Raw genomic sequence first — 72,089 nt, 5'->3', positions numbered from 1 at the left:
AGGTGTCCATGTAAGGCACATTTGATTTGATGTGTTTTCATAATTCATTGATACTATGTATTGCACTCATTGTCGTCATTCGTGATACTCTCATATGAACACTTAGTGATTTATTTAAGGTTGCGAACCCATATGTTTAAGTTATTGGTTATTGACTTGTGAAGAGGAAGGAATTGATATTGATCTTGGCATTGGGATATGTGTCCATGTGTGGCATGGTTGTCATTGATATACTCTTATTGGCATTGATATCATGCATGCATTCATACTCATATATTTGGATCGGGTTGCGCATCGCAACACATAAATATATACGTACATTGGACCAGGTTGCACGTACCGCAACACTGATGGGATGGGTTGCACGTTCCGCAATACGGACTTAGATCGAGCTGTGCGGCGCAGCTAGTATAAGGACTTCACTGGTCCCCCATAGGTCATGACTGTCGGAGCGTAGACATCATTCGCCCGAAGCGTGCATGTATTATTGCATTGCATTACATTCATATTTCATTCATTCACTCATACATCTAATTTTTAGTAGTGGTTACTTATTGTACCGTATGGTGTTCGTGATTGCTGACTTCCTGGTTGGTTACTGATATGAGATTACCGTGTGCTTGATTAATATATATATTCAAAAATCGATCAGATTCGAGGAGTAAAGGCTTTCTCCTAGGTTGAGACTTGAGGATGCGGAGTCACATTGTTGGATGTGCTAGTATTTATGGTTATTCTGTGGAATTGTTGAAAAACTTGGCTAGACTTGTGTTTAGATGCTTCACCATAGGCTATGATTTGGTTATTGATCCTTAAGTACTTAAGATGTGATTCTTGGACTGTGTGATGTGTATACCTGATTATGAGCATGTCTATTCTTCATTCTCTTTCTTATATATATGTTAACTAACTGTTGTCGGCCTATGAATACTACTTAGTACTTGGTTTTTATACTGATCCTACCTTGCTACACTCCTTTTCAGGGTATAGTGTTTGAGACAGGTCCCGCTTCTACTTTCGAGACTAATTTTCGAGGCCTGGCTTGCCAGTATCGAGGGTGAGCATCTGACGAGTCGCTTCCCGAAGACTCCTCTATCCCTGTCTTTATTTTCTTCAATTCAGATAGATGTGTTTAGTATTTAAGAATTCTATACTCTAGACATTACTTAATTGCTCTTGTACGAGTCAGACCAGTTCCTTGGGGATTTTATTTATGTTCCACACTTATGATTATTTATGATTTCAGGCTTCTATTTAATCTGCTCTATTTATTTTATTGTGGTTTAAATTGACGTGTTAGGAAAAGAGTTAGCCTACCAAGGTGGGGAATGGTAGGTGCCCACGTGAATTATTGAATTTGGTCGTGACAAGTTCGTATCAGAGCCCAAGGTCCAGACCTATAAGTACAAGAGCATGCCTAGTAAAGTCTTGCGCTCGATACGATGAGCTCCATAACCTATCTGTGAGAGGGTATGGGACCTTTAGGAAACTTTGAATTCTTTCATTCCTTCGTGTTACTTCATTAAACTTGGTATCTAGTTGATTTAATTGGTATCTGAATTTCCTTTTCTTTATTGCCCACGAAAGGTGGGAATTCGTCCTTAATTTTTTATGCGATTGGTTTCGCTATGATGTGGTTGATATGGTATGAGATGTTTCGTCCTGATTCGGACTGTAACCGAGTTTAGTTTCAAGCTATAGCTTGAGGTTTCAGTTGTGTGGGATCGTGGTTAAGACTCGTTGTGGAAGTTTCTTGAGAAATGGAAAAGATGGTACAAGGAGTTAAATGATCTCTGTGCCTTCAGAGTTTGGTTGCTCGGAAGAGGGAAAGTTGCATACATGGCCTAACAAGAGTGATTGTTAGATGATATGATTGGTTTGGGGAAAGGTTTTGTCACGACCCACCTGGAGGGCCATGACGGGATCCCGGAGCTGACCTACCGAGCACCTCACAACGTACGTCTCATAATCATATACAAGTAGGCCACATGTCTAAGTCGTAACAATCATAATCTGTAAGAGACACAAGTCCAAGAGATATATGCACATCTATATATTCGCCATCAACTATGCCTAAAAATATAAGCTGACAAGGCTGCCAAGATGATATACAAAATATGAACCGATGAGGTTATATAACATCTAACTATATACATTTTGTCTACAAGCCTCTATATAGAGTGAATAACATCATAAAGACGGGACAGGACCCCGCCATGCCCATATACATACACAAAAGAATAGTACCGGCAAAACTGTAGCTCCAGAACAAGCAGAGCACTCCTGCACAATCACTGATGAAGCAGCCTAAGCGTCTGGTCCATCTCCCTGTCTACCTACGGGCATGAACGCAGCGTCTACAACAAAAGGATGTCAATACTAATGATGTACCTTGTATGTAAGGCATGAGTAACAAATTAATGAAAATATGAAGATAACATAAGATAAAGAGATCAATATGTACCTCTGAATGCCTCTTAAGGTGGAAGTGATGCATCTTAGCTTTTTTAAAAAAAAAGCATTTTCATACATACATATATATAGTATCCTGGCCGGCCATTTTAGGCTTTGTGTTATCATCATATCATCATCATCCCGCGTCTGGGGTGACATCATAACCTGCCCCCTGTAGTGGGATGCATATATACATGCCTTCCCGGCCGACTACAGCGCTGAGCGGTGTGAGAAAATATATACATATATATAAAGCATACATGAGAGCCTAAATAAAAGCTATAAATATATCGGAGTGACGTAAGGTCGGTAAACGTCTGATTGCCGTTATGGAATCATCATCATAGCTATATCTCACCTTGAAGGAACTATTACCATAAGATGTGATCAACAACAATGAGTCAGATAAACAACCATAAGGTAAGATCAATAATCATGGGACAATTATCAACAATATCCTAAGAATCTCAAGAACCACAAGAGTCTAGCATTTCCACAAAAATAAGGGCATTATGGATATCATGTTAGTGGGTTTGTATCAAAGGATCATGCCATTGTTGACTCCTTAACTACTCAACTCCTATGCTCCCGAGCTTGAAAATCTACATTCAAGATGATTCGCACTAAGGATAAGTCATTGAAATGCTTATAAGGTCAAACTAGATTAATAGGTAAGCTAATGAAAATCAGACAACATTTCCCTTATATATTGTACTTCCTTCAATCTTAAAAACAACTCCCAAACCCACACCAAAACGGAAAAGAAGGCATCGTAATTGGATCTAACCCTTATGAGTATTCTGATTGGATACAAGAGAGTAACTAGCAAGGAGATTGTCACGACCCGACCTACGGGCCGCGACGGGTATCCGGGGCTAACCACCGAACACCGCTCACTTTACTGCTTATCTGCTATCATTCATACTATATGCTCATATTATATAAAAACTGTCATTTTCTGAAATACATTTACTTTTATAAACATAGGCCCTTCGGCTATCAAGATAATAATATACATGTACATACATAAAAGCCATGGGACCAGACTACCCACACTGCGTATCTACGAGCCTCTACTAGAACACTGAACATATGGACGGGACAGGACCCCGCCGTGCCCGAAATACATGTACACAAAATGATGTCTCAAAATAACACCTCCGGAATAAAGGAGGGCTTCTACAACTCCGCTGATGGCTACTGTGAATCGGCACCGTCTCCCTGTCTACCTGTGGGCATGAACACAGCGTCCAAAGAGAAGGACGTCAGTACGAATATTGTACTGAGTAAGTAAAGCATGAGCAGTAATGATGGAGAAACATAGCAGTAACATAGGAAATAACATAAGATGGGAGGCATCAACATTCTCTTCATAGTACTTACCTGCTTTCTATAGGAACATTTCATGTGCTATTTCGTGCTCGTATACATACATTCATATCTTTTACTTACTTACCTTTCATATCTATTCTCTTGTCATACTCATGCTTGTATCACGTACTTGGCCTATACCTAGCCCTTACTCGGCACTTACATGGTATTAGCATATTCGTACTCACATGAATGTGATGCATATGGTATAATCATACAGGTAACATAATCATACGTGAAGCATCATCGTGCTCCTATAAGCATCATACATATAACATAATCGCATTCATAACGGTACCATACCTGTAGCATACTCGTATTCATATAGGTTAGTATCATTCATACTCGGCCCCTTCGGCTCGATAGGATCGCTAGCATACGTACTCGGCCCCCTTGGCTCGATAGCATTACTGGTACACGTACTCGGCCTTCTTGGGCTCGATGGGCTTAACAGTATCCGTACTCGGCCCTCTTGGGCTCGATTGGCTTAATGGTACACGTACTCGGCCCCTCTGGGCTCGATACATACATAGATACATATACATCACATAGGGCAACATGACCTTAGCATATCTAGTCATCATCTTGCATTCATCCTCACACATACATATACTTTTCATAATGTCGCATCTATTTATACGCATTTAATCACTATCCGTATTCGGCCTCATAGGCTCGACAGCATATCACATATATCTCATATCGTACATGCCTTATAGGTTCATTACTATTTCTTGTTTCGTAGTCATGTAGTAGCTTTGTTTTACTCTAGCGTCATCGTATGCTTATCATCATATCATATGTATACATAACTGTAATAACTGCCCGACCATATAGGTGCGGTGTAATAGTCAATATCACCATATACTCATTACATCATGCTTATCATAACCTGCTCATCATAATATGCTCATCCTAACTCATCGTGGTATGCTTGACATAATATACGTATTACAATACATGCATAGGGACTCTCAGCTATTCATACTTTATCGGGGTGACATAAGGTCGTGGACCCCCGATGTCACTATGAGCATTCTTACGTATTCTGCCTCACCTTGAAGGAACAAGCATAAGGTGGGTGTACATAGTGATCAATATCATTAGATTACATATATTACCTCATTAACTTCTTAGGAGCATCATATCGTAGACTATGACATTTCTAGACTTTAGCTTACTATCATCATCGTCGTACTCATCTCATATCTCTTATCTCGTATAGCTATTCATGTGTGAGGATCTTTACTTTCTTAGAGACAGGAACATTCATAGTAAAGGAGGAAATTCATGCCATAGAAGTCATGCCTTGAAAAGAAAGGACTAAGCTTTACATACCTTTGTCGTTTAGCTTATTCTATTGCTTGCTCGTTCTCCTTTAATGCTCTCGTTTACCTTCAATGGAATTCGTATCAACATTAGCTATATAATCGTGGAATCATACTTACTAAGGCTATAGAAATTTGGGCAGCATCTCCTTTGTTTATACTACTTTCCGCCATATTCCATATCAACTCCCAACATTCATAATAATCATCATGATATCATTAACAATAATCGTAGTTCATTCACATGATTCGCATTCCATAATTTCACCTCGATTTCCCATAAGTATGACTAAAAAATCCATCGTCGTATTCTTTCGTATCCAATACTTATTTCATGTCCTAAAGGTCATTTATGACGTATTTATATCATCAACATATTCATTTCAAGATTGATCCAACTACTATTTCAAGATGACATTATTCTTCCATATCTAACCCATTTGCTATACACTCTTTCAATTCATATGTTTCAACATAATAATACTTCAATTAGCATGTAATAAACATGAAACTTACCTTGGATGATAGAGGGACAAGCCTTGGATGACAATTCACCTTTTCCACCAAAACCCTACTTTCTCTCTCTCTTGGGATTCCTTGATTTGTATGACTTTTGATGGGTTTCTTTCACTTGATTCTCTTGATTTCTTGTTGTTGATCTTTGATTTCTAGTGATTTCTCATGGATGAAGTGTTTGGAACACTCTAGAGGCTTCTTGAATGGTGGAGGAGAGAAATGAAATGAATGGAATGAAAAAGGAAATGTTCCTTATATAAAATGCAACTCAGTCCCGATGGAAATATACGGACCAACATACGGTCCGTATAAAACATACTGACCGTATGTTGGACCGTATAATTGGTCCAGTGAGTCATGGTGTTGGGCTGGATCTACGGCTGGACATACGTCCGGTATATTTTATACGCCATTTATGTCCGGCCGTATGTCCACCGTACTTTCGAAAGTTGTTTCGTCGACTCGTTTGATCTCCGATCCTTATGGAACCTTCTTAACACTTGTTCAACACTTCAATACCATTCTAAGGGATGTTATAACTTTTCTTGGGGCATCATTAGGACATCATTAACTCAATGCTCAAAATTCTCATCCGTTACACTAACTTGTGACTCGCTTCTCTTAACAACTTTCTTTCCTCAAGTCTAATATCTTTGGAAATCTTAATTAGGACTACCAATTACTATCTCTCGCTCCTCTAAACCTCATGTTCATCGTGTCCCTCATGAGTCTATTCACTTGTACGCTAAAGGAAATTTCCGAGGTGTAACAGAGATAGACAAGTCAAACCATACGATGACAGAACCTCTACCTTGAGAAGGCCGTGAAGGGCGACAGATAATTGCCGAAGACGATGGATACTCGAAAGCTATCAGTGTATAAGGACCTCCTTAATAAGGGGGGAAGAACATATTGGACTTGAAAGGAATTATGACGTTCTCAAGCTCCAGAAGGGGAAATTTATTAGCTCGGAGCCAGAGTTCGAAACATATCGGCATATCAGGAAGGTATCAGAAAGAAGCAAAAACGAATTGACAATAAGTGTACCATGAGGCAGACATAGGAAGAAAGTATTGAAAACACCATAAGAGAATGTTTCATGCCGACATAAGCTACGATTTACCTCCAGAATTAGAATCAGTCCACCCAGTATTTCATGTATCCATGCTACGCAAGTGTGTTGGAGATCCCTCCAGGATTGTGCCTGTGGACGACGTACAAGTTACGAAGAAATTGTCCTATGAAGAGGTACCAGTTGATATTCTGGATAGGCAAATCTGAAGGCTGAGGACCAAGGATGTACCTTCAGTCAAAGTTTTGTGGAGGAATAATAACAGAGAAGAAATGACTTGGGAAGCTGAGGAAGAAATGAAGTCTAGGTACCCGCATCTATTTCAGCCTCCAAAAGATATACAAACAGAGCCCTCAGTACCCTCAGGTAGGTAATGTTTCTCCAAAATGATTCTTTGACCGAATTTCGAATGGTTATGACAAGATGATAGTGGTACAGTTATAGGGAAAGCTCTGGTAAGTTTTAGGTCCCTAAGAGCTTAACATTCGAGGACGAATGTTTCTAAGGGGGGAAGGATGTTACACCTTGAAAAATTTCGCGTTATCAAGACTGTGGACGGCTCAGTAGGAGCTCAGGGGAGAGCGAGTTACACACAAGGATTGTGGATGAAGATTATGTCATCTGAGCATGAGAACGTATATATGACATTTGGAGAGTGTATGGAGTAAATCGGTTAACATGATCACTCGATGATAGCCCTCGAAACCATGAGTTAAGGTGGGGCCCACATAATCGGGATTTTATAAAAGATATATTAAAAGTGATACAAGTAGTACGTGGAAAGTTGAGCAAGTCCTAAGAAGGACCCATAAGCCAAATATGGACATAAGCCCTCCAAAAGGACGATTTAAGAAAACGTTTTCGGATGATCTGACTTGGAGGGGCAAAAACGGCTTTATAAGTTTAGTTTGGAATTTGGAAAAACACCAAGAATAAAAGTTGTAGATAATTGAAAGAGATTTCCAACCATATGTCGTGGGCCCTCACACGATGTTAGAATCAAGAGTTATGGCCATTTTAAGAGCAAGACTGTCACACCCCGATCTCACTAGGGTGTGATGGGCACCCGACCCCGTAACCGGAGCCGAGCGAACCCACTGACTCTTACTACGTACTAAAATTTTTTTTGAATCTCTACGTCAAGTATACATAATAGGATTGCTGAAAATTCCTTTCGTTGTTTTTAAATCAAATAAAATATGTAAGCGTACAAAACTTGTATCATAGTACGATTGACTCCGAACCCACGACTATGTCTGCAAAGTCTCTAACTTCGGACAAGACACCATAACATAGCACGCTGACTCGGCGACACTCCAGAATGATTGTAGTTGCCAACTTCGCTGGGACATCATCTGCCCTGGCTTCTATGCATGCAGGTGTACACGCGCGGCATGAAACGCGACCCGGCCCGAAGAAGGGGTCGATGCGAGCAATGTCGAGTATGTAAGGCATGAACGGTAACATGGTATGAAAAGTAGAGCATGTCATGTAAGAGAGTATCTTGTACATATGGAGCATGTCATGTATGAAGTCGTAACACCGTAAGTATGAGTGCCTCTTAAGGCGGAATCATGCATGCTTAATCTTTGCGGAACGTGCAGCCGATCCATATACTATCTTTGCGGAACGTGCAGCCCGATCCATATACATTGCTGCGGAACGTGCAGCCCGATCCATTTGTATATACATGTACGTATTCTTTCTTTGAAAACTTATCATTTTCATATATAAAGAAAATAAAGCATACCATATTGCCGAGGCGTCGGCTCCGATCCATTTAACCACTTGTCCCGCGTCCGGGCATCCCGCGTCCGGGACGATATCATACCATTCTCCAACTGATCAGGTGGCTGTGCGCCTATAGCGCCTGCCCTTTTTCCCATCTTCCCCATATACATATACATATACGTATACTTATACATATATCATGTCATAGCATGCAGGAGAGCCCAAAGAAAAGCTATAACCCTATCGGAGTGACGTAAGGTCGGTAACCTCCGATTATACTATGGAATAACCACGGGCGCTTTATCTCACCTTGAAAGAACTAATAATAAGGCGAGACCATCAATGAAGGATAACATTTCTGGAAATCATAAAACAGGATCATAATATATCGTTTCATATACTTTGGAACCTTTAAAATAGTCATTATTCAAAAATAGCTTAACATATCCATATCGTCGTATCCATGGTAAGAACATATCCTTGACATATTCATCATAGACGTCTTCTTGTATCTGGCATCATCCTTGTCGTCATAAAATCATAGTCATCGTTTTAGTCATGAAAAATATCAAAACGTAAAACTTAGATTTTGGAGAAAATGAATATTTTTGAAAACATTTATAACTTTTAAGAAGAAATCATGTTTTGAAATCATAAATTCTAACTTTGAAAATAAGGTCGTTATGGGAGCATTTATAATATTTCATCATGTGATTCATGCCGTAGAAAGAAAAGGGCTTAGCCTTAACATACCTGCGCCGCGCCTTACTAGCTACGCTTGTTCGTCCAACTTGTTAGTCTACATTCAAGAAGATCGACACTATCGTTAGATTCATCAACATATACTTGTCTTAACCTTTCAAGTACATTCACTTATGGTCTGCCGAAATTTCGGCAGCATCTCCCCTGTAAATATACCACCCCGAGAATCTACTCGGCCAATTTAAATCAACAACAATCCGAGAATTCAACCCGGCCAAACTATCAACAATACCAACAATTATTCTAGCAATAACATTCCATTTATATTCAATTCAATTCAATTCAATTCACATAATCTTCCAACAACTTAATCAACACACTTCTTCATCCGAAACCTTCTATTTCAACAACAACCATACGTCTCATTGTCATTCATGTACGCTAGCTTTAACCACAACCTTCATTCTACATTACATGATCCATAACGACAACAACTAAAATGTCAAATTACATCAATTTACCTTAACTTACCAAATCGCCTACTATTCGGTTACAACAACTTCCTACACATTTTCATGCATTTCCCTCCATCTCTATACATTCCAACAACATAAGATTTCATGAAATTTATTCATTTCTTTCCATGCAACACAACACAACACCACGACCAATCCATGCAACACAATTCACGGCTACAACTAACATCCACAACTCAACAATCAAATTACTAAATAATATTAATTCATCACTTCACTTCAACATAACACATATATTCGGCCAACATGCAACACACATATTTTCATGCATTTCATTCATTTCTTCAACCAAACATTCATAACACTTAAAAGAAAATTGGTTCTTACCTTTTTCTCTTCAACTTTCCACTTAGCTTAAGATCATGAACTTGTACACATGAATGATTTTCTTGTTCCAACGAATCTTCCATGTTAAAGAGGACGTTTCAATTACTTGGAATACTAAGGAAAAATAATTTTTTTCTCCTTTCTCTCCCTAGGCCATGTTTGGCCGAACCCCTCTCCCTCTCTTTTTTTTTTTTTTTTTTCTTTTGCTTGTTCTTTCTTTCTCTTCCACTCTCTCCTCAACTAAAAAGATGACCACATATATATATATATATGTCTTCCACTACTTATCCATATTTATACTTAGGGGCACAGTTTGGTCACATGCCCTTCATTCTTCCTTTTTTCTCTAGATTTTTTTCTTTTCTTTTCTTGACTTTTCTTTTTATTTTCTTCAAATTTCCAAAAGATGACTAATCTCTTTATTTGTCTCTTTTTTTTTTTTTTCTACAACATGGCCTTTTGAAAGAGATTTTTTGATTACTCGTGAAATGACCATTTTGCCCCTCGACTTTTCTCAATATTACCATTTTGTCCCTTACCTTCCGCATTATTTCCATGATGCCATTTGCAAATTTCTCTTCTTGCCCTTATCCTTTCTTAATATTTCCGTCCAATAATATTCATAAATAATATTCATAACCAACTCGTTCATTAAAATTATTTTAGAACATAGTCTTGTCCTTAACTTTTCACCATTGTCTCGCAATATCCGAATGCACGAAATACGGGCTATAACATCCTCCCCCCCCTTTAGAACATTCGTCCTCGAATGTTCAACTAACCTTATGGGTGCCATAATATTTCGGAGGGTTCCTTTTATAGTTGTTCTTTCCTTTATGCCCGTTTCTTTATCCTTTAGCCTCGTTTTCCTTATAATCAAACTCCTCGACCTTTTCATGAGTCCTTGTTCAATATCATGGGTTTTCTAATTTACTAAACCGAACATTACCCTTGTCTTTCTCGACCATCTCTTTTTCATATCGTTCATCACACTTTAACGGAAACCATGTCGAGTACGCAATCTTTACTTAACGATCCAATGCGGCCGTATGCTATTCCTTTATCCTCGTGTCTATCTCTTAATATACTCATTGTTACTTCGTTTCTACTTTTCTCCCAAGTATTCTTGCGACACACCTTTTTTTTTTTTATTTTTTTTATTTTTTTACATTTTTTATACTCGATTCCAAACTAATAGATTTCTTTTTTCTCGGTACTTCGATAGTGTTGCGATTCCTTTTTAGGTCTAATATAATATGGTCTCCCCCCCCCCCCCTTTTGGGGGCTCCTTATATGCTAACCGCCTTCGAGTACCTTCCTTTCTCTTGCTATTTCTTCATACGGGTCCTACAGCTCGTGAACTATTCCTTTTTAACACATAGATCTCGTCCTTTCTTAGATCACCCTCTCAGATCGATTCTTCCATGCCTATGGTAACCATACTAGTATAGCCACTCATTTATTCCTTCACATATCTTTCAAGGCCCAAATCTTATTATATCGTTGCTAAGCTTAATCTTAATCATTCTTGTTCTCTTTGTTTTCCACTAACAAACTCTCTTTCCTATCCTTTCTATTCCTTATCACCACATTAGACCCCAATCTCGCGCTTAGTCCATAACAAAATAATGACTTACCTTTCACCTTTGTAGCACATTTTGTTCTTTTTGTTTTCCACCGTCACTCTCTTTCCTTCGATTCCCTTACTCCATAACAAAATAATGACAACTTTCCGGTAGCACTTATATCGTCCATTTTCGCTATCACTTGGGCTTTGATTCCCTTACTTGACTAATGCCTCCCTTGTCCGGGACTCTCATATCTATCGATATAATCATATGTAAAATATTCTACAATCATACATATATATATATATATATATATATATTATTCACTAACCCATAAAATATTTCCAAACATTATTCAAGCCTATCCTAATTCTCCGGGTTATGATACACTTTTTGTCTCTTCACCGAGCTAGTCCGCCTCGTCTCACGCGATCTCTTAGGTTTCTAGCCATTCCATATACTCGAACTTTCCTTAAGGTTACTCTAATCTCTCATTCGTCTCTTATGTTAAATATGTAAAATTCCTTCAAACTTTCCTGGGGGGTCACCCATCCTCCCACCCGAGCACGCTTAACCTCGAAACTTTGGTGGGATTCGGTGCCTTATGCCGATGTAATCGTCCACTTTCTCATATGGCCTTTATTACTCGATTTTAAGCCAATCGAAAAACTTTACAACTTCCGAGGCATTTTCGTAATACGTCCTTTCTTTTAATTACCGTTTTACCCTTTTAATTCTCGATGTTCACCTTCCGCCCGCATGCATGTCTATTTCCCCTGTCCGGGCGCCCGCTCCACATAACAGAACAAATATATCAGTCCAGCTTCACCTCTTTTTCCTTCCATATCATCATTCGCCTTTTTCCAACGATACGAGGCGCCTACGAAATCGACGATTAATATAAGGAATCTTATTTCCCTATGTCTTGGCTCTATCGCACGATTTAATGACAAAAGAAGGTCAACCATTCCTAGATGCCCCGCGGCCTCCCTGTTTATAAATGTGGCCGGCTTCACACCCATAAACAGGACTCTACCGGACACGACTTTGCAGACAACCCTTGGACCGACCCGCTCTGATACCACTTTGTCACACCCCGATCTCACTAGGGTGTGATGGGCACCCGACCCCGTAATCGGAGCCGAGCGAACCCATCGACTCTTACTACTACGTAAAATTTTTTTTTGAAATCTCTACGTCAAGTATACATAATAAGATTACCGAAATATTCCTTTGTTGCTTTTTAAATCAAATAAAATATGTGACCGTACAAAACTTGTATCATGGTACAAACTGACTCCCGAAACCGCGACTGTGTCTGCAAAGTCTCTAACTTCAAACAAGACATCATAGCATAGCACGCCGACTCGGCGACACCTCCAGAACAAATTGGAGTTGCCAACTTCGCTGGAACATCATAATAGCGTCCGGATCATCCTGGGTGTACCGCGCGGCATGAAACGCAGCCCCCGAAGAAAAGGGGGTCGCACGAGCAATGTACCGAGTATGTAAGGCATGAACAAGTAACATGGTATGAAAAGTAGAGCATGTCATGTAAGAGAGTATACGTACATATGGAGCATGTCATGTATGAAGTCGTAACTCCGTAGGTATGAGTGCCTCTTAAGGCGGAATCATGCATGCTTAATCGCGGAACGTGCAGCCCGATCCATATACTATGCTGCGGAACGTGCAGCCCGATCCATATACATTGCTGCGGAACGTGCAGCCCGATCCATTTGTATATACATGTACGTATTCTTTCTTTGAAAACTTATCATTTTCATATATAAAGAAAATAAAGCATACCATATTGGCCGAGGCGTCGGCTCCGATCCATTTAACCACTTGTCCCGCGTCCGGCATCCCGCGTCCGGGACGATATCATATCATTCTCCAACCGATCGTGGCTGTGCGCCTATAGCGCCTGCCCTTTTTCCCATCTTCCCCATATACATATACATATACGTATACTTATACATATATCATGTCATAGCATGCAGGAGAGCCCAAAGAAAAGTTATAACTCTATCGGAGTGACGTAAGGTCGGTAACCTCCGATTATACTATGGAATAATCACGGGCGCTTTATCTCACCTTGAAAGAACTAATAATAAGGCGAGACTATCAATGAAGGATAACATTTCGGAAATCATAAAACAAAGATCATAATATATCATTTCATACACTTTGGAACCTTTAAAATAGTCATTATTCAAAAAGAGCTTGACATATCCATATCGTCGTATCCATGGTAAGAACATATCCTTGACATATTCATCATAGACGTCTTCTTATATCTGGCATCATCCTTGTCGTCATAAAATCATAGTCATCGTTTTAGTCATGAAAACTATCAAAACGTAAAACTTAGATTTTGGAGAAAATGAATATTTTTGAAAACATTTATAACTTTTAAGAAGAAATCATGTTTTGAAATCATAAATTCTAACTTGAAAATAAGGTCGTTATGGGAGCATTTATAATATTTCATCATGTGATTCATGCCGTAGAAAGAAAAGGGCTTAGCCTTAACATACCTGCGCCGCGCCTTACTAGCTACGCTTGTTCGTCCAACTTGTTAGTCTACATTCAAGAAGATCGACACTATCGTTAGATTCATCAACATATACTTGTCTTAACCTTTCAAGTACATTCACTTATGGTCCGCCGAAATTTCGGCAAAGATCTCCCCGTAAATATACCACCCCCGAGAATCTACTCGGCCAATTTAAATCAACAACAATCCGGGAATTCAACCCGGCCAAACTATCAACAATACCAACAATCATTCTAGCAGCACTTCAGTATCCAATTCAATTCAATTCAATTCAATTCAATTCACATAATCTTCCAACAACTTAATCAACACACTACTTCATCCGAAACCTTCTATTTCAACAACAACCATACGTCTCATTGTCATTCATGTACGCTAGCTTTAACCACAACCTTCATTCTACATTACATGATCCATAACGACAACAACTAAAATGTCAAATTACATCAATTTACCTTAACTTACCAAATCGCCTACTATTCGGTTACAACAACTTCCTACACATTTTCATGCATTTCCCTCCATCTCTATACATTCCAACAACATAAGATTTCATGAAATTTATTCATTTCTTTCCATGCAACACAACACAACACCACGACCAATCCATGCAACACAATTCACGGCTACAACTAACATCCATAACTCAACAATCAAATTACTAAACAATATTAATTCATCACTTCACTTCAACATAACACATATATTCGGCCAACATGCAACACACATATTTTCATATGTTTCATCCATTTCTTCAACCAAACATTCATAACACTTAAAAGAAAATTGGTTCTTACCTTTTTCTCTTCAACTTTCCACTTGGCTTAAGATCATGAACTTGTACACATGAATGATTTTCTTGTTCCAATGAACCTTCCATGTTAAAGAGGACGTTTCATTTGCTTGGAATACTAAGGAAAATAATTTTTCTCCTTCACTCTCCCTAGGCCATGTTTGGCCGAACCCCTCTCCCTTCTCTTTTTTTTTTTTTTTTTTCTTTTGCTTGTTCTTTCTTTCTCTTCCACTCTCCTCAACTAAAAGATGACCACATATATTTATATATATGACCTTGCAAGCATGTGAGGGGCACATGCCCCTCCCTTCATTCTTCTTTTTTTTCTCTAGAATTTTCTTTTCTTTTCTTGACTTTTCTTTTATTTTCTTCAAATTTCCAAAAGATGACTAATCCTTTCTTTGTCTCTTTTCCCCTCTTTTTCGGCCACATGGCCTTTTCCAAGAGATTTCTTGATTACTCGTGAAATGACCATTTTGCCCCTCGACTTTTCTCAATATTACCATTTTGTCCCTGACCTTCCGCATTATTTCCACGGCCCATTTTGCGAATTTCTCTTCTTGCCCCTATCCTTTCTTAATATTTCCGTCCAATAATATTCATAAATAATATTCATAACCAACTCGTTCATTAAAATTATTTTAGAACATAGTCTTGTCCTTAACTTTTCACCATTGCCTCACAATATCCGAACGTACGAAATACGGGCTATAACAAAGACCCCAAGCTGCCAAATGGTTCCGCGGGCCCCACATGAATAAGTCGGTGGAACCGACCTAGGGGGGCTATAAATGCCCCATCAGCCCGTTTTTTTAGCATATTAACATTCCAAGAGTCCTAGAAGCCTCTCAAAACATCTCCCAAATATTATAGTCCGATAAATCAAGAATTTAACAAGATTACGCCAAACTAGTCCGTGAAAGGTAATTGTTCTTGCTTCTACTTAAGCTTGGCGTTAGAGAAAGTTGATGTGGCTGAGTTTCTTCAAGTATAAGGTATGTTATTTATCCCATCTTTTATGTTGAGTTTATTTGAAGGTCTAGCAAGCCTTAAAAATAAAACTAGTTATGGAGAAAAGGTCATAGAGTGTTGTATTGTAGTTGTTGTGTTTATGGGCTGTTTTGAACGTGTTGTGGCCATATGGATGGACTGATTTATGCATATAAAAATGGTATCTAACATTGTTGGCATATTGATGAGATTATACTCCTTGATTGGGATGGAAGAAAGTGCATATTGTTGTTGTATGTTGAAAAACGTCGTGTGGGATGTTTATGGAATATGTTGGTATGAATAATAATGTTGTTGATATGGGTATTATTGTTGTTGTTGTTGGTTGTTGAATTGAGAATTTGGGCTAGGCATATAAACAGGGGAGATGCTGCCCGATTTTCGGCAAAATATGGAATAGTTTGATTCGAAACTTGGAGTAAGTATGCGATAAAGAGGCTAACGTTAGTGTCAATCCTCTTAAATGTAGACTTACGAGCCCGGACGAATAAGCGTAGCCAATAAGAGGTGGAACAGGTATGTAAAGCTTACCCTTTCTTTCTTTTGGCATGTCTTAGATGTAAGTAAGATATGATACGAGCCTTGGGGTAACTCTATTCTTAAGATCCGAGCATGTCTACGATTCTTATTCACTTCTTGATGTTAGCAATCCTAATATAGTCGAGCTATGGTCCTTGTGTCTTTGTGTGATTGGATAGTAAATGTTGCATAAAAAGTTTTGTTCCTAAAGGATTCTATGTCGGATAAGATCCCTAACTTTCATAGACGGCTCGGATCGCTCCGATACGTTCGTAGAGGGTCCTAAAGCGAATAATTCCCGTAACTTTCATGGGCGGGCTCGGATTGGGTTGATACATGTCTATGATCTCTAAGACTCTCTTTAACGTAGTCCTAATGGCATTTAGAATGGATTTAGCATGACTATCGTTCGATACTCGAGCGCTTATTTGTCTACTTATCTATCGAGTCTTAAAAGATGATTTATATGCATATGGTTTCTCACTACTCTACTCGTGCGAGTCGTTATTACTTCTTTCATCGCGTAAGGCAAAGGACATGTATTCGTGCACAACTCCACTGCATTATTCACCGCGTCCCTCACTAGAGGGCTGGGGCACGTTATATGTATATGATGATATTCACCGCGTCCCTCACTAGAGGGCCGGGGCACGTTATATGATATGATGATGATATGATGATACGGGGATGGCGGCCAGGATGGCATATGATGATCCTATTCACCGCGTCCCTCACTAGAGGGCCGGGGCACGTTATATATACATGATATGATGATTTTATTTACCGAGTCCCTCACTAGAAGGCCGGGACACGTTATACATGCATATGTACATGATGATTATTTACTTATGCCACTCAGTCCCATAACGGGTTAAGTATGATATTGACATGCATGATTTATGTTTCAAAGGCAAGCCTTACGATTTTCTATACTCCTGATTTCAGTATGATCATGTTTACTGTATTTCATGCTTTACATGCTCGACATATTCCGTCCGACCCCCCTTCTTTGGGGGGCCGCGTTTCATGCCGCGCAGAGTACACGGATAGAGTAGAGGATATTAGTAGAAGATGTTCCGGATTGGCGAGCTCCATTTCCTTCCGGAGTCTTCGCCGAGTCGGAGTATCTATGTTATGGTATCCGGATTTATGTTAGAGACTTTGCACCTTACGCAGTCACGTATATAGCATGTCGGTTTGTAAGCGGCTCTCGTAAGACGATGTGCCATTATGCATTATGTTACAAGTTTCATATGTATAGAAGATTTTCCTTGATTTGGGAAAGACGAAAGGCATGTTTTTTTGAAAAGCTTACATTATGCACTCATGTCATGATTTAAGGGCCCAGTATGATTATGAGTATCACGAGAATCAGCGGGTTCGCTCGGCCCTAAGTAAGGGTCGGGTGCCTATCATGCCCTATCGAAAGTTGGGGTGTGACAAACAATTCCATAATTACAAGATTACATTCACATTATACTCAATTCAATGTCAAAACTTCTTTTCAAAATCAATCCATAACAACAACTTTAACACAACCCCTTATACACTTGTATACGACACTTCTTTAACATCATTGTTATCCCTCATAACAAGATTATGCTCAAAACATGCTAATAATTATAGCTCAAGTTAATTACAACTCAAAATATCATCAAATTCATATTTGAACTTTTCCTCCTATTTCTTCTCCCCAAATCTTAGCATTATTACCAAATAAACTCATAAGCATAAAACTAAGATGAAATCTTACCTCAAAATTCAAGAACACTTCAATTACAAGGTTAGTCCACCTTACAAACACTCACCCAAGCATCTTCAAGAAGTGGAGACAAGTGTAAAGCTCACTTGGAAACCCTAAGTACTTTGATCTTCACTTTGATCTTTGATTTTTGCTTGGAAATATGTTGGAATATGTTTGGAGAGGTTTCTAGAGCTCTCTTGAACTTGGGAGTGTGTTTAAAATGAGTAAAATGAAAGGGGGGGGGGGGGGTAGTCGTACTTAAATTCTTGAAATTTCCACCGACTTATTATTATATTGGCCGTATAATATCATAAGGCCAACTTATTGGCCGTATAACATTATACGGTCCGTATAATGCCATCATCATTTCTGCTTCTCCATAAATTTTTGATATCCTTATTATAGTATTATACGGCCAACTTGTTAGCCATTTAACATTATACAGCCCATATAATTTGTCCGTATAATACCGTCTAAAATTTTTCAAAAATAAACTATTGTCGAACCTTCCCGCTTCGATTCGCTTATTCTCCAATGCTTTTGTAACTTACCAAACATGAATTTAAACACCTATAATCACATGTTAAACATGTCCAACCTCATATATCCTTGAAACAAGTCCCGGTGTCCAAAATTAAGACACCAACGTACTACGAATCTCAATGCACAAAACTACAAGGTGTATCATTGCTCCCCCCTTAGAAACATTCGTCCTCGAATGTTAATTTCCAAAAGTTCTACCAAAATTTTGGCAGATTATTTCCTGTAACTGTACCACTGCCAACCTACCACAGCAACCCATAACATACAGCGCCACATAGGGCCACCACAAGAAATAACAAAAATGGCCCTACATGACCAATAAGAGTAGTTGATAAATAATGCATACCTGAAGACGATCATGATGCAGTTTAAATCTGTTATGTAGCTAGAAACAGATGAGGATATCTAGAGTTCATAGCTTCTTCAGCTTCCCAAGTCATCTCCTCCGTATTCTTGTTTCTCTACAAGACTTTAACTGAAGCTACATCCATAGTTCTTAACCTAGACTGACAATGGGAACCTCTTCATATGATAGTTGCTGAGTAACCTGAACATCATTAATGGGCACAACTCTTGAAGGTTCTCTAATACACTTACGAAGCATCGATACATAGAAGACCGGATGAATGGACTCCAAGTATGAGGGAAGATCTAATTTATAGGCCACTTAGCTCCCTCGACGTACAATCCTATAAGACCCAATATATCGAGGACTAAGGTTGCCACTAAGTTTTCTTTCTTACCAAACCTCATAACGCCTTTCATAAGTGATATCTTCAAGAATAACCAATCATCAACTTGGAACTCGAAGTATCAGCGGTGATCATCTGTAAACGACTTCTGACAACTCTGAGCTGCCAATAGTTGATCTTGAATAAGCTTGACCTTTTCAACTTCCTGTTGAATCAAATCTGGCCCTACTAACTTAGTCTCCTCCATTTCAAACCATCCAATTGGTGACCTACACTTCCGCCCATATAGAGCTTCATACAGGGCCATCTAGATACTTGAATGATAACTGTAATTATATGTGAACTCAATAAGTGATAATGATCATCCCAACTACCTTTGAAGTCTAGTACACATGCCCGTAGCGTATCTTCGAGAGTCTGAATAGTGCGCTCAGCTTACCCATCAGTCTAGGGGTGAAACGATGTGCTAACATTCACCTAAGTCCCCAAACCCTTTTTGAAAGACCTCCAGAAATTTGTTGTAAACTAGGCACCCCTGTCAGAGATGATAGTTACTGGAAAACCACGAAGTCGGGCTATCTCTTTGATATAAAGGTTCGCATAATCCTCAACTCAGTAAGTAGTCCTGACAGGTAGAAAATGGGCTGATTTTTTAAGCCTATCCACGATCACCCATATAGAGTAAAACTTAGGCTGAGAACTGTCACACCCTAATTTCCAATAGGGTGTGATGGGCACCTGACCCTTACCTAGGGCCGAGCGAACCCTCTGACTAGCGTAATACTCGTAATCGTACTGGTTCCTTAGCCGAAACACAACTACATAATGAAAATTTTTAGAAATCAAACATGCTTTTCTTTTTTCGAACAACGAAACCTGTGACACTTAAAACTTGCAATACAATGCATAACAATAGTACGTCGACTTAAATAGCCGATTACATAACTGACATCTTACACCCACGACACTGTCTGCAAAGTCTCTAGCACAGAACATAAACCCATAACATCATAATCTGACTCGGCAGCACTCCGGAGGAAATGGAGCTCGCCGGTCCCGCTGGAACATCTTTTGCTAATATCTTCAGCTCACCTGTGTGTACCTGCGCGGCATGAAACGCAGCCCCCGAAGAAGAGGGGCTCAGTACGGAATATGTACTGAGTATGTAAAGCATGGAATACATGACACGAGATCATATCTGAAACGAGGAGTACAGAATATGTGCATAATAGTCAGAATACCAAAATACGTGCATCTGTACTACAAATAGTGCACAGGAGGTACATAAAACAGATATGCTAATCAAAATGCTCAAAATATTTAGCTTTCCTTTGAAATCATTTCTATCTCATATGTATATAAAATAGAACATATCATAGTAACTAATATTAGCCGACAGATCGTATTACAGAACCATCGGATTATCGGATTATCACATTAAGCAGAATTATCGTAGCCTCAGATTATCATATCATCAGATTATCACATCATCAGAACAGACTCATTACGTTATCAGATCATCACATTATCAGATCATTATATCATCAGATCAAACAGATTATCACATCATATATCCTATGTGGTCCCTAATGGGACCCGGCGGACGGAACGTGGTCACCCCTCCTGTCTTGGGCGCCACAACTCATCATACTTCGGAAGTTTTGTATATTCTCCGAACATGTCCTCCGAATCAGATCATATTTCAGAATCATATCACATTTCAGAACCATATCAGATTTCAGAACTCATCATACTTCGGATCACATCATATATCAGAATCAGATCACATTTCAAACGCTCATCATACTTCGGAAGCTCATCATACTTCGCATTGTGCGCACGATAGTACCGGCCCGGGACTCGGCGAAGGGAATAACAAAAATGTGCACGAACAGAATCGTGGGATCTATATGCCGTTCATAACATTCATACATATTCCACAGAATAATCAAACGAATTATCATTCACAAGCCAGTAGCGTTAGTCATATCAAATTTCTTCCGGATATTACTCGGAAATATATCAAACAACAATATCGACCATAATTACGTATCCAAATCATATGCGTACGAATTCTCATTTCATATAATTATACGGATTCCATAGAACAATCAAAACGGACTATCCTTTACAAACCGAGTTAATAGTCGTGGTCAAATCCAGTTTCCTTCGAGTATTACTCAGGACTTATCAAATAGAACTTTAGTCGTCGTGGTCATGCATTAGGATCATGTATACGAATTCTTATTTCAAACTTTACCAACGAATAAGTAATTACATTCGGGGGTCGGATTATTAACCATATTAGTTCATTTTAACACGTTATTAGAACTATACAAAAGAACGTCTTGCGGGCCCACGGACAAGCATCAAACCGATCCGAGCCCGCCTATGGAACTTTAAGGTCATTACATGTTACAAAACTTCCTACGAAGGTTTTAAGGCCATCCGGTTCCATTTACGAAAGTTATGGACGTTCGTAGTTTCAGACTCTTTTACGAACATACCAAAACACAACAACCCAAGCAACAATCGTAATAACAACATCGATAGATAATTCAAGATATCCAAACTAACATCCCATCTTGCCCGAAGCCTTCCAACTCAACTAGACGATAACAACACACTCTTCTCTTTCAAATCCATCAACTATATCAACAATTCTATGTGTTAACAACATCATTTCCATCAATACAAGAAATTATATTAAAAACATATTAGTTCTCCAAAACAGCCCGCACACTACAACTTCAACACAAGCCATCAAACGTTTATGCTTTTACATCACACATTCCATAACAACAATAATTAAAACACTTAGTAAAATGAGTCCATTCCTCCCACATCAAAACAGCCCATTCTCGGCCACAACCCCCACATACATGCTTTCATAATCTTTCATCAATTTCTATATATCACAACATATACAAAACATGCACAACCGCAACAACCAAATTGCTAAATAAAATTGATTCATTTGTCCTACACAACACTCTATATTCGGCCAACACCATAGCACACACTCCATGATTTTTCACCCATTCCCACACGTTACAACAATCACACAACAAGCTAAATACAATTAATTCATCACTCACATGCTTGCACACACACACGGCTAGACACACACATGCACGGCTAGGCTTCTACTTCCCATATTTTCATGATTCTAGTTCATTTCCACACTTCACAACCTCCACAAACCATGCACAACATATGAAAATAGGGATTGAACCATACCTTTTCCCACCTTGTTCTTCACACGGCTAGCTTGTATTTTTGCAAGAAGGAATGTCTTACATGCTCCAACAATTATCCCATGATGTAGAGGACCTTTCAATTGCTATGAAAGCTAAAAGAAACAATTTTTCATGCTAAATTTCCATGGGGCTGGTTCGGCCAGCCCCCCCCCCCCCCTTTCATGGCCGTTTTTCTCTCTTCTTCTTTCCTTTCTCCACAATTCTTGAAATTTCTAGGAGATTAATGATCAAGATGACTAAGTTGTCATCTTATATTGCCAAGTATTAGTAATACATGTGGCCTATGGCCCACATATCACATGCAAGGCCACATGGCCAATTTTTCATGAAAATAAATTTCCAAATTTTCACTTTTTGGCCCCAAGTTTTCATGAATTGCTCATCTTTCCATAATTCATTTTTGGTCTCATATTTCATGAAATATAAATTTCCATAATTTCCACTTTCAACCTCAAAATTTTTCCTTAATATTTCCATCCCATAAAATCATGAGTGACTTACGCCTTAACACAAAATCGAAAAAGTAGCCTTGCTCTTGACTCGTTGCGACTAGCTCAAAATATCTCGACGTACAAAATGCGAGATGTAACATCCTTCCCCCCTTTTGAAACATTCGTCCTCGAATGTTCAACTAGTCGTATAGGATCTTAAGGATCTCAGAGGGGTTTCCTTTATTACCATAGCATAAGATTTCACTTACCAGTCATATTTCTCTTTCATCCCCTCCTCAGGTTCGCAAGTCATTTCCTTTCTGTCACCATTCTGCCGCGATGCCTTAACGAAAGTTACATCTTTAGCACGCAACCTTTTATCTTACCATTGGTGTAATAAGGTTCGGTGTATACCGGGTTAAACTCGTCCTTTTTGTCGAATCTGCTTACGCTCCTCACGGATGATATCTCCAAGCATGCCCATTCACCAGTCTAAAATTTTAAGTGCCGACATCGATTGTTGTCACATGATTTCCACCGCTTCTGAGCTACTAATAGCCGTACTACCTTTCACGACGTCTTCGCGAGCTACTCGTTGCTTTCCTTTGTCGTATTCTCTCTCTCTCCTTTTCCTAATATCATGTTGTCCCGGATACTTACAACTAATTCTCAGCGCCATATCAATTATTTCCCTGACTTCCATCCTTTTACTGCAAGCCTTTCAATCTCCCCAGCTTGTCTCAGCAAAGAAATTCACCTGCGGCCCAAGCATTCGTATCCAGGACATTGTAGCGTCGATTGTTTTCCGTCTTACCCCTGCATCTCTCCCTCGCTTCCCCCCTTTTAGGGGTGTACTCATACTATCGCCCAATTCGACCTTGCCTTAAATCCATATTTCCAATCCCAATTAAGCGGTGCTTTTATCTCGACATTTTAATCCCTTTGCCACCCATTTACTCACTTTACCTCCTTTCCGAATATCGTTGTATTATCACTTTTCAAGCTCAACTCGTAGTAAAATAACATCAACTTGCCCCGTAACATTTATATTCTCTATATATGCTTTTTCCACTTAATCCCCATTTCTGCGTTGATCGATTAATGTCTTCCATATACCGCCACGTTGATTACCGGAATGCATTTATCCGCTGATCTTACCATATACAGGATATCCTGTGCGTACTTACGCGCTCATATAGCCCCTACTATCTTACTTACAAAATGTCTCCCTACACTATTACAACTCACTCCAATTCTAGAACTGCAATGCATTTTCTTCCTCCCTATCGGTCTAACTCACTCCGTTCTGCGCGACCCTTTTGGGTTCCTGTCCACTCCCCAGACGCTTAACTTGTCTTTAAATCATTCTAACTCCTCATTTACTTCTTGCGTCTAGATTTGCAGAACTTTCAGAAAAACTTCCCAGGGGGGTCACCCATCCTGAATTTGCTCTGGCCCCAGCACGCTTAACTTGGAAACTCCGATGAAATACGACACTTTAACGCTCGTATAGCTGCGTCCATCCTACCGCAACACCTCGGTCACATATTTTAGAGTAAGTTGAGGTCTTAACAGATTTCGAACCGCCCTCATAACACAATTACTATTTTACCCCTCCTTTGGTCCTTGATATTCGCTTTTCACCTGTGGATATGATTACCTTTTATTCTAGGCTTCCAAATTCTCGATGGCGATGGACACACCCCGATCGCCGTTACTCATAAATCCTCAGTTACTAGCCTTTGATTTCTGCTCTCATTTTCTCTTTATTTCTGGGGAAATTTCGGCAGAGCTTCCTCTGTAACTGTTACAATCTCAAAGCCTGTACACAGGAAATACCAACGATGCCTCACAGGGCCAACATACATATACGAACATCGTATCATATCACAGCCTCACAGGGCTCCCAACATCATTGACAATTCAAAAATAGTAGGCATACCTTGTAGGCCCAGCTCAACTGCACCTATTATACTTTCTCATTTACCTCTCCTTTGATCCGAACTTGTATTTCCATCATACTTTAATATCTTACCTGGCATGTATCTTTCGTACCGTTGCTTACCTTCATGCTTTATAGCTTCCAGTATCGCTGTCACTTTCTTCCATTGACGCCATTTTTCCGCTGAAATCAAATATTAGTGTCGGGAATCTCATTTCCTATACTTGGCTCTATAGCACGATCTATGATGTCAAAGAAGTGTAACCATCCTAGATGCCCCGTAGCCTCCCGTTTATAGATGTGGCGCGCTTCACACCATAAACAGGACTCTACCGGACACGACTTTGCAGACAACCCCTAGGACAGACCTGCTCTGATACCACTTTGTCACACCCTAATTTCCGTTAGGGTGTGATGGGCACCCGACCCTTATTTAGAGCCGAGCGAACCCGCTGACTCACATAGTACTCATGATCGCGCTTACTATCAAGTCATGACACAATTACATAATGAAAATTTTTCGGAGAATAGTATACATTTTTTTTTTCCCGAATCAATGAAAACTTGTAACACATAAAGACATATAGCACTTGTAATACAATGCGTGATAATTCATCGGCTTACATAGCCACTTACATAACCGACATCCTATACCCACGACACTGTCTGCAAAGTCTCTAACACAGAACATGATACTATAACATAATGCTTTGACTTGGCAGCACTCCGGAGCAACTGGAGCTCGCCAATCCCGCTGGAACATCTTCTGCTAATGTCTTCAACTCATCCGGTGTACCTGCGCGGCATGAAACGCAGCCCCCGAAGAAAGGGGGTCAGTACGGAAGATGTACTGAGTATGCAAAGCAGTAAATACAGTAACTGAATCATACGGAAATAAAGAAGACAGAATGGTAGTACAATAACCGGAACTCATAAAACTTACCTTGAACGTAAATCATGCCTTTCAAAATCACTAGTGGACTGAGTATCATATTTAAAGAAATCATCATGTACATGTGCATTCATAACATGCCCCGGCCCTCTAGTGAGGGACGCGGTAAGTAAAATTATCATGCATATATATGTAACGTGCCCCGGCCCTCTAGTGAGGGGCGCGGTGAAGGAATCATCATAAGCCATCCTGGCCACCTCCCCGTCATCACATCATCATCATAAGTATATATATATATATATAACATGCCCCGGCCCTCTAATGAGGGACGCGGTGAATAATGCAGTGGAGTTGCACGAACACATGCCCTGGCCCGGGACGCAGTGAAAGATGTCATAATAGTCCGCACGAGCAGAGTAGTGAGATAACCACATGCATGCAAACAAATAAATAAACAAATTATTTTTCAAAACTCGACGGACAATTACATTTGCCGTCCTTCAGAAAGGTAGAAACAAATTCTGAGTCAATCGAAATTTTATACAAAATTTACGAGCTTCGGGAGTCATTCTTACGAGTCAACTATATTCAAATATGTAGTAATATTCAATGGGACAATCAAAGCAATCGTCGTACTTGCATACTACTTAAATAATTCAATTAAGTCAACATAACAAAATCTCGGGAACTAGGGGCCCACCTCGGGTCACATGAGGCGGCATACACAATTTACGTATAATACGTCTCATGACGTTCCTTATGAGGGTTTTTAGGGTAATCGGATCCTGTTCATGCAATTTCTAGGCACTTGGACAATTCTTGCAACTATTCATAAGCATTCAATTCAATTCTACTGAGTGAATAGTAACCATTTTCAATCTCGGATTTCTAGAATTAGAGTGATCCCCGAGACACGTATTCAAGCCTATTACATCTAAGACATGCCAAAGAAGAAAAAGGGAAGCCTTACATACCTTTTCTGCCGCTTACGCTACTCCAAATTCTCGTCCAAAGTTCGCCAAAATCGGTGATTTGGTCATGCTTACCAATTACTATTCATGAAGCTTTAAAATTCCAATCTTGGATTTGTTCTTGTCTTGCCGAAATTTCAAGCAAAGCACCTCCCCGTAAATGCACCATCCCGAGAATATGGCTCGGCCCAAAACACAACAACCCAAGCAACAATCGTAATAACAACATCGATAGATAATTCAAGATATCCAAACTAACATCCCATCTTGCCCGAAGCCTTCCAACTCAACTAGGACGATAACAACACACTCTTCTCTTTCAAATCCATCAACTATATCAACAATTCTATGTGTTAACAACATCATTTCCATCAATACAAGAAATTATATTAAAAACATATTAGTTCTCCAAAACAGCCCGCACACTACAACTTCAACACAAGCCATCAAACGTTTATGCTTTTACATCACACATTCCATAACAACAATAATTAAAACACTTAGTAAAATGAGTCCATTCCTCCCACATCAAAACAGCCCATTCTCGGCCACAACCCCCACATACATGCTTTCATAATCTTTCATCAATTTCTATATATCACATTTTCTTTTCTTTTTTGTTTTCTTTTCTTTTCCCTCCAAATCTTTCTTCAAATTTCTAGAAATTTCCTTAAGATGAACATGATGAAAATGACTTAATAGGTCATCTTAATTCTACATATATTAAGCTTCCAAGTGGCCATGGCCCACACTACATGTGGCCTTATTTTTCATGAACTACTAATTTCCAAAATTCCACTTTTTAACCCCAAATTTTCTTTAATATTCCCATCCAATAAAATCATAACGACTTGCGCGTTCAAACGAAACCGGAAAAATGTAACCCCGTCCTTAACTTCCCGCCATTGACTCGAGATATTCAAATGTGCAAAACGCGAGGTATAACAAGAACGATGCAACCTTGTAATGAAATCCATATTAATTAATTCCTACTTCCAAATTGGGATCCCCATAGCCTGCAATAGCCCACCAGGCTTCTGATGCTCAATCTTCACTTGCTGACGTATTAAGACAATGGGCTACGAACTCTACTATGTCTTTCTTTATTCTGTCCCAAAAATAAACTTCTTTAATATTATGATACATATTTGTTGTCCCCGAATGAATAGAATAACGGGAACAATGAGCCTCCTTTAAGATTTGGCGACGTAATCCTGCAACATCAGGAACACATAGTCTGCCTCGATATTTAAGAACTCCATCTACAGAAATCTTGAATGGTGACTTTTTCTTCTGGGGAGATGTATCTTTATAATGAACTAACATGGGATCCTCATACTGGCTCTTTCAGCTCAGTTACTAAAGATGGAACTGCCGCATTATGAATAGTGATTCTCGTATCACCCGAGTTTAATAATCGTACTCCTAGGTTGGCTAACTGCTGAAGCTCATGAGCTAACCCCCTTTTCTTTGGCCGAATATCATAGAAGCTACCCATGGATCTACGGCTAAGGGCATTGTCTACTACATTTGCCTTTCCAGGATGATACAAAATGCTAACATCAAAATCTTTCAGTAGCTCCAACCATCGCCATTTGTCACACCCTAATTTCTATTAGGGCGTGATGGGCACCCGACCCTTACCTAGGGCCGAGCGAACCCGCTGACACTCGTGACACTCATAATCATATTGGACCCTCATAGCATACCATAAATACATAATGAAAGATTCTCGGAAAACAAACTTGCCTTTCATCTTTTTCAAATCAAATAAGGCCTGTAACCGTATAAAACTCGTAAGATAATACATCACTATACATCGTCTTATGGAGCCGCTTACAAAATTGACATACTACATACACGACACTGTCTGCAAAGTCTCTAACATGAAACATGAAACCGCATCATGCGCTCGACCTTGCGGCCTCCAGAGAAAGTGGAGCTCGCCAATCGCCGGGAACATCTTCTAATATCTTCAACTCATTTGGGTGTACCTGCGCGGCGCGAAACGCGGCCCGAAGAAAGGGGTCACATACGGAATATGTACTGAGTATGTAAAGCATGGAATATAGAAAACAGGGTCATAATCGAAGTAGGAATTACCGAAACAAGTGCAATGACCAGAAAAATCATAAAACTTGACTTTTAAAATAGTTATCATGCATATACATATATCGGTAAATAAATTCATACCATAATCATGTCATCATATCATCGTACATGTATACCGTACCCGGCCCTCTAGTGAGGGACTCGGTGAGTAAAATCATATCATAATCATGTATGCATGCATATATACATATATATACCGTACCCGGCCCTCTAGTGATGGACTCGGTGAATAGCGTGTCCCGGCCCCGCTAGCAAGGGACTCGGTATGCCATCCTGGCCGCCATCCCCATCATCACATCATCATCATATCATATATATATATATATATATATATATATATATATATAGCGTACCCGGCCCTCTAGTGAGGGACTCGGTGAACAATGCAAGGAAGTTGCACGAATACGTACCCGGCCCGGGACTCGGTGAAAGACATATTGAGCTTGCACAAGCAGAGTAGTGAGAAACCATATGCACACAAAATTATACTCACAGACTCGATGAAGTAGGCTGAACGGAATGTCATTTGAAAATCGGACCATAGTAATATCAAATATCTTTTGGACGTTATTCGGAAACATAACATATATCATAAACGTATTGACAAAACCATAGGGATCATAGTCATATGCCAAACCAATCCGAGTCCGCCTCGGAAGGTTACGAACATTATTCACTTTAGAACTTTCTACGAACAAATCGAAACGATCCGAGCCTTTCTGCGAAAGTTGCGGACGTTCGTATTTTCGGAATCGTTTAGGAAACAAACTCTTTTTGAAACAAACTTTTATGCAATCCTTGAAATCCATTCGTGCGAAAAACATAAAGACCATAATTTGACTATATTAAGAATATGAATATCAAGAAACAAATATGGATCATAAACATGCTCGGATCGCAAGAGTAGAATTACCTCGGGGTACGTGTCATAACTTACTTTTCACTAAGACATGCCAAAGAAAGAAGGGTTAAGCTTACATACCTCGATCGCTTCCTAAGCTAATCCAACTCAAGTCTCGACTCTCCAAGGTCTACACAACGTCAATAGATATCGAATATTAGTCATAAACATCGAAGAATCCAATTCCAAGCCATTACTTTTTCTACAGAAATTTGGGCAGCATTTCCCCTATAAATACGACATCCCCGAGAATTCAACTCGGCCAAATATCCAACAACAATACCAAAAACCACATCAACAATATCAATAGGCAATTCCAAGCGCATTCTAACTTTAATAACTCCTTTCTACATAATTCGACGACATTCATTTATATTCAATTTCAACTACATGCATTCACGGCAACATCAATGCTCGCATATTCAAAAACTAACCTAAGGTCATTCAAACAAGATTCGGGAACATTTCGGACAATCCATAAAATTATTCAAACCAGCACACACCCATACACCATGCAGCCGAACCTTCCATGTTCAAGAAAGCAACAACAACACATTTTCTTCCTTCCAAATTCATGAACTACATTAATAATCCATTACTTCCATAAATTCACTAAACTATATAAAGTTCCATAACAAGCCGCAAACACTATAACTTCACTTTAAACCCCTAAACTTTCATTATCAACATAGAATTCATAACACAACAACCAAAACATACCAAATAAAATTTGTTCATCATTCCTACATCAAACACACACACTCGGCCAAGACTACACTCCACGGCTCAACTTCCACATACACAATTTCATGAGTTTCATTCATTTCCACATTCCACAACATGCACAAACCATACATAACATATGGAAATAAGGATTAAGTCTTACCTCTTCCATCCCACTTCTTTCTCGGCTAGAGTTCTACAGGATTAAGTTTTCTTGTCCCAATAGCTATTCCACGTTAACGAGGGCCTTCTAATTAGTAGAGAGACAAGGAGAAAATAAATTTTCTTGATCAATATTAGGAAACACCACTTTCGGCCAGCCCTTGGCCGAAAGTCACTCTCCTCTCTTTTCTTCTTCTTTCTTGAATTTTCCAAAGTCTAAAATGATGAGTTGTTCCTTGTGTTGGCCTCACTTATATATGTATATATAATTATACACATGGCCGGTCACACCCCCTATTTTTTTCTCAAATTTTCTAGAATTTTCTTAGGTGGTCAAAGATGAATTCTAGTCTTGCATGACCACCTTTTTATATATATATATATATATATATATATATATATATATATATATATATATATATATATATTTAACCCTTACAAAATATGAGATGGACACATAGCCCCCCTTGATGGCTTGGAACAATTGGCTAGCCATGTGTGGGCCCCACGGCCACATGGCCATTCATGGCTATTTCATGAAAATTTTGTTTCCTCTCTTAGTCCTTAATCTTCCTTATTCCAATTTTGCCCTTACTACTCCATACCAATAAAAGGATGAATACACAACTTATTCATTCTTAAAAAAAAAAAAAAATTATAACCTTGTCCCTAGCTTTCCGCCATTAACTCGGAATATCCAAATGTACAAACTGCGAGGTATAACATCCTTCCCCCCTTTAGAACATTCGTCCTCGAATGTTCAACTAGTCCTGCGGGGTCTCATAAGCATCTCGGGGAGGGGGGGGGGGGTTCCTTTATTACTATGACATGCAGCCTTTTTCTTCTCGTTCTTCTTTTGTTATCGTTCCGCCACAATATCTTAGCGGAAGTTACACCCTTATTACGTAACATTCTTACCTTACGAACCATGTAATAAGGTCCGGTACATTTCGAATTAAGCTCTTCCTTCTTGTCGAATTTGATTACGTTCTTCACGGATGATATCTTCAAGCATACCCATTCGCCAGTATAGAATTTTAAGTGTCGATACCGATTATCGTCATATGATTTCTATCGTTTCTGAGCTACTAATAGTCGTTCCCTGCTTTAACCATTATCGGCTGATACAATTCTGAAAGAAGTTGGCGTATAAATTCACCCTCCTTTTAGTGGCCAACTAGTTTGATCACTTGCTTAAATCGTCTTAAAACCTTTCTTTACTCATCTTGTTACATTTTCAGCACATTGCCTCGTGTCATTACCTTATCTTTAATCCGAACTCTTCTATCATCCCTTTGCTCAGATCTTGCTCTCAACTTTCCTGTCACACGTGATGTTGCAATCTTTACCCGAATGTACGAAGGAGGTCAAATTATTCTAAGAACTGCTTCAACGTAGCTTCACTAATCCTTATGTTTCACTTTATCTTTGCCTCTCTTCTCCTACCACCAGCATCGGAATACATTTTTGGTTCAACCATAAGCATGTCCTGTTCGTTCTCAGTACTAGTTCCACCTCGGTAATTTATCTCAAACCATCCTAACATCTTTCCTTAATGCACCTAAAGCATTATCACCGTATTGTTGTTACCGACCCTAAACTTTTCTCGTTAAGCATTTACTTGGTCTCATCTCCAGTGTATAATATTCATAAGTGACATGACTGCCCTCGCACGACCTGCATATTTAATCTTAGTCACGATCGTTCCTTTTCCTGGTTCGTACTATTCCAGATCTTACTTCCGTGCTCGCATTTGCTAGGAGTCTACCTTGTCATACTCCTTTTCCCTGCTTTTCTTACTTTCTACCATAAGAAATTTCCCTCGCTAGCCACCACTCTATTGCCCACATCTTAACCTCTAATTCAGCATAATCGTGTTATCTTTCATAATGTCTCCGTAAGTTACTCATCGTCTTCTCTTGTCGTATTCTCTCTTCAAGTCTCCATTTTCTAATATCATGTTATGCCGGGTACTTACAATTAATTCTCAGCGCCATCTCGATTTTTACCCTGACTTTTATCCCCTTTATTGTTGGCTTTTAGACCTTACTAACTTGTCTCGGCAAGGAATCTTACATGTGGCCCAAGCGTCCGTATCCAATATATTGTCGCGTCGTTTGCCTTCGTCTCACACTTGCATCTCTCCCCCTCGCTTCCCCCCTTTAGGGGTGTGCTTATACTATTTTCCGTTTAGGCTTTGCCCTACGTCCGTATTTCCAATCTTGATTAGATAGCACTTTTATTCCAACATTTTAATTCCCTTTCCTTCCGCCTACTCGCTTTCTTTTCTTTCCAAATATCGTTGTATTAACACTTCCCAAGCTTATCTTGTAGTGAAAACAACATCAGCTTGCCTTGTAACATTTGTACTCTTTATTTTATTTTTTTCCACTTGAACCTCGTTACTCTGTCCGATTAATGCCTTCCATATACCACCACGTTGATTGTCGGAATACTTATATCCGCTGATCTAACCATGTACAGGATATCCTGTGCGTACCTGTGTACACATATAGTCCCTACTATCTTGCTTACAAGATGCCTCCATACACTATTCCGACTCACCCTAATCTTAGAACTGTGATGCACTTTTTTCCTCTTTATCCGTCTAATTCACCCCGTTCTGCGCCATCTTTTAGGGTTTCTGCCCACTCCTCCGACTCTTAATTTGTCCTTAAGTCACTCTAACTCCTCATTTGCTTCTTGCGTCTGAATTTGTAGAACTTTCAGAAAACTTCCCACGGGATCACCCATCCTGAAATTGCTCTCACTCCAGCACGCTTAACTTTAAAATTCTGACGAAATACGACGCTTTAACGCTCGTATAACTGCGTCCACCCTACCGTATCACCCTTGTCACGTATTTTAGAGTAAGTCGAAGTCCCAACGGATTTCGAAACGTCCTCATAACACGTTTCCCTCCGAATTAGAAAGGGTTTCTTAGTCTCCCGACTTCACGTTTTCTATTTCAACTCCCTTTAATCCTCAATATTCACGTTTCACTTCTAGACATGACTATTTTTCCGTCTTAAACTCCCAGATTCCTAACAGTGAGGAATACACCTCGATCGCCGTTACTTATAATTACTCGGTCATCACCCTCTGGATTCTGTTCTCATTTTACCTCGTCCTTCATCCTTTCTATATCCAAGTCTTTTACCGTCCCGTCACTTCTGGCACCTAGATCCTTAACTGCGCGTGTCGTGGTCTATTACTATGCCGTTGTCTCACTCCCTTCTTATTTTCTCCTTCCGATCACCCCTTTCTTTTCTTACGCTCACTATCATTTTCACTATTATGTAACGCTTATTCCAAACCTTTCCTACAGAACTTGACAAGCCTTTCTTATTCGTTCTATATTTCACTCTTCCCATTTCACGCTTTCCTTTAGATTCTAGCTATATGGGTCGTGTCATGGCTTTGGCCACTTTCTTGCTAGGCTTTACTTACTTCCGTAACGGTCCTTATTACATTTACATTATGTCTTATCAGTACATTCATGCCCGTTACAATTCTTTTCCCCTATGCTCTTGTCTTAATCATATTATTACCCCTTTTAACTATAAGCTCATCGTAATTTTTCCTTGCTTGTTCATTCGGTCAGCACCTTAAATAGCACTCCGTCATGACTCACTAGCCCCCCCTTTTTTTGAATCGTCTTTTAGGGCTACAAGTCCCTTCCTAATTCTTTTCACCGAGTCACTATCGGACTTCTACTTACTATTATGCCCAATTCAACAATTAACTTCCTTCTCGGTGTCGGCCATACTCGTAACTTAGTCAAATTTTCATCATTACTATTAACTCGACCTTTCCAGACATACCACAAACCTATACCTCATTTTCACTTTATTTCTGGAAAAATTTCGGCAGAGTTTCCTCTCAGAATCGTTACCATCTCAAAACTCCGTACAGGAAATACCAACAATGCCTCACAGGGCCAACATATATATATGCGTATCATATCATATCATATCACAGCCACGCAGGGCTCCCATTGTCATCAACAGTACAAAAATAATGAACGTACCTCATATTCCGAACTTAAACGGCACCTGTTACACTTTTCTTGTTTACTTTCCCTTTTTGATCTCAACTTGTATTTCAATCGTACTTCAATATCTTACCCGATATGTATCTTTCGTACCGTTGCTTACCTGCGTACTTCGTAGCTTCCAATGTCGCTAGTCGCTTTCTTCCGTCAGTGCCATTTCCCTGCTGAAGTCAAAGGTCAGTGTTGGGAATCTCATTTCCTATAACTTGGCTCTACGGCACGATCTAAGATGTCAAGGAAGAGTAACCATCCTAGATGCCCCGTAGCCTCCTGTTTATAAATATGGCGCGCTTCACACCATAAACAGGACTCTACCGGACACGACTTTGCAGACAACCCCTAGGACGAACCGCCCTGATACCAATTTGTCACACCCTAATTTCTGTTAGGGCGTGATGGGCACCCGACCCTTACCTAGGACCGAGCGAACCCGCTGACACTCGTGACACTCATAATCATGTTGGACCCTCTGTTATATCCTGTATTTCGTACATTGGGACAATCCGAGTTAACTACGATAAGTTAGGGACAAAACCATTCCGGGATATGAAGTCGGGAAGTTTGAACTTTGATTTTGTTTTGAGACCTAATTTGTTCATGAATTTGTTGGCATGGAACATTTGGGAAAATTTGGGACCAAAAATGGAATAAGTGAAAGTTGGGAATTATTGAATTTTGGCCATATTGGCCATGTGGTGTGAAGATGGTCCCACACATTTTTGTGGCCAAATTTGATTGGCCCAACACATGTGTGGGCCATGGACACATGTATGAATCATCTAAGGGCTTAAAAGATGACTTCTAAGTCATCTTTCCTCACTTTACACTTAGCAAAAAAAAAAAAATAGAAGTTGAAGAACAACAAGCTTGAGCTCTCGGCCAAAGAGGGGGAAAAACCAAGTACAAAACAAGCCATCCCAAAATTATTTCGTTGATGCAAATTCACTAATTTGAGGTCCCTAAGTAACGTGGAAGTGTTATTAGGGTCATCCAACCATCCGTTTTCATCCTAGCAAACCCTAGCCTAGTGTGGAGTTGAAGAAGAAAGGTGAGATTTTAATTATGTTTTATATGTTATAAATGTTGTATGCATGTTTTAGTGTGTTAAAACGGAGGAAATTCATGAAATATGGCATGTTGGAGTTGAGGTTGTGTGTAGTGTATGGCCGTGTAAGTGTGTGTGTGTTGTGTTGTGTTGAAGCAATGAATTAAGGTCTAGTTAGCATGTTTTGATTATTGTAGAGTGAAGAAATGGATGAGAATCATCAATATGTAGGTGGGAGGTGTTGGCCGAATGTAGGCCATTTGTGTGACAAGAAATGAATTAATGTTAATTAGTATTTTGATTGTTGTCGTTATAGATTCTATGTTGACGATAAGATTTTGATGACTCAAAATGATATTGTAAGTGTTGCGGGCTGATTTGGAGGCTATGGCACATTTGATGTAATTTGTATATTCATGAGAATGACATTGTTAGAATGTGAATTGTTGGTGCAAATCATGATTTGAAAATGAGGAGTGTGTTATAGTGAGGTTCTCGGGTTTGGGACTGTTTTCGGGTAAATTGGAGCAATTGTTGGATTGTTGGAAATATTGTATGAATTGTTTAAGATGTTCTTGAATGTTGTTGGTATGGGTTCGGGTTAGTATTGGAATGTATGAGCGTTGATGTTGGCTTGAATGTAAGCCGTTGAATTGAATATAGTGAAAGTTGTGGAATGATGTAAAAGAGAGTTACTAATGTTATATTGCCTTTCGGATTTCTTATTGATGTTGCTAGGTTGGTTGTTGTTGTTGTTGTTGTTGATTTGGCCGAGTTAAATTCTCGGGGTTGGCCTATTTACAGGGGAAATGTTGCCCAAATTTTACGTAGAATTAAGGGCTAATTTGGAATTAAATGCCCAAATGTCTATAGCTAATGTTTGGCATATTATGATTTATTTGTAGACCTTGGGCAGCCCGAGACGTAGGTTGGAATTAGCTTGAGTTTGGATTAGCGTTGAGAGCGATCGAGGTATGTAAAGCTTACCTTTCCTTCTTTTGCATGTCTTAGATATGGCTAAGTTATGATACGCTACGAGCCTTGAGGGTAATTCTATTCCAAAAATCCGAATATGTTTATGATTCAGATTTGCTTCGTGATGTTGGCATCCTTAGTGTGGTCAAGCTATAGACTGTATGTCTTCGATATGATTGGATTTGAAATACTATGTAAACGGTTTGTTCCGAAAAGATTTTATGTCTACAAACGTCCGTAACTTGTACGACGGAGAACCGGATGGCTTTGATAAGCTCGCAAACGATTCTTATTTGTTTCTTGACATTTGTATTCATAACGTAGTCGAATTATGGTCCCTATGTCTTTTGTATGACTAAGTTTCAAAAGTTGTCTAAAAATTTTGTTTTTAAAAAGAGTTTTGCTCCTAAATGGTTCCGAAAACTACGAACGGCCGTAACTTTCATATATGGTCTCGGATTGTTGTGAAACGTTCGTGGAGGTCTCTATAACGTATAATGACTATGATTTTCATAAATGGGCCCGGATTTGGGTTAACGCTCGCCCGTGGGTCTCGCGACTTCCTACGTCTGGTTCTAATGACCTATTTTCGAAAGAACTTAACATGACTACCTTTCCGACCCCCGAATATGATTATATGATTATATATTTATCTGTTGAGTCCGAAATGACGTTTCGTATACTTATGATGCCGATACGTACCTATGATTTCTGAAGTTCGGTTTGATATGTTCCCGAGTGATATTCGGAAGAAAATCTGATTTGACTATTGTTTCGATTTTGAACTAACAGTTCGTTTTGATTGTCCTATTGGGTTTTTGTAAGTGTTTTGCATTGCATGTGATTTCCCACGATTCTGCTCGTGCATTATGTTTTTGCATCCTTCGCCGAGTCCCGGGCCGGTATGTTATCGTGCGCACTGTGTTATATTCCGAAGTATGTGATATGCGATATTGACCATTTGGACTTTTGACCGCGGTATGTGATATGTGATATTGCCATTTGGACATTTGACCGCGGGGTCGCGACATTGGACCGGACTTTTGACCGCGGTATGTCGGGTTTCGGAGACATGAAATCTTCTGGAGTATGATGTGTTATGGCGCCGAGACGGAGGGGCGACCATGTTCGTCCGCGGGTCCCATTGTGGACCGTATGTGTTATGTGGGATATGGTATGCGAGGATTTGATGATATGATAATCTGATATGATATGATATACGATGATATGATGTGATATATGATTATTATGTTATATATGGATCGGGCCGTACGTTCCTCGGCATTATTATATGATATATGGATCGGGCCGTACGTTCCTCGGCATTATTATTTTATTTATGGATCGGGCCGTACGTTCCTCGGCATTCGGTTAACGTCAGTTTATATGGTATGTTCTATTTTCTGTATATGTGAGATAGAAATGTTTTTTTTAAAATAAAGCTAAGCATTTTGGGCATTCTGATGGTTATATCTGTCTTCCGCACTGCTTATGTATGATTTGTATTTCGGATATAAGTACTTTGGTATTTGGGTTATTATGCTCACATTCTGTACGCCTTACTTCGGTTATGACTTCGTTTCTGGACTTTCTACTTTGCATACTCAGTACATATTCCGTACTGACCCCCTTTCTTGGGGGGCTGCGTTTCATGCCCGCAGGTACAGATACACATTTTGATGATCCGCCGGTCTAGGACATCTTTTCTGCTGTTGGAGCGCTCCCTTTATTCCGGAGCCTACATCTTGGTATATATTCTCCCGTTGTATATGTACTTGTGTATTCAGGGGTACGGCGGGGCCCTGTCCCGTCATATGATTCTGTTGTTCTGTACTAGAGGTCTGTAGACATAGATGTGAGTTATGTATAGTTTTGTTCGGATGCGTTGTGCGAGTTGTGTTTGGGCGGCCCATCCGCCGTGGCAGCCTTATCGGCTGCGTGTATGTATGCTTTGATACGTTATGTATATTATGACGACCTTACGTCTTACGTACGGTATATATGTTTGTATGCGTCAGTTTGGAGCCACGTTTGATATTTTATGAATGTATGAGTTGTATGCCGAATCTGGTTAATGAGCGCGTAGGGGTGCCCAGCTCGGGCACTAGTCATGGCCTACGGGGTTGCGTCGTGACAGAAGTGGTATCAGAGTAGTTCGTCCTCGGAATGTCTACTGACCGTGTCTCGTAGAGTCTTGTTTATCGGTGTGTTGTGCACCACATCTATAAACGAGGGGAGGCTACGGGACATTTAGGATGTTATCTTTCTTTCGATCTTAGATCGTGCGATAGCCGTGTGTTATCGGGATGACTCTTCTCGACGGATTGTTATGTTTTTAGCGATGCCTCGAGGAAGGCCACGGGCGCGAAGGGCAAATCTACGGTTGTTGGGGAGACCGGCCAGGTCCGGAGAGTCACGGGGCCCGTGCGAGCTCGTACCCGAGATTGTGCCCCCGACGGCCGGTTCGCTACCTGCCCGATCCGAGGGGCTTGGAGCGCGGCGAGGCCTGCAGGTCGGGCGGCTCCACCGCCGGCTCCCGAGGTTCGAGCACCCGAGCTTCGGCTCCTCGGCCCGGGGGCGGAGGATCGGGCGATGCCGAATCTTTCGTCCGGTTATTGACCGAATTGATGGCGGCCCGGAGTTCGCGGGCACGGATCGGGGGGTGATCGTGCGGATAGATATGAAAGTCGAGGGCCGTGATTTTCTGCTTTGTGGCCCACCGCAGTTTTTCGGGTCAAAGCCCCGCCGAGGACCCTCGGGAGTTCATCCGACGGATGCGGCGTACACCTGCGATTGATTAGTGCTTCCGAGACGAGTCGGTTGAGATGGCATCCTATCGGTTGCACGATGTAGCGGCTAAGCGGTATGAGTCTGGATGTTATCCAAAGGCGAGGGTGCTCCTCCGGCTGTATGGGGCGAGTTTACAGAGGCCTTCCTGGCCCATTTTCTACCTCCAGAGATGAGGCGGGCCAGGGTAGACAGATTCCTGCTGTTGAAGCAGAGGGGCAGGAGCGTCCGGGAGTATAGCCTGGAGTTTGATTCACTGGCCAGATATGCGCCCACTTATGTAGCTGATATGACTGACCGGATGCACCGGTATGTGATGGGGCTGGATGACTACTTGGTTGATAGTTGTACGGTGATGGCGGCCCAGTCAGGGATGGACATCGCACGGATTCAGGCACATGCCCAGGGTATGGAGGAGCGACACAAAAGGCACCAGCCTGACAGGGATTATGACCGGGGCCAGCCCAAGAGGGCCAGATCCGCGGCATATTCTGGGGAGTCTCGATGCAGGCGGCCTCGGCGGCGCGGGCGGATATCCTACCCGGCCCGGACAGCACACACCCCCCACGGTTCCGGCGGGGAGACTAGAGGGTGCGGGATATTCAGGAGTAGGCCAGAGCTCTAGGCCTTCAGGCCCACAGAGGGACAGAGGTTCCAGCCAGTTGAGGCCACCCTACCCCGATGTCCTCATTGTAGGAGATGCCACCCGGGAGGGTGTTATCGTGCCACGGCGCTTGCTTTGTGGCCGCGGGGCCGCCGCGAGAGATTGTCCAGCTCGGGGCGGTGCGGGGGGGGGCCGGCTCGGCCCTCTACCGGGTCGATTCCGGTTCGTCTTCCCCTCCCGTAGCTATGCGCCCGACGGGGCGGGGTACACCGACACCGGCGGGCCGTGGCGGAGACATCCGGCATTTTTGCGTATTCGGAAAACGTGGAATTAACCTTGACTTGTAAAGAATAAGGCCAAGTTTGGATTTTCTTAGTATGAGCATGCCGGTTATGGAAGTTTGAATGTGGGAACAATGGAGAAGGCCTAAGGACAAAATTGGAATTTTGAGAAATAGTGCATGAATTACAAGAAGTGGACATGGAATAATTGGGCTTGGAATTAAAAAAAAAAAAAAGAAGGAGAGGAAGGGCCCAACCGGCCATATGTTGGCCCAAAACCCATGGAAATTTGTCATGTGACTAGCATGTGGTATTTAATTATATAAGAGGGCTAATTCATCTAGAGAATTCAAGAAACCAAGAAGGAGAAAAACGAAACAAAGAAGAGCAAAAACTTGAAGGCCATTCGGCCAACCTAGAAAAAATTATCCCTCCAAACCTTGATCCAAAAATAATTATTTTGTGGTAATCCTACTAAATTAAAGGTCTTCTACAACTTGGTGCAATTGTTTTGGAAGGAAGAACACTTATTTCTTCAAGTTGGCAATTTGGTGAAGTGAAGAAGTTGGAAGTGAAAGGTAAGAATTCATTCCCTTTTTTTATGTTATGAAGGTTTGGTTGTGTTGTAGTGTATAGAAATGAGTTGGAAGCATAGAAATATGGAAGTTTGCATGGAGGAAAGGCATGCATGTAGGTGGCCGTATGTATGTCTAATGTGTAGTGTGATTGTGTTGAACTTCATGTTGTATTATGATTGTAGATATTGTAGAAATTGCATTGAAAGGGAAAGATGGATATAAACTTGAGGAAATGGAAATTTGGCCTATGGCCGTGTGATGTTGTGTAGGGTGAAGGAAATGGATTGCATTTTATTTAGTTCATTAGTTGTGTCGTTGTGACCTTTGTGACGTAAATAAAGGCTTAATGAATTGAGTCGGCATCGGAAATGGTTGTATGTTGTTATGGGGAAATTATGCTAATTTTATATGATTTTTATATAAATATGGAAGTAAGGCTTAGAGGTGAATTATGGTTATTGTTAATGAAATTGAAAGGTAAAAATATGTTATGGAAGTTTATGTTGGAAGTTGGAAGTTTTGAACGAATTATGGTTTCGGTGGAATTTTTGTATAATTTGTGTAATAATGCGAAATGCTCCCGAATCGTACTTGAATGGTCTTGAATGAGTAAATGAGTATGAAAACATTGGTATTAGTTCGAAAATGTAAAGTTAGTTTGGAAGTTGTTACCTTATGAAGAAAGTAGACTAAATGTGTTATATTGCGATTTGTAGCGATTGTTATGGTTGTTGGTGTTGTTGTTGGTTGTTGTTGATTACTTTGAGCCGAGTTGAATCTCGGGGTTGACATATGTATAGGGGAGATGCTGCCCAATTTTTCATAAACAAGTATTGGTCAAGAATAGGACTTCTGAGTCTCATGAATAGTAATGCTTGGTAAAGGTGACCTTTTGCGGATTTTTGGCGAAACGGGAATTAAGATTGGACGAGCATAAGGCTTAGCAAAGGTATGTAAGGCCTTCCCTATTCTTTCTTGGCATGTTCTAAGTGTAGTAGGCTTGAAAGCGAGCCTCAATTGTACTCCTACGTTTCACAATCTTAGATTGAAAATAGCGTCAACACGTTCGAAGGGCGAACCGTTTCTTTATAACTTGTCGTCAAAATGCTTTCTATGAATGAAACCTTCCCTAATGAACCCGGATTGTCCCAAACGCTCATAAATGACTTCATAAAGTTTATGATTCCTAATTTATGCCCGCCGCCTCGATGTGACCCGAGGTAGGCCCACGAATCCGAGACCTCTTACTACGGTTTTAATTGATTTGTTTCTATATAATGTTTAAGGAAATCTTTTGATTATTGTACTATTTTCGAACGATGAATATGATGAGTTCATGATATGCTTTGACATGTATTATGATTCGAAACACGATCCGAAGTAAGTAATCGTGCCGTCCCCAAAAGAGCATACATATACATATACGATTATCGTCCGATTTTCTTGAAGCGATATGTCATCTGTTTTGTTCCGTTTGCTTAAGAACGACCATTACGAATCTTTTGTAAGCCCCATGATATATATTGCCACGTACGAATAGTCTCAGAACTTCTGATTTGATACAATCCGTCACGGCATCCGAAAGGTACGTATTATGATTATTTGTGTGATTTGTTTACTGAGTCTGGACTTATATGCATATGCTTCTGCACTACTCTGTTCGTGCAAGTTATGATATGTCTTTTCACTGAGCCCGGGCCAGGACATGTTCTCGTGCGACTCCTTTGCATTATTCACCGAGTCCCTCGTACTTGCGGGCCGGGACACGTTATTTATGTATGATTATGATGTGATGATACGGGGATGGCGGCCGGGATGGCATAGGATTATTATCCACCGAGACCAGTAGAGGGCCGGGACACGTTATGTATACATGATATATATATATGAGTCTGACATGCATGATTCCATGTTACCGAGTCCCTTAACAAAGGGCCGGGACACGTTATGTGCATATTTGGTACAAGATGAGGTTATATATGATTTCACCTACCGAGTCCCTTATCAGAGGGCCGGGACACGACACATGTGCATATAACATTATATGATCCGTCATGTATTACTTATTGTTGGCATTATGTCTCCGAGGTCTCGGACAAGGTATTGCTTTTGGTATTTCAGATTCTAGCTAAGGCTCCGCCTTTGTCATATTTCTGTATTCATGCCCTTGGTTATGATTTTATATGTTCCTTTTTCCGCTTTACATACTCGGTACATTTCCGTACTGACCCCCTGTTCTTCGGGGGCTGTGTTACATGCCCACAGGTACCGACGCACCTCGAGATACGCCACCAGCTTAGGGTACCGGTTCTGCTATTGGAGAGTGCTCCTTTTGATCCGGAGCAGATATTTTGGTATACATCTTCAGTCGTTTGTCTGCTTTGTACATATGTTTATTTGGGTACGGCGGGGCCCTGTCCCGTCTTCGATTACGTTCGTATGTTAGAGGCACTCGTAGACATAAAGAGTGGGTTATGGTCCTATCCGTACGGTTTGTGTATGTATTATGTGTTTGGGCGGTTATCCACCGCGGCGGCCTTGCCGCTCGCCTATACGTGTGTATATAAATACGTTGGCCCTGTGTGGCCTTTGCTGGTATTTTCTGAATGCAGGTTAATTTTGGTTAGTAAGAAAAACAGAGGAAACTCTGCCCAAATTTCTCTAAATGTTTGAGTTACTATTTTTTTTTGGGCTTTTGGTACGTACGGGTGCCCAGGTCGGGCACTAGTCACGGCCTACGGGGCTGGGTCGTGACAAAAGTGGTATCAGAGCAGTCTGTCCTCGGAGTGTCTACGGGCCGTGTCTAGTAGAGTCTTGTTTATCGGTGTGTTGTGCACCACATCTATAAGCAGGAGGCTACAGGACATCTAGGATGTATGTTACCCTTCCTTTGAATCTTAGATCGTGCGTTAGAGCTGTGTTATCAGGATGTTTTCCCTTCTGACGAAATGTTATGTTTTCGAGCGATGCCTCCGAAGAAGGCGACGGCTGCCCAGAAGGGCAAAGCGGTGCCGCCGAGACAGGGAGGGACTAGCCGAGCCCGAGAGAGTTACCGGGGCTCGTACCCGGGCTACGCCGTGTGTACTTCGGTCGGAGGGTTCCGCTACTCCGCCACCAGATGAGACTAGAGCAGGCCCCTCAGCAGCTCCAGCGCCCGCTCCTCAGCTCGGGGCGGAGGACAGGACGTTGAGGGAGGCAGTACAGCTGCTGACGACGATAGTGGCTGGGCAGGCTCACGGACACGGGCAGCGAGGTGGTGATGATGATGGCAGGCGTGATAGCCTGAGGGTTCGCGAGTTCCTGACATGTGGTCCCCCGGAGTTTTTTGGGTCTAAGCCCGATGAGGACCCCCATGACTTTATTCGGGGGATGCGGCGCTCACTAGATTTGGTCAGAGCTTCGGAGACGGAGTCTGTTGAGTTGGCTTCGCATAGACTGCGGGATGTTGCTGCCCACTGGTATGAGTCCTGGGAGCTATCCCGAGGTGAGGGCGCTGCCCCAGCTACTTGGACTGAGTTCGAGGCCGCTTTCCTCCGTAACTTCTTGCCCCCGGAGTTGCGGAGAGCGAGAGTTGATAGATTCTTGAAGATAGAGCAGAGGGCGGAGTGTCCGAGAGTATAATTTAGAGTTTAATTCCCTGGCCAGGTATGCCCCTACCATCGTAGCTGATATGGAGGATAGGATGCATCGATACGTGATGGGGTTGGACCCCTATTTGGTTGACTCTTGCATGACGATGGCAGCACAGACGGGCATGGACATTGCCCGGTTACAGGCCCATGCACAGGGTATGGAGGACCGGCATAGGGAGGATCGGTCCGGTAGGGAGTATGACAGGAGACGGCCCAAGAGGGCCAGATCTGAGGGGTATTCCGGGGATTCCAGAGGCGGACGGTTTCAGCGGCAGTCTGGTAGATTTCTTCCTCCGTCGGACCGCGGTACACAGTTCGTTGGTAGACCTTTTGATGGCGCGGGTCCGTCTGGAGTAGGCCAGAGTTCTAGGGCCTTGGATTCTCAGCAGAGTACGGGATTCAGTCAGTCGAGGTTATCTTTGCCGCAGTGCCCTCAGTGTGGCAGGCGTCATCCGGGAGAGTGCCGTCTTGCCACCGGCGCCTGTTTTTCGTGCGGCCGACAGGGCCACATTATGAGGGAGTGCCCGTACAGGGGCGGTTCAGGTTCAGCCCAGCCTACTCGGTCAGTTGCGGGCTCGTCTTCTCCCTCAGTAGCTATGCGCCCTATGGGGCGAGATGTGCCGGCACCAGTAGGTCGCGGCAGAGGTCGCGGCGGGGTTCATAGTTCCAGCGGTCCTTCAAACCGCGTGTATGCTTTGACCGGCCGGCAGGACCCAGTAGCGTCACCAGATGCAGACCCAGGTATGTTATTAATCTTTCTTCGAAAAGTATATGCATTGATTTATCTGTATTCTATGGTACTACGTGATAAGGAAATTGCCATAAGTCTTGGAAGTATAGTAGAGGTAGTTTGACTCTGATCGCGAATCTGTATGCCACACTTCTGCGCCCCTGCTTTTGATGAAGCTCTGTCTACTATACCCTCCGTGCTTTTGAATCGATCATGTTTCTGTCTGATATACCTCGGTACGTCTGACTCGATTTCAAATCTGTCTGATAAATCCCGACACGTCTGATTCCGATTATAGATCTGTCTGATGTCCTTTTATGCGTCTGATTCTGACTACGGAATTATCCAATATGGTTCGGTAAGTCTGACTCTGGTTATGGATCCGTCCGATATGCTTCTGTACGTCTGGCTCCGATTCTGAATCAGCTTAAGATAACGTCGGATTATGCTTCAATGCGTCGTACTTTTGTACTTCGATTCCGGATATGACTCTGTCGACCTATTTTCGATCTTCTCGGTTCGATCAAGATTATCCGTCACTGTAAATCCGACCTAGGATGATATGAACAGCCTTAATACGGTGATATCGAAAAATGATGGAGGAAGTTGGAAAAGGAAAGCCCTTGCAAGTACTTCGATCAGGTGCAAGTAAGTAGTTGATAAGAGGACCTCCCCGACTTATTTTAATTTACCACGAGGTTGATTTAACATTCGAGGACGAATGTTTTAAAGGGGGGGAGGATGTTACATCCGGCATTTTTGCGTATTCGGAAAACGTGGAATTAACCTTGACTTGTAAAGAATAAGGCCAAGTTTGGATTTTCTTAGTATGAGCATGCCGGTTATGGAAGTTTGAATGTGGGAACAATGGAGAAGGCCTAAGGACAAAATTGGAATTTTGAGAAATAGTGCATGAATTACAAGAAGTGGACATGGAATAATTGGGCTTGGAATTAAAAAAAAAAAAAAAAAAGAAGAGAGGAAGGGCCCAACCGGCCATATGTTGGCCCAAAACCCATGGAAATTTGTCATGTGACTAGCATGTGGTATTTAATTATATAAGAGGGCTAATTCATCTAGAGAATTCAAGAAACCAAGAAGGAGAAAAACGAAACAAAGAAGAGCAAAAACTTGAAGGCCATTCGGCCAACCTAGAAAAAAATTATCCTCCAAACCTTGATCCAAAAATAATTATTTTGTGGTAATCCTACTAAATTAAAGGTCTTCTACAACTTGGTGCAATTGTTTTGGAAGGAAGAACACTTATTTCTTCAAGTTGGCAATTTGGTGAAGTGAAGAAGTTGGAAGTGAAAGGTAAGAATTCATTCCTTTTTTTTTTTTATGTTATGAAGGTTTGGTTGTGTTGTAGTGTATAGAAATGAGTTGGAAGCATAGAAATATGGAAGTTTGCATGGAGGAAAGGCATGCATGTAGGTGGCCGTATGTATGTCTAATGTGTAGTGTGATTGTGTTGAACTTCATGTTGTATTATGATTGTAGATATTGTAGAAATTGCATTGGAAGGGAAAGATGGATATAAACTTGAGGAAATGGAAATTTGGCCTATGGCCGTGTGATGTTGTGTAGGGTGAAGGAAATGGATTGCATTTTATTTAGTTCATTAGTTGTGTCGTTGTGACCTTTGTGACGTAAATAAAGGCTTAATGAATTGAGTCGGCATCGGAAATGGTTGTATGTTGTTATGGGGAAATTATGCTAATTTTATATGATTTTTATATAAATATGGAAGTAAGGCTTAGAGGTGAATTATGGTTATTGTTAATGAAATTGAAAGGTAAAAATATGTTATGGAAGTTTATGTTGGAAGTTGGAAGTTTTGAACGAATTATGGTTTCGGTGGAATTTTTGTATAATTTGTGTAATAATGCGAAATGCTCCCGAATCGTACTTGAATGGTCTTGAATGAGTAAATGAGTATGAAAACATTGGTATTAGTTCGAAAATGTAAAGTTAGTTTGGAAGTTGTTACCTTATGAAGAAAGTAGACTAAATGTGTTATATTGCGATTTGTAGCGATTGTTATGGTTGTTGGTGTTGTTGTTGGTTGTTGTTGATTACTTTGAGCCGAGTTGAATCTCGGGGTTGACATATGTATAGGGGAGATGCTGCCCAATTTTTCATAAACAAGTATTGGTCAAGAATAGGACTTCTGAGTCTCATGAATAGTATGCTTGGTAAAGGTGACCTTTTGCGGATTTTTGGCGAAACGGGAATTAAGATTGGACGAGCATAAGGCTTAGCAAAGGTATGTAAGGCCTTCCCTATTCTTTCTTGGCATGTTCTAAGTGTAGTAGGCTTGAAAGCGAGCCTCAATTGTACTCCTACGTTTCACAATCTTAGATTGAAAATAGCGTCAACACGTTCGGCAAGACCGAACCTGTTTCTTTATAACTTGTCGTCAAAATGCTTTCTATGAATGAAACCTTCCCTAATGAACCCGGATTGTCCCAAACGCTCATAAATGACTTCATAAAGTTTATGATTCCTAATTTATGCCCGCCGCCTCGATGTGACCCGAGGTAGGCCCACGAATCCGAGACCTCTTACTACGGTTTTAATTGATTTGTTTCTATATAATGTTTAAGGAAATCTTTTGATTATTGTACTATTTTCGAACGATGAATATGATGAGTTCATGATATGCTTTGACATGTATTATGATTCGAAACACGATCGAAGTAAGTAATCGTGCCGTCCCCAAAAGAGCATACATATACATATACGATTATCGTCCGATTTTCTTGAAGCGATATGTCATCTGTTTTGTTCCGTTTGCTTAAGAACGACCATTCTGAATCTTTTGTAAGCCCCATGATATATATTGCCACGTACGAATAGTCTCAGAACTTCTGATTTGATACAATCCGTCACGGCATCCGAAAGGTACGTATTATGATTATTTGTGTGATTTGTTTGCGAGTCCGGACTTATATGCATATGTTTCGCACTACTCGTTCGTGCAAGTTATGATATGTCTTTTCACCGAGCCGGGCCGGGACATGTTCTCGTGCGACTCCTTTGCATTATTCACCGAGTCCCTCGTACTTGCGGGCGGGACACGTTATTTATGTATGATTATGATGTGATGATACGGGGATGGCGGCCAGGATGGCATAGGATTATTATCCACCGAGACCCGCAGTAGAGGGCCGGGACACGTTATGTATACATGATATATATATATGAGTCTGACATGCATGATTCCATGTTACCGAGTCCCTTAACAAAGGGCCGGACACGTTATGTGCATATTTGGTACAAGATGAGGTTATATATGATTTCACCTACCGAGTCCCTTATCAGAGGGCCGGGACACGACACATGTGCATATAACATTATATGATCTGTCATGTATTACTTATTGTTGGCATTATGTCTCCTGAGGTCTCGGACAAGGTATTGCTTTTGGTATTTGATTCTAGCTAAGGCTCCACCCGTCATATTTCGTATTCATGTCCTTGGTTATGATTTTATATGTTCCTTTTTCCGCTTTACATACTCGGTACATTTCCGTACTGACCCCCCCGTTCTTCGGGGGCTGTGTTACATGCCCACAGGTACCGACGCACCTCGAGATACGCCACCAGCTTAGGGTACCGGTTCTGCTATTGGAGAGTGCTCCTTTTGATCCGGAGCAGATATTTTGGTATACATCTTCAGTCGTTTGTCTGCTTTGTACATATGTTTATTTGGGTACGGCGGGGCCCTGTCCCGTCTTCTGATTCTGTTCTGTATGTTAGAGGCCTGTAGACATAAAGAGTGGGTTATGGTCCTATCTGTACAGTTTGTGTATGTATTATGTGTTTGGGCGGTTATCCACCGCGCGGCCTGCCGGCTCGCCTATACGTGTGTATATAAATACGTTGGCCCCGTGTGGCCTTTCTTTGGTATTTTTACGAATGCGAGTTAATTTTGGTTAGTAAGAAAAACGGAGGAAACTCGCCCAAATTTCTCTAAATGTTTGAGTTACTATTTTTTTGGGCTTTTGGTACGTACGGGTGCCCCTAGCCTAGTGTGGAGTTGAAGAAGAAAGGTGAGATTTTAATTATGTTTTATGTGTTATAAATGTTGTATGCATGTTTTAGTGTGTTAAAACGGAGGAAATTCATGAAATATGGCATGTTGGAGTTGAGGTTGTGTGTGTAGTGTATGGCCGTGTAAGTGTGTGTGTGTTGTGTTGTGTTGAAGCAATGAATTAAGGTCTAGTTAGCATGTTTTGATTATTGTAGAGTGAAGAAATGGATGAGAATCATCAATATGTAGGTGGGAGGTGTTGGTCGAATGTAGGCCATTTGTGTGACGAGAAATGAATTAATGTTAATTAGTATTTTGATTGTTGTCGTTATAGATTCTATGTTGACGATAAGATTTTGATGACTCAAAATGATATTGTAAGTGTTGCGGGCTGATTTGGAGGCTATGGCACATTTGATGTAGTTTGTATATTCATGAGAATGACATTGTTAGAATGTGAATTGTTGGTGCAAATCATGATTTGAAAATGAGGAGTGTGTTATAGTGAGGTTCTCGGGTTTACCAACATGTTTTCGGGTAAATTGGAGCAATTGTTGGATTGTTGGAAATATTGTATGAATTGTTTAAGATGTTCTTGAATGTTGTTGGTATGGGTTCGGGTTAGTATTGGAATGTATGAGCGTTGATGTTGGCTTGAATGTAAGCCGTTGAATTGAATATAGTGAAAGTTGTGGAATGATGTAAAAGAGAGTTACTAATGTTATATTGCCTTTCGGATTGCTTATTGATGTTGCTAGGTTGGTTGTTGTTGTTGTTGTTGTTGATTTGGCCGAGTTAAATTCTCGGGGTTGGCTATTTAAGGGGAAATCTTTGCCCAAATTTACGAGAATTAAGGGCTAATTTGGAATTAAATACCCAAATGTCTATAGCTAATGTTTGGCATATTATGATTTATTTGTAGACCTTGGGCATCCCGAGACGTAGGTTGGAATTAGCTTGAGTTTGGATTAGCGTTGAGAGCGATCGAGGTGAGTTTGACGTGTACCTCATCGTAGTAATGAGATGTTTTGAAAGGCACAAGCCATGGAAAGTACGTAACAACGAAGAAAAAGGGTGAATTACGATCTCGTAAGTCGTAATCGGGAAAGAATATTTTGAAACACGGGAACATGGCCATTATTAGTGTAATAAGTGATAAATATCATGTATGGAGAATTTCGGAATATTTCGGGATTGAGCAAATTGAAGAAAATAAGTTCGACGAAAATTTGAGAAACGCGGGACGGATTTTAGTTAACTTTGGAGGCGCATATCTCATAGTATATGTGGAGTTTTAAGGTGGTTCAAAGTCCTAAAATGAAGTTCGTCGAGTCTAGTTTGTAATGCAACCAACCGTTCATTGATAGGACATCGGAGTAGAGAATTATAGACGTTACAAACTGAAGCGTCGACGCAGAAACAGTATTCCGCGGCACCGCTACAGTACCGCTACGGTACAGATGCTACGATCTGCTACAAGATCTTGTAGCTACGAGTAAAACCGACTTCAGCAGTCCGTTTTAAGGTGTTAAAATCTCATTTTTTTTCATCCAAAACTTCCAAAAATTTCCGGAAAATTCAGCAAAGCAAAGGGAGGAGCTAAAGAAAAGGTAAGATTTAATCCTTCTTTACATGTTTTATGGATGTGTTGAACGTGTTATGGTGCATGGAAATGGATGGAAAATCATGAGAGGTTGTATGTTGGGAGTTGTAGCCGTGGGTGTATGTTGTTGATGTAAGCATGACGAACCAATTTTATGTGATGTAATTTGATAGTTGTGGATGTTGTGGAGTGTGAAAATGAATTAAAATCATGAAAATATGGATGTTAAAGTTGAGTTGTGAAAGTTGAAGGTTGGCCGTGTGTTGTGTGTATGGTGTGATGATAGTGATTTAATTGTATACAACATGTTTGTGTGTTATGGTAATGTGTAGAAAGTGAATGAAACTTATGGAATGGTGTAGGTTGAGGGTTGGCCGAATAGGGGCTGTTTTTGGTAGCTTATAGCGAATTGATTTTATTTGGTATGTTTTGGTTGTTGTCGTCATGAATCCAATGAGGTAAATAAGAGCTTAATGTGCCAAGTTGGTGTTGTAATTGTTGGTGGGCTGATTTAGAACCTTAAGAAATTTTAATGTGGTTTCATGAATTGGTGGAAGATAATGTCGTCAATGTGTGAAATTGTTAGTATGGTTTATGAGTTTGGAAGAAAAGAAATGCGTTGTTGATATTTCCTTGGACTTGGAGGGTTTCGGGTTGCCTTATGTTTTGGTTGGATTGTTTTGAACAATTTTGTGAATTGTGGGAAATGTTATTGATTTGTGTTTGAAAGGTTTGAATTGTTATTCGAATATGCGATCGTTGGTAGTAGTTTGAAAATATGTAGTTAAGTTGAATATAATTGGAATGTTGTCGAAGTATGTGGAAATGACTTGTTAGTGTTAGAATGCGTTTGAAATTACTTCTTGATGTTCTTTGAAATGGTTGTTGGTATTGTTGTTGACGATTTGGCCGAGTTGAATTCTCGGGGTTGGTGAATATATAGGGGAAATGCTGCCCAATTTTTGGTAGAAAAAGCAATGGTTTGGGATTGGATCCTTTAGCGCTGGACTAATGTTCGATGCCTATTGATGTTGTTGTAGATTTTGAGAAGACGAACTTACGTTTGGATTAGCTTAGGAAGCAAGCCGGTATGTGAAGCTTACCCTTCTTTTCTTTTGGCATGTCTTAGACGGATTAAGGTATGACATGATTTGTGCCTTGGGGTAACTCCATTCGTAAATTTTGAGTAGGTTTGTGATTCGTATTTGCTTGATGTTGGCATCCTTGGTATGTTCCGTATGTCTTGGATATGATTGAGTTTGAAGTGTTGCGTAAGCGATTTTTATATGTTTCTTATTATTCGTACCCTTAATGCAGTCGAGTTACGATCCTCACGTCTTTTGTATGACTAAATTTCTAAGGTTGCAAAAGAGTTACGTTTTCAAAAGAATTTGGTTTTAAAAGAGTTTTGTTTTCAAAAGAGATATATGCCTAAACGACTCCGAAACTTCAAACGTCCGTAACTTTTGCATACGACCTCGAAACGCCCCAAAACATAATATGTAAGTTCATAAGACATCATTCTCCCCTACCCCTCGTAGTCGGGCTCGGACGGGGGTCGGCACCCGCCCGTGGGGCCCGCGGCCTTTCTATGCTACCTTTATGGATTTTTCGGAAAATTTAATATTTTCTTCATTATGACTATTTATTTATGTATTTGTCGAGTTGGAAATAAGGATTTTATGCCCATGATTTTGGATACATAATTGTGGTTTCTAAAATTCGGTTTGACATGTTCCCGAGCGAAATTCGGAAAAAAACTTGTTTTGACTATGGTTTTGGATTTTCAAAAAAAGAGGGTTCGTTCTGATCATTCGGTTGAGTCTGTGATGATGTCTGATATGCGTGTGGTCACTTACGATCTGTTCGTGCGTTCTGTGTTACCTCTTTCACCGGATCCGGCCGGTATATGATCGTGCGCACTATGATATATTCGAAGTTATCTTTGTGTTACGGTTCCGAGACCTCGCCATAGGGCCGGGTTCCGTTTATGAAGTTATCTTTGTGATATGGCTTATGATGTGTTGTGATGATGTGTTGTGTTCGGGGATACGGAGATTTGAAATCTTTCGGAGTTATCTTGTGTTGTGGCGCCGGATAGGGTGGCGACCACGTTCGTCCGCCGGGTCCTATGGACCGCATTTGATATGTGATGATGTGTGATGAGTTTGTTCTCCGATGATGAGTTTGATCACCGATGATGAGGCGGATCCCACATCGGTTCTTGTCATTCCATATGACAGATTACGATGCGTTCGGTATGAGTATGCATGATTTGTGTGTCGGATGTAAGTACTTAGATAGTTGTGTTATTACGACTTCACTTTCGTACTTCCTACTTTAGTTATGACCTCGTTTGATGTATGCTATGCTTTACATGCTCGGTACATATTTTAAATCGACCCCCTTTCTTCGGGGGCTGCGTTTCATGCCACGCGGTACCCACGGATGAGTCGGTGATGCTAGCGAGAAGATGCTCCGGTTGGATTGGCGAGCTCCATTTCCTCCGGAGTCTTTGCCGAGTCGAGTGCTTTGTATGGTGTTCGAAGTTATGATAGAGACTTTGCGAGACGGTGTCGAGTGTATGATATGTCGGGTCTGTTTGTAAGCGGCTACGTAAGCCGGTGTGTTTGTATGTATTATGTTACCGATGTGTTTGGCAAGCGGCTATATAAGCCGAAATCTTCGTTATGCCTTATATTGCAGATTTTATTTGGTTTGAAAAAAACGAGAGGCATGTTTGTTTTTCTGAAAAATTTTCATTACGTGTGTATGCTATGTTTTGTGGGCCCAGTATGGGTATGAGTGTTACGTTAGTCAGCGGGTTCGCTCGGCCCTAAGTAAGGGTCGGGTGCCCGTCACGCCCTAACGGAAATTGGGGTGTGACAAAGTGGTATCGGAAGCGGTGTCCGTCCTAGGGGTTGTACGCAAAGTCGTGTCCGGTAGAGTCTTGTTTATGGTGTGTTGCGCGCCACATTTATAAACGAGGAGGCTACGGGGCATTTAGGATGGTTACTCTTCTTTCACATCTGAGATCGTGCCGTAGAGCCAAGTCATAGGAGATGGGACTCCTTACCCTGATTTGTGATTGCAGCTGAAGAATGGCACTGATAGAAGAAAACGATTGGTGATGTTGGAAGTCGCAAAGTACGCAGGTAAGTAAAGGTATGAAGATGTATGTTGGGAAAGATATTGAAGCTGCGATCGAAGTACGAGTTGAAGCCTAAAGGGGGAAAGTAAACAAGAAAATGTAACAGGTGTCGTTTGAGTTGGGTATACGGGGTATGTTTATAATTTGTGTATTGTTGAGAATATTGGATGCCCTGTGTGGCTGCGATATGATATGATATGTGTATATGTATGTTGGCCCTGTGAGGCATTGTTGGTATTTCCTGCGTGCAGGTTTTGAGATAGTAAGGAAATGCAGAGGAAACTCTGCCGAAATTTTTCTAGAGATAAAAAGAGAATGGGATATGGGTTTGTAATACGACTTGAAAGGTCGTGCCAATGGTGCTAGTGAGATTAGGACAAGAGTGCAGAGGGAAGGAATTGCGATGTATACGAATGAATTGTGTGTGATAGTTGTAAAAGAAGCTCCCCTGTGTGTTTGTAAGACCCGTAAGGCTAGTTGAACATTCGAGGACGAATGTTCTAAAGGGGGAAGGATGTTATACCCCGCGTTTTCAGAGCATGAGTTTGACGTGTACCTCATCGTAGTAATGAGATGTTTTGAAAGGCACAAGCCATGGAAAGTACGTAACAACGAAGAAAAAGGGTGAATTACGATCTCGTAAGTCGTAATCGGGAAAGAATATTTTGAAACACGGGAACATGGCCATTATTAGTGTAATAAGTGATAAATATCATGTATGGAGAATTTCGGAATATTTCGGGATTGAGCAAATTGAAGAAAATAAGTTCGACGAAAATTTGAGAAACGCGGGACGGATTTTAGTTAACTTTGGAGGCGCATATCTCATAGTATATGTGGAGTTTTAAGGTGGTTCAAAGTCCTAAAATGAAGTTCGTCGAGTCTAGTTTGTAATGCAACCAACCGTTCATTGATAGGACATCGGAGTAGAGAATTATAGACGTTACAAACTGAGCTGTCGACGCAGAAACAGTATTCCCGCGGCACCGCTACGGTACCGCTACGATACGCGCTACGATCTGCTGCTAGATCTTGTAGCTACAGCTACGTAAAACCGACTTCAGCAGTCCGTTTTAAGGTGTTAAAATCTCATTTTTTTTCATCCAAAACTTCCAAAAATTTCCAGAAAATTCAGCAAAGCAAAGGGAGGAGCTAAAGAAAAGGTAAGATTTAATCCTTCTTTACATGTTTTATGGATGTGTTGAACGTGTTATGGTGCATGGAAATGGATGGAAAATCATGAGAGGTTGTATGTTGGGAGTTGTAGCCGTGGGTGTATGTTGTTGATGTAAGCATGACGAACCAATTTTATGTGATGTAATTTGATAGTTGTGGATGTTGTGGAGTGTGAAAATGAATTAAAATCATGAAAATATGGATGTTAAAGTTGAGTTGTGAAAGTTGAAGGTTGGCCGTGTGTTGTGTGTATGGTGTGATGATAGTGATTTAATTGTATACAACATGTTTGTGTGTTATGGTAATGTGTAGAAAGTGAATGAAACTTATGGAATGGTGTAGGTTGAGGGTTGGCCGAATAGGGGCTGTTTTTGGTAGCTTATAGCGAATTGATTTTATTTGGTATGTTTTGGTTGTTGTCGTCATGAATCCAATGAGGTAAATAAGAGCTTAATGTGCCAAGTTGGTGTTGTAATTGTTGGTGGGCTGATTTAGAACCTTAAGAAATTTTAATGTGGTTTCATGAATTGGTGGAAGATAATGTCGTCAATGTGTGAAATTGTTAGTATGGTTTATGAGTTTGGAAGAAAAGAAATGCGTTGTTGATATTTCCTTGGACTTGGAGGGTTTCGGGTTGCCTTATGTTTTGGTTGGATTGTTTTGAACAATTTTGTGAATTGTGGGAAATGTTATTGATTTGTGTTTGAAAGGTTTGAATTGTTATTCGAATATGCGATCGTTGGTAGTAGTTTGAAAATATGTAGTTAAGTTGAATATAATTGGAATGTTGTCGAAGTATGTGGAAATGACTTGTTAGTGTTAGAATGCGTTTGAAATTACTTCTTGATGTTCTTTGAAATGGTTGTTGGTATTGTTGTTGACGATTTGGCCGAGTTGAATTCTCGGGGTTGGTGAATATATAGGGGAAATGCTGCCCAATTTTTGGTAGAAAAAGCAATGGTTTGGGATTGGATCCTTTAGCGCTGGACTAATGTTCGATGCCTATTGATGTTGTTGTAGATTTTGAGAAGACGAACTTACGTTTGGATTAGCTTAGGAAGCAAGCCAGGTATGTGAAGCTTACCCTTCTTTTCTTTTGGCATGTCTTAGACGGATTAAGGTATGACATGATTTGTGCCTTGGGGTAACTCCATTCGTAAATTTTGAGTAGGTTTGTGATTCGTATTTGCTTGATGTTGGCATCCTTGGTATGTTCCGTATGTCTTGGATATGATTGAGTTTGAAGTGTTGCGTAAGCGATTTTTATATGTTTCTTATTATTCGTACCCTTAATGCAGTCGAGTTACGATCCTCACGTCTTTTGTATGACTAAATTTCTAAGGTTGCAAAAGAGTTACGTTTTCAAAAGAATTTGGTTTTAAAAGAGTTTTGTTTTCAAAAGAGATATATGCCTAAACGACTCCGAAACTTCAAACGTCCGTAACTTTTGCATACGACCTCGAAACGCCCCAAAACATAATATGTAAGTTCATAAGACATCATTCTCCCCTACCCCTCGTAGTCGGGCTCGGACGGGGGTCGGCACCCGCCCGTGGGGCCCGCGGCCTTTCTATGCTACCTTTATGGATTTTTCGGAAAATTTAATATTTTCTTCATTATGACTATTTATTTATGTATTTGTCGAGTTGGAAATAAGGATTTTTATGCCCATGATTTTGGATACATAATTGTGGTTTCTAAAATTCGGTTTGACATGTTCCGAGCGAAATTCGGAAAAAAACTTGTTTTGACTATGGTTTTGGATTTTCAAAAAAAAAAGAGGGTTCGTTCGATCATTCGGTTGAGTCCGTGATGATGTCGATATGCGTGTGGTCACTTACGATCTGTTCGTGCGTTCGTGTTACCTCTTTCACCGGATCCGGCCGGTATATGATCGTGCGCACTATGATATATTCGAAGTTATCTTTGTGTTACGGTTCCGAGACCTCGCCATAGGGCCGGGTTCCGTTTATGAAGTTATCTTTGTGATATGGCTTATGATGTGTTGTGATGATGTGTTGTGTTCGGGGATACGGAGATTTGAAATCTTCGGAGTTATCTTGTGTTGTGGCGCCGGATAGGGTGGCGACCACGTTCGTCCGCCGGGTCCTATGGACCGCATTTGATATGTGATGATGTGTGATGAGTTTGTTCTCCGATGATGAGTTTGATCACCGATGATGAGGCAGATCCCACATCGGTTACTGTCATTCCATATGACAGATTACGATGCGTTCGGTATGAGTATGCATGATTTGTGTGTCGGATGTAAGTACTTAGATAGTTGTGTTATTACGACTTCACTTTCTGTACTTCCTACTTTAGTTATGACCTCGTTTGATGTATGCTATGCTTTACATGCTCAGTACATATTTAAATCGACCCCCTTTCTTCGGGGGCTGCGTTTCATGCCACGCGGTACCCACGGATGAGTCGGTGATGCTAGCGAGAAGATGCTCCGGTTGGATTGGCGAGCTCCATTTCCTCGAGTCTTTGCCGAGTCGAGTGCTTTGTATGGTGTTCGAAGTTATGATAGAGACTTTGCGAGACGGTGTCGAGTGTATGATATGTCGGGTCTGTTTGTAAGCGGCTACGTAAGCCGGTGTGTTTGTATGTATTATGTTACCGATGTGTTTGGCAAGCGGCTATATAAGCCGAAGTATTGTTATGCCTTATATTGCAGATTTTATTTGGTTTGAAAAAAAAATGAGAGGCATGTTTGTTTTCTGAAAATTTTTCATTACGTGTGTATGCTATGTTTTGTGGGCCCAGTATGGGTATGAGTGTTACGTTAGTCTTTCGATGGTATATATGTCGAAATTCCAAGCTTATGTATGATTTGTATTTCGGATATAAGTACTTTGGTATTTGGGTTATTATGCTCACATTGACGTACGCCTTACTTCGGTTATGACTTCGTTTCGCACTTTCTACTTTGCATACTCGGTATATATTCAAATCGACTCCACAAATAAATCGGAAAGGCTGCGTTTCATGCCCGCAGGTACAGATACACATTTTGGTGATCCGCCGGTCTAGGACATCTTTTCTGCTGTTGGAGCGCTCCCTTTATTCCGGAGCCTACATCTTGGTATATGTTCTCCCGTTGTATATGTACTTGTGTATTCAGGGGTACGGCGGGGCCCTGTCCCGTCATATGAAATATGTTTGTTATATGCAGAGGTACGTAGACATAGATGTGGGTTATGTATAGTTTTGTTCAGATGCGTTGTGCGAGTTGTGTTTGGGCGGCCCATCGAAAATAAATGCATTTATCGGTCGCGTGTATGTATGCTTTGATACGTTATGTATATTATGACAGCCTTGCCGGCTTCTGTGCAGTATATATGTTTGTATGCGTCGGTTTGGAGCCACGTTTGATATTTGTATATGTATGAGTCGGTTGTATGCCGAATCTGGTTAATGAGCGCGTAGGGGTGCCCAGCTCGGGCACTAGTCATGGCCTACGGGGTTGGGTCGTGACACCCTCATAGCATATCATAAATACATAATGAAAGATTCTCGGAAAACAAACTTGCCTTTCATCTTTTTCAAATCAAATAAGGCCTGTAACCGTATAAAACTCGTAAGATAATACATCACTATACATCCGCTTATGGAGCCGCTTACAAAACTGACATACTACATACCCGACACTGTCTGCAAAGTCTCTAACATGGAACATGAAACCGCATCATAACGCTCTGACTCGGCGGCACTCCGGAGAAAGTGGAGCTCGCCGGATCACAATTGGAACATCTTACGCTAATATCTTCAACTCATCCGGGTGGCCACCGTGCATGAAACGCGACCCCGAAGAAAGGGGTTAATACGAATATGTGCGAGTATGTAAAGCATGGAGTACAGAAAACAGGGTCATAATCGAAGTAGGAATTACCGGAACAAGTGCAATGACCAGAAAAATCATAAAACTTGCCTTTTAAAACAGTTATCATGCATATACATATATCGGTAAATAAAATCATACCATAATCATGTCATCGTACATGTATACCGTACCCGGCCCTCTAGTGAGGGACTCGGTGAGTAAAATCATATCATAATCATGTATGCATGCATATATACATATATATACCGCCACCCTCTAGTGATGGACTCGGTGAATAGCGTGTCCGGCCCCGCTTAGCAAGGGACTCGATACCATCCTGGCCGCCATCCCCATCATCACATCATCATCATATCATATATATATATATATAGCGTACCCGGCCCTCTAGTGAGGGACTCGGTAAACAATGCAGGGAAGTTGCACGAATACGTACCCGGCCAGGGACTCGGTGAAAGACATATTGAGCTTGCACGAGCAGAGTAGTGAGAGACCATATGCACACAAAATTATACTCACAGACTCGATGAAGTAATCAACGGAATGTCATTTGAAAATTGGACCATAGTAATATCAAATATCTTTTGGACGTTATTCGGAAACATAGCATATATCATAAACGTATTGACAAAACCATAGGGATCATAGTCATATGCCAAACCAATCCGAGTACGCCTCGGAAGGTTACGAACATTAGTCACTTTAGAACTTTCTACGAACAAATCGAAATGATCCGAGCCTTTCTGCGAAAGTTACGGACGTTCGTAGTTTCGGAATCGTTTAGGAAACAAACTCTTTTTGAAACAAACTTTTATGCAATCCTTGAAATCCATTCGTGCGAAAAACATAAAGACCATAATTTGACTATATTAAGAATATGAATATCAAGAAACAAATATGGATCATAAACATGCTCGGATCGCAAGAGTAGAATCACCTCGGTGTACGTGTCATAACTTACTTTTCACTAAGACATGCCAAAGAAAGAAGGGTTAAGCTTACATATATCGATCGCTTCCTAAGCTAATCCAACTCAAGTCTCGACTCTCCAAGGTCTACAAACGTATCAATCAATAGATATCGAATATTATTAGTCATAAACATCGAAGAATCCAATTCCAAGCCATTACTTTTTCTACAGAAATTTGGGCAGCATTTCCCCTATAAATACGACATCCCCGAGAATTCAACTCGGCCAAATATCCAACAACAACACCAATGTTATATCTCGCATTTTGTACGTCGGAATATCTTTAAGTTGGTTGCGAGGAGTTAAAGACAAGGCCATTTTTTCCGACTTTGTTTCAAGACATAAGTTGCTTATGAATTTTGTTGGATGGAAATATTAAGGAATTTGGGGTTAAAAGTGAATTATGGAAAGTTAGACATTTTATGAATATTTGGGGCCAAAAGTGAAGTTTTGGAAATTTTAATTCATGAAAAAAAAGATCATGTGGCCATGCACATGACTTGTGGGCCATAGGCCACATGTATGAAGAATATGTGTGGTATTAGATGACTTATTAAGTCATCTTCATTATTTTCATCTCTTGGTAATTTCTAGAAAATTGGAGAAAAAGAAAGCAAAAAAAAAAAAAAAAAGAGAAAAGAGGAAAAAGGGGCCGGCCATGTGCATGGAATGTGCCATATATATATATATATATATGTATAAGCAAAGACTATGCAAGTCATATTTTTCATTCACCTCCTAGAAATTTAAAGAAATATGGAGAGAAAAAAAAAAGAGAGAGAGACACGGCCAAGAGGGGCTGGCCGAACCAGCCCCATAAAGTGATCATGAGCAATTGTTTTCTTCAAGTTTTCATATCAATTGGAAGGTCCTTGTCGACATGGAAGGGTTGTTGGAGAGAGAAAACCATTCGTTTTGCTATGTAGAACTCTAGCCGAGAAAGAAGTTGGATGGAAGAGGTAAGACTCAATCTTTTCTTTTATATGCTATAAATGGTTTGTGGATGTTGTAATAGGTAGAAATGAATGAAAATTATGAAAATATGGATGTTGGGATGGCCGTGCATGTGTAGGTACACGTGTGTAGTGTGTGGTGTGTAGGAATAATGAATTAAGTGTATTTGGCATGTTTGTGTATTGTTGTAATGTGTGAAAATGGATGAAAATCATGAAAGTGGTGGGTTGGTTGTGGTGACCGAAAATAGGTTGTGTTGTTGGCAAGGAATGAACAAATTTTATTTAGTGTAATTTGGTTGTTGTGTTGTGGATTCTATGGTGTGAATGAGAGTTTAATGATTCAAATGGAAGTGTGGTTGTTGTTGGGCTGTTTTAGAAGTTAGTAAGATTGTAATGTGGTTCCTTGTAGTTATGATAATAATGTTGTCAATGTGTGAATTGTTAGTGTAGTTGATGAATTTGGAAGGAAGAAATGTGTTGTTAATTGTTTTCTTGAACTTGAAGTGTTTCGGGTTGCCTTGTGTGTGGATGGGCTGATTTGAATAAATTTGTGGATTGTCCGAAAGGTTCTCAAATCTTGTTTGAATGGCCTTGGGTTAGTCCTTGAACATGCGAGCATCGATACTAGCTTGAAAGCATGTAGTTGCATTGAATATAATTGAATATATATGAATGTCGTCGAATTATGTAGAAAGGAATTATTAATGTTGGAATGCGTTTGGAATTGCTTATTGTTAGTATGGTTGTTGGTTTGGTTGTTGTTGATTTGGCCGAGTTGAATTCTCGGGGTTGATGAATTTATAGGGAGATCTTTGAAATTTCTGTAGGAAAAGTAATGGATTGGAATTGGATTCTTCGATGTTTATGACTAACATTTGATATCTATTAACGTTGTGTAGACCTTGGAGAGTCGATACTTGAGTTCGGATTAACTTAGGAAGCGGCTAAGGTATGTAAGCTTAACTCTTCTTTCTTTGGCATGTCTTAGTGAAAAGTAAGCGGTGACACGTCCCCCGAGGTAATTCCACTCATGCGATCCGAGCATGTTTATGATCCTTATTTGTTTCTTGATATTCATATTCTTAAAGTAGTCAAATTATGGTCTTTATGTCTTTTTCGCATAAATGGATTTCAAAGATTTCATAAAAGTTTGTTTTCAAAAAGAGTTTGTTTCCTAGACGATTCCGAAACTACGAACTTCCGTAATGACCTTAAAGGCTCGGATCGAAACACTTCGATTTGTTCGTAGAAAGTTCTAAAGTGAATAAAGTTTGTAACTTTTCGAGGCGAACTCGGATTGGTTTGACGTATGACTATGATCCCTATGGTTTGAATATGACTATGACCCTTATGGACTTGTAAATACGTATGATGTATGTTATGTTTCCGAAAGATATTTGATATAACTATTGTCCGATTTTCAAATGACATTCCGCATGGACTACTTCATTGAGTCTCTGAGTATGATTTTATATGCATATGGTTTGTCACTACTCCGCTCGTGCCAGCCTCAATATGTCCTTTTGCGTCAAATATCGTGCACGACTTATTGCATTATTCACCGCGTCCCTCACTAGAGGGCGGGGCACGTTTATATATATATGACATGATGATGATATGATGATATGGAGATGGTGGCCGGGATGGCATACCGAGTCCCTTAAATCGGGGCCGGGACACGCTATTCACCGAGTCCCTCACTAGAGGGCCGGTGTCACACCCTGATTTTACTAGGGTGTGATGGGCACCCGACCCCACATTCGGAGTCGAGCGAACCCACTGACTCTTATTACATACATAAACTCTTGGACTCTTAATCAGACAAAAATGATAAGTACAACAAATATTTTGGAAACATCGTTTGTAGTTTACAAATCGACGAGAATCGTAATCATATGAAATCTAATGCAAAATACGGAATGACATGTCGGCTGATGGAGCCGCTCTGGCCGACATTCGGAACCCACAACTACGTCGCAAAGTCTCTAACGAGATAATCGAACACATAACATGCATAGTCGACTCGGCGGCCTCCGAGAGCAAATGGAGCTTGCCAACGCCGCCATCTCTCTCCCCGGATCATCTCCTACAAAGCACGCACTCATCCGGGTGTACACGCGGCATGAAACGCGACCCCGAAGAACGGGGGGTCGGTACGGAATATGTGCGAGCATGTAAAGCATAAAATACGATAAACGAGAATCATAACGAACTTGAGGATACGAGAACATGAATGTAATAACCGGATTATCGAAATGCTTACTCATAAAACCTAAGCAAATGCATAGCGAGAAAACATGCCATAGCGGCTCCCGCCGGGAGACTCGGCAAACGAGAAAGTGGTCGCCCCCGACTTTCGGCGCCACAACATATCATATCGGATCGAAATGTGCACATATCATAACATATCGGATGGCCATATCATATCATATCGAGTGTGTACATGGCACATCATACACCACAACCCATGTACATATATACCCCCCCACGCACCGAGGCACGGCGAACAATGCGGTGGAATACGCGTGATAACGGATCCGGCCGGGCTCGGTGAAGGAAGCATTGAGGCATCCACGAGCGGAGTAGTGAGAAACTAAATGCAATATATAAAACGTAAAGCATATACAGAGATCGGACGGAATAATCAAATGACATAACATGAAAAAAAGGGTCCGGACAAGGCATAGCACATACCTTTTAAAGACCGCGGAGGATTCTTGTCAAAATAGAACTTCGGGGGTCATTTGTGTATATCAAAATATAAAACATATACGAAACTCGATAGCATAACTCAAATGGCGGACCTTATAGCGAACATTTGACAATAACTAAAACATAAGTCTTTCGGATATCGAGTGGTTCGTGTCGAATAGTCTTTGGACATTGAGTTTCAATTCCAAAGTAGGCCATAAGACTCAATAAAATAATTATAGCAGTTATTCTTTAGAAATTAGAAAGGTAGTTAGAAGTTTTTCCTTAGTTTCCATTTAAAGGTAGTTTAAATAGGATATTAGGAAAAATTCGGACAAAGTGAGCCCACCTCGACCAAATGAGGTGGCGTATGTAAACTACGTATGTTAAACTTCATAACGTCATCTATGGGGATTTTAAGGTGATCGGATTTCATTTGCACAAGTTAGGGGGTTAGACAATTTTTATAATTATTCACACACTCTTCAATTCAATTCTCTTGGATGGAAAAGGGCGTTTTTGAACGTGGATTCCGAGGAGTAGAGTTGTCCCCGAGGTCCAAATTCAAGCCTAAAATATCTAAGACATGCCAAGAGAAATAATGGGAGAGCTTTACATACCTTTCTTGTCCTTTACGCTTGCCAAAATCCAAATCCCGTTTCGTCCAAAACCTACAAATGGTCACATTTACCAATTGACTATTCATAAGGCTTAAAATTTCAATCTTAACCAATACTTGTCTATAAAAATTTGGGCAGCATCTCCCCTATATATACAACATCCCCGAGATTTAACTCGGCTCAAATATCAACAACCATACCAAACAACAATAACAATAATCATCAACGATCGATTTGAACGCATTCTAACATGAATTATCTCCTTTTCCAAATAAGACAACAACTCCCAATCCAACTTTACCCTTTCAAATCAATATCAACATTTCCATATTCATACACTAATTTAAGATCATTCAAACATAGGCCAAGAATATTCCAAGCCATATATCCAATATTCAACAATTCCATCAATTCCATATTCCACCCGAAATTCCTACATATGCAACAAAACCATCACCATACATTTTCTACTTACAAATTCATAATCAACAACAACAATCCACACTTTAACAACTTCATTTCCATAATATCATAAAATCATTCTAAAATGACATAATCATCTACAATCAATTTCAATGCCAACTTAAACCATTTAACCTTCATTACATCATAAGGATCACAAAAACACCAACAATTATTCATAATATTTCCAGCTCCAAAATATTCCATAGAATAGCCCACACATTATTTTCCAAATTTTCCAACCAACCAATTCGCGATATAACTATTTCATAATTTTTATTTCCGTAACGAAGTCGAAATTAATACTAACAACATCAATAGCAACATCCTCCACATTCTACAAGTTAACTACATTTAATTTAATCCAAAATTCTCTTCAAATCTCATTCCATAATTCACAATGCCAACGGACGAATTTATATCGCTATTTTTCCCGTTCTAATCCGTTAAAACTTTAAATAAACTTGTTAGCAATGAAAAGGAACCTTAATATTACCTCAAGTGTGCCGCCACCACGTCCATCCTCTTCTCTTTAGTTGATTTTTAGCTCAAATCGAAGGCAACGCAACGTAGAACACTTTCCTCTTCATGGGCTTCGGGATTCGGGGTTCCGATTTTGGTCAAAAATTGATTTTCTTTCTAGGATCTCCTCTATCTTTTTCTCTAGAGTTTTCTAGGTTCTCTTGGTCTGAAAATTAGAGAGAGATACCGAAAATTGTAATTAAAAAGCATGGGTAATGGGCCTGACCCGAATTGGATTCGGGTTGGGCCGGATTACTTGTTCAACTCGACCCTTCTGCCTTAAAACGTTCATATCTCCTTATCCCGATGTCACCTGTAGACCCACGACCTACCATTGGAAAGCTAATTCAATTGTCTACAACTTGTATTTCTGGGGGTTTTCCCAAATTCCAAACTTATAATACCGTTTTTTCCCCTCAAAGTCAGGTCACCCGAAAACGTTTTCTTAAAAATATTCGTTTGGAGGGCTTCCACTTTGATTTGGCCCAAGGGTCCTTCATGAGTTGTGTTTAACTCCACGTATGCGATTCATGTGACTTTTCAGATGTTCCAAAAAAAAAATCTCGATGTGTGGGCCCCATTTCAACTTACGAATAGTCCAGCGTACAAAAGTACGGGATACGATACTATCAACGAGAGTTTAAATTACGTAGCAACAACATGATTGTCAATTTTGAGGAAGCACATGTCACGCTCATACTCCGAAAATGCGGGGTATAACATCCTCCCCCCCTTTTGAACATTCGTCCTCGAATGTTAAACTAAGCCTTATAGGGACTCACAAGATCTTTGAGGAGTTCCTTTTTACGGTTTTTGCATACAACTCATGCATTAGTCGACCCAATCAAATAAGGATTTCGAGTACCCATAATTTTTTTTCCAAGAACAAGTGGGGCACTTCTTCCTTACTATTGTTTCGCCACGGTACCTTAACGGAAGCCATATCCTTGTCACGCGCTTTTTTTTTTTCTGCCAAACTAGGGCCGCTATTGGCCGTTTCTCGTAGGACAACTCTTCTATTCCTTGAATGCTCCGCACGGGGAATATTATAGGGGTCACAACGTATTTACGACGCATAGACATGCGGAACACTAGATGCACCGCTTCTTAATTAGATAGTAAATCTGATTCATAGAAAACCTTGCCTACTTCACGAATGATCCGATAAAATCCAAGACATCTCGGCTATGTTTTCCTCATAACACTTCTCATGGGTGATATTTTCGAAAATATCCAGTTACCAATCCGGAGTTCTAAGCATCGACAACAATCACTTTGTATATGATTTACTGTCGGCTCTAAGTCGCTAATAATTTGTTCCCCAGTGAGTTTCACTCTATCAACTATCCGTTGAATCATATCCGTGGTAGGTAGTTCAGCCTTGTCACTATTAGACCAGCCAATGAATGGCGCACACCTCTTGCCATACAGAGCCTTATACGGGGCCTTCTGAATGCTAGGATGGCAGCTATTATTACCAGTAACCTCAACAAGAGGCGAGTGTTCATTTTCGCTGCCTCTGAAATCAATGACACGGGCTCGTAACTTACCGCTTTAGTGTCTAGATGACACGCTTAGTTTGCCCGTCAGTCTAAGAGCAGAGATGAATCTTGTGTTTTAAGACTTACCTATTTTTCTCAATTTCTTCCGGACGGATCCCGTGGTTTAACCATATACTAAGCCTTCTGTTCGATATAATAGATGTGGAACTTTATGAAATCTTACTACCTCTTTTACCTTACAATCGATATCGGAAGGGATCTTTAGTTTGACCCTGGTCAAGTTCTATTTGCCCTTAGTACCGACTCTATTTTTGATAATTCGATCTAACTATCCCGTATTTTACGCATCACATTTAAAATATCGCAATTACATTGTTAGCATTGAACCCCTTACTTTCCTTATCAAGTATTTACTCATTTGATTTGCTTAGCACATAAATATTTGTAAGTTGCATAACGATCCTTGCATAATTTGTATAAATCATTCCATCATATCCAATTTCAGACATAGTCTTTTCTTTTTCTGATTCATTGTATCATACGTATCCCATCCGTATCAAAGTTCATTCATTGTATCTTATTGCGTTTCCTTCCCTTCCTCTACTCAGTCATTCCACATTTTTCTTCAGTTCTTACTATAAGAGATTTTTCTCATTGTCACTCATTCGTCGCATCATCAACGAATAACTCTATAGCCAACATCTTGGCTTTTAATCCCGCGTAGTATTGCTATCTTGTCTTGTCCTCTTAAATTACTTACTATCCGTTTGTTGTCGGTTTCCGATTGGCTTGTTAGTCTATCACTAACTCGTTTCAAATAGGATCTCATCCTTGCATAAGAAAATTCGGCGTTTACACCAAACGCGCCGTAACATCGCATTGACCCCATCTTACCTTTGCGTTTCTTTTATCACTTCCTCCCTTTTAGGGTGTTCGCATATCATTAATTATTATATATCTTGTTCTATGTCTCCATTCAAAGTTTTCAAATTCACATGGTTCCTTCCGAATACATTCAGCATGCCATACATTCAGCGTACAATACCGTATCCACCTCTTCTTCTTCTATAATCTAGATTACCCCCGTATGAAGTTCTAACACGCTCACGGGGCAATAGGAATTCTCGATATCGACGTGTTAGGACTCAGGTAATATCACTATTGTAACAATTGATCCGAGCCACATTCTAGTAATTCCCACTAGTGATTAGTGCTCGGATAACGTCATTGTGGCAACAATATATCCAAATCGTATTTCATTCATTCCCATCAAAAGTTAGTTAAGGCGTCTAATCGTTTCAAATTCTTCATTTAGTAACATTTATACGTTGACGATAAATATTCCAAACTATCTTATAATGTCATCTTCCTTCGGTACTCCTTTCATTTCTCCCACGGATTCCATTTCCAAGGGGTTAATCACAATTTAATAGGCGTTATCGGGAGACATTCTTCAATCATCATCGAAGGAACTAGGGCACGGCACGCACCGCGATGGCATCTTAGTACTTGATTCACATGATTTGCCTTCAAATTTTTTTTTTTTTTTTTTACATTCTCTCATCATGGTCGCACTCGATTCGGGGCATTATTGCCCGTCAATTTGGCCTCCTTTCGAAGCACAACATGATTGGAACATACGTTAGCCCGTTTAAATGAATTGCGAATTCGCCGTTCATATATACTTCTTCAAAGCAAAGTTTTTCCCAAATGAAAATAATGCCCCTTACGGATGGCGTGGGAGGTGTTTCTTAAAGCTTAGTCCAACATAGCATATTAGTCTTTCTATTCCTGTTCTTATTATTGTTTCCATCTAACCTTTATTCCACACCTTCCCTACAAAACTTGGTAAGTCTTTTTCATTCATTCAATAACTCGCTTTTCGTTCACACTTTACCCATGTATGCTAGTCATATAAATCGTGTCTTGTTTACGGCCACTTCGTCATTAGGCTTTACTTATCTTCGTGGCCATCCTTATTAAGATTTCTAACCATTTCGCATATTCTAATTTCCTTTTGGTTATCCTAACTTCCCATTCATTTCATACACCTACATTTGTGGAATCCTTAGTGCACTTTAGGGTCACCCATCCCAATTGCTCGGTCCTAGCACGCTTAACCTTGAAACTCGGGTGAAATACGATGCTTTAATGCCAAGATAATCGTGTCCGCTCTATCACACGACCTTTATTACAGTATTTGGAGAAAATTGAAGTCTGATTTCGAGTGCACGTTCCATAATACGTCCCTCTTTCCATAATTACTGTTTTACCCTTCTTATTCCATAACATTCGTCTTTCGTTCTAAACTCCCGGATTCCCAATAATACTTGATTTACCTTCGTCGTCACTTCTTATAAGTCCTTCGAGTGTCGTCGTTGGGATCTCCACTCACTATCCCTACATAATAATTTTTCCGTAAAATCGATTATCAAGCGTCTCTAAATTCTCCAATAGGCTTTGCTTCTACCAAGCAGCGAATGTCATTCGTCTCGATCTTTCGAGACTATTATCCGTCTTTTCTATAATCATTTTTCACGCCATACCCAAATCCAAAACTCCTCCTTCGTGCATTTCATTTATTACCTACTTACAATACTTTCTTTTCCCCTTTTTTGATGTATCTGACTAAATATTCTAATTAGCAACTTCAACAGAATCTCTTTTATCATGCTCGTTATTTAAACGCTGTTCACATCAAATTTTGATGGTGCCTCACAGAACATACAGTTATATAACGCGTTCCCGTCATTCAAAACTTCTAGTTTCCAATAACAAAACAAATATATCAAAATTCATTTCCGTAGCTTTCGTGTCATCACTTACTTCCTTCTATCGTATGTGAAGCCCACATATAGGAATTTCATCTTCCTATGGCTTGGCTCTATCACACGATCTAAGATGAAAGAAGGTCAACAATCCCTAAATGCCCGTAGCCTCTTGTTTATAGATGTGGCGCGCTTCACACCATAAACGGACTCTCTTGGACACGACTTTGCGTACATCCCCTAGGACGGACACTGCTGATACCACTTTGTCACACCCTGATTTTACTAGGGTGTGATGGGCACCCGACCCCACATTCGGAGTCGAGCGAACCCACTGACTCTTATTACATACATAAACTCTTGGACTCTTAATCAGACAAAAATGATAAGTACAACAAATATTTTGGAAACATCGTTTGTAGTTTACAAATCGACAGAATCTGTAATCATATGAAATCTAATGCAAAATACGAATGACACGTCTGATGGAGCCGCTCACAACCGACATTCGAACCCACAACTGAACGGGTCCGCAAAGTCTCTAACAGATAATCGAACACATAACATGCATAGTCGACTCGGCGGCACTCCGGGAGAAAATGGAGCTTGCCAACGCCGCCGGATCATCTCCTACAAAGCGCACTCATCGGGTGTACTGCGCGGCATGAAACGCGACCCCGAAGAACGGGGGGTCGGTACGGAATATGTACCGAGCATGTAAAGCATAAAATACGATAAACGAATCATAAGCGAACTTGAGGATACGAACATGAATGTAACCTTCTTGGAGTATCGAAATGCTTACTCATAAAACCTAAGCAAATGCATAGCGAGAAAACATGCCGTAAAGCGGCTCCCGCGGGGAGGAGACTCGGCAAACAGAAAGTGGTCGCCCCCTGACGCTGGCGCCACAACATATCATATCAGATCAGAAATGTGCACATATCATAACATATCAGATGGCCATATCATATCATATCAGAGTGTGTACATGGCACATCATACACCACAACCCATGTACATATATACCTGCCCCCTCACACCGAGGCACGGCGAACAATGCAGTGGAATACGCGTGATAACAGATCCTGGCCCGGGCTCAGTGAAGGAAGCATTGAGGCATCCACGAGCGGAGTAGTGAGAAACTAAATGCAATATATAAAACGTAAAGCATATACAGAGATCGGACGGAATAATCAAATGACATAACATGAAAAAAAGGGTCCGGACAAGGCATAGCACATACCTTTTAAAGACCGCGGAGGATTCTTGTCAAAATAGAACTTCAGGGGTCATTTGTGTATATCAAAATATAAAACATATACAGAAACTCGATAGCATAACTCAAATGGCAGACCTTATAGCGAACATTTGACAATAACTAAAACATAAGTCTTTCGGATATCAGAGTGGTTCGTGTCAGAATAGTCTTTCTGAAGCAGTTTCAATTCCAAAGTAGGCCATAAGACTCAATAAAATAATTATAGCAGTTATTCTTTAGAAATTAGAAAGGTAGTTAGAAGTTTTCCTTAGTTTCCATTTAAAGGTAGTTTAAATAGGATATTAGGAAAAATTCGGACAAAGTGAGCCCACCTCGACCAAATGAGGTGGCGTATGTAAACTACGTATGTTAAACTTCATAACGTCATCTATGGGGATTTTAAGGTGATCGGATTTCATTTGCACAAGTTACGAGGGGGTTAGACAATTTTTATAATTATTCACACACTCTTCAATTCAATTCTCTTGGATGGAAAAGGGCGTTTTTGAACGTGGATTCCGAGGAGTAGAGTTGTCCCCGAGGTCCAAATTCAAGCCTAAAATATCTAAGACATGCCAAGAGAAATAATGGGAGAGCTTTACATACCTTTCTTGTCCTTTACGCTTGCCAAAATCCAAATCCCGTTTCGTCCAAAACCTACAAATGGTCACATTTACCAATTGACTATTCATAAGGCTTAAAATTTCAATCTTAACCAATACTTGTCTATAAAAATTTGGGCAGCATCTCCCCTATATATACAACATCCCCGAGATTTAACTCGGCTTAAATTTCAACAACCATACCAAACAACAATAACAATAATCATCAACGATCGATTTGAACGCATTCTAACATGAATTATCTCCTTTTCCAAATAAGACAACAACTCCCAATCCAACTTTACGCTTTCAAATCAATATCAACATTTCCATATTCATACACTAATTTATGATCATTCAAACATAGGCCAAGAAT

Source organism: Lycium ferocissimum, chromosome 1 (assembly GCF_029784015.1).
Source record: "Lycium ferocissimum isolate CSIRO_LF1 chromosome 1, AGI_CSIRO_Lferr_CH_V1, whole genome shotgun sequence".
Lineage (NCBI taxonomy): Eukaryota > Viridiplantae > Streptophyta > Magnoliopsida > Solanales > Solanaceae > Lycium > Lycium ferocissimum.
The sequence above is the reverse complement of the archived record's forward strand: the minus strand, read 5'-3'. Positions refer to the sequence as shown.